Genomic DNA, 72,089 nt, shown 5'->3' on the forward strand with positions numbered 1-72,089 from the left:
TTCTTCCTCTTTCTCAATTAATCATCCTGTCTAGTTGCTAGTGTGAAGGCAACCCAAAAGGACTATGCTACTATCAATTTAAGTAGAGAGCAAATATAGTTATGGTCTTAGACACCTAATCCAACAGTCTCCCACTAGGGAAATTAGAGAGAGTGAAGCCTTGTTTTAATTAATGTCTAGAGAGATTAAAGAAAAAAGTGATTCCTAATAGTATGAATCAAGTAGTGGTGTGGAGCGCATGGTGATACAAGACCGTGAAAACTATGGTAATAAATTTGTACAAAATATGATTTCACATTGTGATAGAAGGACAAAAATATACCTTAAATGAACCGAATTCCTTTAAACTTTAGTAGTCTAGTAGGTGGAGTAAGGTAGATGGGAAGTGGAGTTGAGACGTAATCGATGGTGCGTTGAGGAGGCTATGGAGTCGTAGTTGTCGATAAAGTCATGTGAGACTGAGGTCATCGACTCTGTAATCAAGATGGAAACGTTTGTTTTCAATCGTGTGGAATGATATGTGAAAAACGCCTTAGGTTGCAATTTTATCACGGTAAGGAATGGAAGCGCGTTCTTAAACATAATTATAAAATGACGACAATTTTAGGACATGCTTAAATGTGTGTCCTAAATCCTTCAAATTTTGAGTGATGTGACATTACTTTTAGGACACACATTTTTCGTGTCATTAAAGGATTGTTTTCTAGTAGTGAACCCACTCAAATATGAATTCGATGTATCATAAAAGATTGTCTCATCTCAACTTCAAAACTATTTAGAGACTATCCAATGATGGCCTCGTCATAGGAACTCCCAAGATGAAATATGTTAAAGAATAACTATTTTTACATGTGAAGTATAGAAACAACACAAGACCTTCTTCAAATCCAAACAATGTTTTTCTATTAACCCGTGAGCCACAGTACTTCATATGGATCTTTTTAGATTGATCCTAATTCTAAGCTTAGTTAGAAATAAATATTCTCTTGTATTTATAGATGAATCCTCTAGGTTTACAAAGATCATGTTCCTAAGAAAAAAAGTGATGCACCTAAAGGAACATAGGGGAGTTGACGGGGCAAAGTGGGTAGCTGCACAGAGCCTAATGTATTTTTAGGACCGACCCTATAAAGAAACCATCTCATTCATCATAAGGTTCGATTTGTCTCTTGAACATAAGGTGAAACAACTTTGACCATAGAAGAAATTGTTTGGGGCCGATATCATTTATTTGTATCTCTGAAAAATACGTTGCCAAGTTTTTGAAATAAGTAGTTTCAAGATCCGTATACAAAAGTGGTGAGCAATGTTAGATATGTTATATAAATTTGTTAAAATAACTGTTATATAAAATTAGTAAAGAAGCAAATATTGTATAATTAATAATTGAAATTAGAGAATATACAAATAGATGTTTGTTATAAATTCGACGTAATTAAAATTAAAACTAATAAAACTGAACTTAGACATTATAAAATAAAAGAATGAGATTTGAATGGATTCTTGAACACTTAGAAGATTGTATTCAAGATGTTGTGTTTTTCTCTTTACCTTTGATGGGTATTTATACTACATAACATCCTATTCATACATCATCAAAATAGTTATTCAATAGGTAAAGTAAATTATTCAAGGGGTGGAAATTGTGTTGGATTAGGTGTCTAAGCCCATAAATATAATTGGTATATACTTGAATTGATAATAGCACAATCATTATGGGTTGCCCTCAAAACTAGCAACTGGACAAATGATTTTAGAGAATGAGGTTGATTTATTATTTGATTAATAAACTGAAATAAATAATTTGTTAATATATTATGACAATAATATATTAATTAGAAATAATAATATTTAATATTTATTCAGAAAGTAATTGGAATTAATTTCAGGATTAAAAGAATTAATTAATAGTGCATGGACTGAATTGTAATTGTTCAATAGTTGAACAAGAGTGTTACAACTAGCATTTTTAGCTAGGAAATTTTGTCTTCATGTAATCAACTCCTGTATAACTTGTAATCTAAGTTGATGTTATGCATTATGATCAGTCAAACACAATCATTTGAATCAAAACCCACTCGTGAAGTTCAAAAACCTAATTCAATACATCTCATATACTCAACTGTGGGTTTGAAACCCTAATTTCCCAGCTCGAACCCCTATTGAGCTAGAAATCATTTATTGGGCCCAATGGGCCAATAAAAATACAACTTGGTTAATTTGGACTAAGAATCCTTATATGGGTCCTAATTGGACCCGCATTCTTTAAGCTATAGCATTTTGGGCCATATTAAAATGTCTCACTTTGTCTACATAGGCCTAAAATGACTTATATTGTTTTCATAGACCTTATTGGGCCGAAAACTATCCCTTTGATTTTAATGGGCCGAAAACCCATTACTCTCATCCAATTTGGTCGTAAACCCTCAAATGGGCCCAATAGGCCAAAAACTTTCATATTGGGCCATATAATTTCGAATATATTCAAAAATGGCTCAAACATTTCTATCTCTTTTTCCTTCCCCTTATTCTCGGTTATATATATATATATATATATATATATATATATATATATATATATATATATATATATATATATATATATATATATATATATATATAAGAGATAGAGAAAATAAGAAAAGGAATGGATTAAGGCTTAACACCTACTTATTACATGGAGGATATCCATGTTAATTAGATCACAAACATCCATGTTCAAATTCTTAATCATTCATGTAATAACCTCATTTCAAATCACTCTTCTTCTCCTTCTAAATCTCGTCCAAAGTGCATCCCAACACTACCTCCATTTTCATTTCCAAGTCACAAAATTTCTCTCTAGAAATCCAAACAAAATCCATCCATTCTCCCAAAAGTTCCGTGAATGCTTGTGTTTGTGCTTAAGAATACATCATCAAGGTTCATCATTTGGTAAGATACTTCCTCATGTGACAAATCTTTCACTCATTAACCTCCCAAAATTGTGATTCATGTTCCTTAGAAACCTCCTAAGTTCGAGATCTACTCAAGAAAGCTTATTAGGGCCAAGATCTCTCTATTTTATTCACCACAACCGAAATCATCAAACCAATGTGAGTTCATACCCCCTATTTTCGGTTTTTACTATGTTCTGAGGGAGAATACAAGTTATTTTGTGTAGATCTATGTGTATATGCATGATTATGTGTGTTTTTCATTATATAAGTGTGATTATGTGTTATAAACTTCATGAACTTGAAAATATACAAAAATATGATGATATTTGTGGACATAACACTTGATACAACATATTATGCAAAAAAAATGCTCAAAACACTACAAGGATGTTTAAAACTAAGAAAATTACATAAGAGGGCCAAAAATCACAAACTAATCAAAAACTGAAGTTAGTATGCATAACTTACGATTTTGAAAGGATTTATTTGAATAAATATGGATCCTTATAGCATTTATGATTTTGTAAGGGATAAAAGTGTAAACTTTCACAAATGGTCCTCATTTTGGGCTTGCGCGGTTTTGGGCTAAATTAGTAAATTTTTGGACTTTGTGGACTTAAGTGTAATTTTAAAAAAGTTGAGCCAAAAATGTAAGTTTTCGGTTAAAATGGGCTGAAAATGTAATTTATTAAATCTTGTGCCAAAAAGATAAATTTATTCATAATTGGGCCGAGAATGTAAATTTTCATAAAATTGAGGCCAAAAGTGTTATCTTTGACAAAAGTGGGGTTAAAATGTTATTTCAAGTGAATCAAGCCCTTAAATGTAAACTTTTGGTTTTAAAGGACCTAAAGTGCCATTTTTACTAAAAATGTGCCTTAATTGTAAATTTTCGGTTCTAAGGATCAAAAATGTCTTTTTACAAAAAGTGGGCATTTTATGTCATTTTGGTAAACAACTAAACTTAACAACCAACGTAACAACAAACGGATCAATAACGTCGTTTACATGCTTATTGGGCCTAGAATATAATTTACATGTTTAGTGGGTCTTAGTTGTCTTTTTACATGTTTATTGGGCCTGAATATAATTTACATGTTTAGTGGGCCTTAGTTGTCATTTTACATGTTTATTAGGCCAAGAATATACCTTACATGCTTATTGGGCCTAGAATATAATTTACATGTTTAGTGGGCCTTAGTTGTCCTTTTACATGTTTATTGGGCCTGGAATATACCTTACATGTTTATTGGGCCTTCGTGGTCCATCTACATGCTTGTTGACTTCACACATTCACATACATACTCGTTGGGCTTTGAAAACTAAATACTTACACGGAAACAAAATACACTGTGCAATTTCATATTCGCGTAAATTTAAGTTAAGGATCTTATGAGACACTTCGTTTGGCACCTATTGAGTGTACAACCGTAGCCTATAGTTATAACCAGAGTCTCCTGGAGGGAGAGCGAGAGTTTATGTATAGATCTATACGGGGGTGACACCCCACACTTGAGTTGTCACTATAGTTAGACTAGGCCAGTCTAGGGTGACAAACCTAACATTAAACACGTCGACGTCCGAAAAACATCATGACAGGCGGAATTGTCATTATCAAGTATGGTTATATCGACTCACTTAGAGGAATTAACACCATTATAAAATTTACGGAATACAAGTTCTGTTGATAACATGGTAACAAACACGCATTAGTACTCAGTCTTAGGGTGTTGAGATCACAACGTTTTATAAACAGACAACAACGGGTTGTCTGGGATCATTCACTTCATACACTCACAAACATTAACACACATGCATTAATACACAATCTGACACAAACATTTCAAACCGCTTTTCAGAAAATATCAGATTTTCTGGTGTTTACAAAGTGATACAAAAGTTTTTACTCAAACATGCTTATGTACTCACCAACATTATAAATGTTGACCTTTCCAAATTAACTTGTATTCTCAGGAAATCGTTGAGCAGGTTGGTCAACAATAATTCCTGGATATTTTGTTGTGTTTTGTTATCACCATATTTTGGCATGTAATATTGAAATACAATACTTGATGTAAACAATGACGGTTGTAATATTGCATGTGTGATGATGATGATGTTTTGTTTCAATTATATACACTGTGATGATACTATAATAATGAAGTCACTCAAGCCCCCGGACGTTTCCGTCGTCTGGTTCGGGGTGTGATAGATTGGTATCATAGCATTGTTTATAGTGAACTGGCATATCTAATCATACAAGATATGCAACTATAAATACAATGGGACTAAACAAATCTGAACAAAATAATTTAAAATACATACCTAGGTGTGCATTAATACTATAACACTAAAAGTCTCTAGACGAAATTGAACGCAGTGGTTAGACCTGGACAGTTATGTAGTCGTATTGGGGATAAATAGAGCCCGATCGACTATATTTATCCAAAATATGACCAACATGTGTTTGGGAGTGATCATGGTGGGCAATGAATTTAGAAACCTACCTTGTATCCAAAAAGCTTTAAGGAACTCAAACATAAACAATTAAAAATACTATAGGAGTATTTGGAATGCTATCTATATACATTCTCCTTACATACTTCTCACCCCTCATGTAGACCCTATAGGTGTATTCCATCATCCAGGAGATCCCTATTTCCCCAACCAGGGGAATAGAGGATGGTTAGAGTCGGAACATAAGGAAGAGCCAGAAGAAGAACTCAAAGAAGAACCTAAAGAAGGACCGGTAGAACCGGTAGCAGAATCAGATGAGGAGGAGGCTGATGGTAGCAATGTAGATGACTCGGATGCGGAGTCCGAAGTCATTAATCCGCCATACATGGCCAGGGTGCCTTTGTATAGGATGGGTCCCAACGGTCCTACGCCCCCTTGGGCACACGAGATCTGGAGGTGGAATTTCCAACAGGGGGCGCGTCCCCCATTCAGTATGAACCAGAACTATTATGACCTGAGTCACAGTGGACCTGTAGACCGAGCCCTGTCAGTAATAGTTAAGAGGACACGTGACATCGGCAAGCAGGCACAGGAAACCGTCGGTCAAATGGTTGCAATGAGAGCTGCGGTTGAACAGGCAGAAAGGATGACTCATGAGGTGGTCAGGGACAACCAGGCGTATCAGGAAGTATTGGAGGCTCGGCTTCGAGCTGCCGAGCATCACTTGGCCAGACTCCAGGGTGCATCTACCTTGTCATCAGCACCAGCAGACCCTTCTCGCCGTGACTAGGTTCAGTTTCATCCACTACCACTACTGTTATGATTTCCTTTTTATGTACTACTCTACGTACTACCGACTACATGATTAAGTGATTACACTACTCATGGAGTCGTTATTCTGTCGAGTTTTATTTCTTTCATGTGATGTATGCCTTATAAGGGCAAATTTTTATGTATCAAAAAGATTATTACTAATGAAAGCAGTTATATATTTTATCATGATGTTGTTATCTGCTATGTGTTCTATTACTTTTATTCCATCTTGATTGTATGCATTCATTTACATGCACAACCAAATCACCGAAACTGCTCTATACTCAAGGAATCTCGAAAACCAGAATGCACTAAATACTCACCATCTTTCCGTGCTGTGACAGAAGATGCCTCAAAGACCGATATGCAAAAACCGCAATGAAACACCACCATCACCGCCTCCACCAGAAGTGGACTCGGCTTCATTTCAACCAGCAGTTTCAGCTGCCGTTACGGTAGCACTGGCTCACATTCACAACGGGATCAACGGTGGAGGTAACGGGCAAGGAGCTGGAAGTTCAAACTAGGGGATGAACCAAGTACCTACAAAGATTTCATGAATTCCAAGCCTTGAACCTTCGATGGAACAAGATGCGTGATAACCCTAAAGCGGTGGATAGAAAAAGTTGAATCAGTATTCGAGATTTGCGGATGCCCTGAAGAGTGCAAGGTGAAGTTTGCAGCTTGCACATTTTTCAATCAAGTGCTTTCCTGGTGGAATGGTCATGTGGAGGCCATGACACTCCCAGTGGCGAATGCTATGCCATGGGAGGAGCTTAAGGAAATGTTAATGGCGGAGTACTTTCCAAGAGGGGATATCCAAAAAATGGAGCAGGAACTGTGGAACCTCACAGTTCAGAACTCAGAAATCGATGTCGACATCTTGAGGTTTAGTGAATTGCCACTCCTATATCCAGGCATGATCACTTCTTAAGGAAAGAAGATTGAAAGATTCATTTGGGGATTAACCTCTCCAATTCAAGGAAATGTAATAGCCGCAAACCCTGAAACTTATGACAATGCTAAAAGATTAGCCAAGAAGTTATACGACCATGGCAACAAGAAGGGTGCCAAAGCAGGGGAAACTGAAGTCAAGAAGGAGGGTAAAGTTAACAAGAACAACAAGGATAACAAACGAAAAGGGTGACAAAACCAAGAGTCATCTAAAAAGCAACAAACTGTAGCAGTCCATGCTGCTACTGCTCAGGTTGCCTCAGCACCACATGCTCCAGCCTCAACTACGCAAACCACCACCAGGAAATACTCAGGAACCTTAGCCAAGTGTAACAAATGCGGCTTTCACCACCACGGAGAGTGCAGAGAAATACAGTGAACAAATTGCAAGCATAAGGGCCATACCGCTCGATACTGCATATCCCAACCCCAACCAAACCAACAGCCAAACAACAACAACAACAACAACAACAATAACGCTGGAGCTAGTCACACTTGTTATGGGTGTGGAGGAATTGGCCATTTCAGATGCAATTGTCCCAAAGCCAACAACCAAGGAGCAGGAGGATCAGGGAGGGTCCTGACTTTGGGTCAAGGTGAGGCAGTTCAAGACCCGACGGTTGTTACTGGTACGTTCCCACTTAACAACACTTACGCATGCATTTTATTCGATAGTGGAGCCGAGCGGAGTTTCGTTAGTAAAAAATTCAAACACTTACTAAACCAACAACCCTAGAAGCTAAACAAAGCCTTCACGGTGGAGATGTCTAATGGGAAAACCGAAACAACCAAAGATGTTTACGTAGGGTGCACATTACTAAACAACCATTCATTTCAAATAGATTTGATGCTAGTAAATATAATGAGTTTTGATGTGATAATCGGCATGGATTGGTTAAGTCCCCACCATGCTGATATTATGTGCCACGAGAAGGCCGTTTGCCTTCACCTACCCAATCACGAAACCCTAATAATCTATGGTGATAAACCTGGTGCCGATCTTCGTCTTATCTCGTGTATCAAGTCACAGAAGTGCCTGCCCAAGAAAAAATATGCCTTCCTCGCTCATGTTGTGGATATAGCCAAAGAAGAAGTAAACATTAAAGACATCCCAATGGCATGTGACTTCCCGGATGTATTTCCTGAAGACCTTCCAGGAATACCCCCAGAAAGACAGGTTGAATTTCGAATCGACCTAATACCAGGAGTGACATCAATTGCCAAATCACCCTACAGGTTAGCTTTCGCCGAAATGCAGGAGTTGTCTAGTCAATTAAGAGAATTTCTGAACAAAGGATTCATCTGGCCAAGCTTCTCACCCTGGGGAGCTCCGGTCTTGTTTGTCAATAAGAAAAACATATCCTTTAGAATGTGCATCGACTATCGGGAGTTGAACAAACTCACCGTCATCCACTCCCTCGGATTGACGATCTATTTGACCAGCTTCAAGGAGCTAGTTACTTCTCCAAAATAGATCTAAGATCCGGTTATCATCAGCTCCAAGTTCGGGAAGAAGATATTCCAAAAACTGCTTTCCGAACTCGATACAGCCATTACGAATTCGTTGTGATGCCCTTCAGTCTAACAAATGCCCCCGTAACATTTATTGACCTCATGAATCGAGTGTGCCGTCCATTCCTCGATAATTTCGTGATCGTATTCATCGATGATATTCTCATATACTCCCGAAGTAAGGAGGAACGTGGTCAACATCTCCGTCAAATCTTGGAAACTCTAAGAGCCGAAAAGCTATATGCGAAACTCTCCAAATGCAAGTTCTGGATTCGCAGTGTAAACTTCTTGGGTCATGTAGTCAGTGAGGAAGGAATTCGTCTGGATCCTTCCAAGATCAAGGCCATTGAAGGTTGGGCGATCCCGAAGACTCCAACAGAAATCCGATAATTCTTGGATCTCGCAGGCTACTACCGAAGGTTTATTTAGAATTTCTCCAAGATAGCCAAGCCCCTCACCACCCTAACACAAAAGGATATCCTTACTAGAGGGAACCGAAGACTTCGTAGTATATTGCGATGCTTTGAACCAAGGGTTAGGTTGTGTCCTTATGTAGCGTGGAAATGTGATAGCTTATGCGTCCAAGCAATTGAAGACACATGAAGTGAATTACACCACCCATGATCTCGAGCTGGGAGCCGTGGTCTTCACCCTAAAAATTTGGAGGCACTACCTATATGGTACAAAGTGCACCATCTTCACGGATCACAAAAACCTCCAGCACATTCTAAATCAAAAGCAGTTGAACATGAGGCAGTGAAGGTGGGTTGAGCTACTAAACGATTATGAATGCGAGATCAAGTACCACCCAAGCAAGGCTAACACGGTAGCCGATGCCCTGAGTAGGAAAGAATACTCAGCTCACCGGGTGAAGAAATTATCAATAACCATCCACTCCCACCTAACCTGAGGTCTTTCTTGGAGAACCAAGATGCTCCCTACAACTGATCAAAAAGATCATCTAACCTTGGGAGTGGATAACGGTTCTTCACCGTCAACTTGTTCAACTCCTGGTAGTCAATGCACATCCGGTGTGAACCATCCTTCTTTCTGACAAAGAGATTTGGTTCTCCCCACAGAGAACTACTCAGACAAATGAACTGCTTGCCCAACAGTTCCTACAACTGTGATGACAGCTCTTGCATCTATGGTGGTGCCAATCATTACGACACCTTAGTGATAGGGGCCGCACCTGGCACTAGGTCGATCCTAAACTCGACCTGCCTATCCGGAGGCACTTTGGGTAACTCCTCTAGAAACACGTCAGGGAACTCCCTGACCATTGGAACCTATGAAACCGAGACCTGATCCGTGACCCGCGTATCCACCACATACTCAAGATAACCCGCACACCCGCGCTTAATGTATTGTCGATCCCAGGTAGTTGAACAAAACCCTGATCCTAATCTGGTGCCCTCACCATAGATAATCAATTCTCCCCCACTTAGGGTTCGAACTTCCACCCGCTGACCCTCGCAATCGATCATGACACCGAAGCGACTAAGCCAATCCATACCCACAATCCCACATACATCCACCATGGGGATCAAAATCAAGTCTATCAGAAAAGATACCTCGAATATCTCTAACACGCAACCCCGATATACTAAAGAAGTAGAAATCCCGTGTTCGTTGGCAATAGAGACTCGCAATGGACACTCTAGCTCTCGTACTGGAAAACCGAACTCCCTACTGAATGACAGATAGACAAACAACCGACTCGCCAGTGAGTCAAATAATACAAAATCAGGTAAGGGGTTAACTAAGAATGTACCTAACATGATATAGCAGATATAAGCATAAAACAAATAAAATCAGTAAGATAAGGGATAGAAACATACCAGAAACCACATCTGGTGTTGTCCTGGCCTCCTCGACTATAAGCTGGAAGGCACGTCCCCGAGCCTTCGAAGGCTCTGCTCTACCTTAAACTTTGTCAGTAATCCTCAGTGTAGCCTCTACAGGAGCCTGCACTGGATTGGTGGCTCGTAGGGGACATTGGGCCTTCATATGGCCCACCTACTCACAATAGTAACAAAGTCTAACCCCCGAGGCCGGGGTCTGCGGCCTATAATCCCTAGCAAGATGAACCCACTTGCCACACTCGTGGCACCCGTTGCCCGATCGGAAAACCACCGAATGAACCTTCCCGCACTTCCCACAAGTGCAACCTAGCTGACCTACAGACCTAGAATCAGAGGTCTTGGACCGCTCTGGCGTCAGCTGTGACTGCGTCGGAGCCAGCCTCTGCTCTCGTAACTGTAACTTGATCTCAAGCTTACTCCGCCTAGCTGCTTCCTGTAACTCCAACAGTGTATCACAGCATTGGGTATCAATAAATTGACGGATATCGGTCGTGATCATGCTCAAATAACGTGTCATCTAAGCCTGCTCATAAGCAAACTTCAGGCAAAACATCTCCTTCTCAGTGAACATGTGGGTGATCTCCATCACCGTCTCAATACCCTGTCTTAGATCCAAAACCTCTTGTGACAGCCGCCCGCGCTCGACCTATGGAATGTAGCGAGTGCGAAACATCTCCCTGAACAGCTCCCAAGTAACTGCAACTCTTTGATCATCAGTAAACGACCCAATCATCGACCTCCACCAGTCCTTTACCCCAGAACTCAGCAAGTTCAAGGTACATTTGACCTTTTGGTCAGCAAGACATGAGCACGTGAAGAAACATCCCTCCACGTCAGACAACCACCTCATGGCTATGATCGGATCCTAAGTCCCATCGAAGGTCCAGGGCTTTGTGTTATCGAAGTCACGGTACTGAAAAGCTCGCCCTATCCCTATACCTACAGTCGCCATGGCTAAAGAGGCTACAACAGCTGCAATCTCAGTAATGGTTGTGTATCTGTCATCAAAATACTCCATCATGGCGGTCTTGATAGACCCAAACTTCTCCGGAATCTGGCCCCGGACAATCTCGACCACCTCCACACGGATGATCTCCCTGACATGATCCTCTATCAATGTTGGCATATCCTAGCCGATAGTCTCGGGCACTGTCGAGGTACCCTGACTGCCCTGTCCTGATCCTGATCCGGATCCAGTTACAAATCGCCTCGTAACCACCATACTGAAAATACACCAGAAACATATCAAATAATCCGCATAAATAATGGGGAACCAAGTCCAAACTAAACCATAGGGGTTGTTATGAGAACAAGGATCTGATTGCGCAGGTACAAGGTTCAAAAACTCAAACCTTGAGTTAAAGCATATCAATGTCTGCTTCTGATTAATAGTTCCAGTCAAGTCTAGCAAGAACAGTCAAAACTGAATATGAGAGTCAACAAAGTACTTCAAGTATTAAATATGATACTATGAATATGATCAAAGTAAAGACAATAAATGAACACAATGAATGTTTGAAAGAATGATTTGAGAGAAAGGTGCAAGTGAAATAAATGTGAAAATATCTATCTTTGGAGAAAACAACCCGTCTTTTAGTTTCTCATTGAATGCTCCATAAATAGGAGAACAAGTTACATCGTACTAAACAAACACATACATAGGACTGTATAATAGAGTTACTCCTAACACTCTGGTTATCTAAGTTGACAAAAGAGACTAAGTCCTATGATACATTACATCAAACTAAATGACAAAAGTAATTAATACACATGGATAAACTGATCTCGAAAGCATACACCAATTCTAATCATCAACTCTTGAACATATCCTTTATTTTGGACACCAATTTGACTTCAAATCATAGGCTGACTCTAGAACACCCTTCACTTTGGAACTGACTGACTTCAGAACATCCAAAAGATAGAGATCGGTAGAGATTCACTTTCAGGTTCCAACAGTTATGACTTCCTTGCTACGCGTATGGGTCCTATGCTTTCATTAGCACGGGTCCATACTACCTTCCCCATATACCCATATTTGTCTCAAGTATCATCACAACGCCCTAACAATATACATATGTATGGCTAGTGCTTAATCCTCACTCTTAGAGGAAGGCTAAGTATCTCATGATTGGCCAACTGACCCCGCACAATTCACCCATGAAACTTCCACCATCCCTGCAGCACTTGTGTATACCAGTCATACATAACGCTGGACCCTATAGACTTTTGAATACATGATCCTACCCTAAGCCCTTCATCAAACAAAAACAGGAAATAAGGCCAAACCAAACATTCTCAGGCTATAAGATCTTAATTATGTATAACTATGATGCATACACTAAGCGACTATAGTAAGGATGTCAATTTCATATAAAGAAATCCTAGGCTATCAAGCATTATATAATCAGGCAATTCTATCATGAAATTCCTGAAGATCCCCAGCCTATCACTAGCATGTTGTTCTAACATATCACAATATCAAATAACTGCATGGTATTTTGGGGTCTACTTACTGGCCCCGACTGATCGTACACTCTGCATCCTCCTTTAATATTTTGAAAACCATTTGAAAATCTTTTCCTTAGTTTGAGACCGGGTTCACACGATTGTTCCTCCAATTCACTCAAACTAAGGCTCTGATAGCAACTATAACACCCATTAAAGGTCAAGTCAATTTAAAATTTTTTCAACCATTCAAAACCATTAAGTTATTAGAAAGTGTTTTCAAAATAGTTTAGACATCAGAGTATCCCAGAAATCAAGATCATAAAAATCTGAGGAGGTGCACGATCACGCCTTCTCCTTCCCGTGGTCATCTGAAGTACCTGAAAAAAATCCAAAACTGTAAGCCTGAAGCTTAGTGAGTTCCCCCAAAATACCCGCACAACAAGTAACACACATATAATAACAACATACTATGGGCCCAATCAACCATCGAGTTGGAATGCCCTAGTCCCTCAACCATTAGGTTGGAATGCCAACATACTATGGGTTCAGTCATCCTCGGGATGGTATACCCTCGGCCCACAACCATTGGGTTGGAATGCCCGCATACTACGAGTCAAATCATCATCGGGATGGTACTCATGGCCCACAGTCATCGGGTTGGAATGCCCCGGTCTGTTGGCTCTCGCACAAAGCAGATAACCCTTAACCACCAATCAAACAAGTGCATATATATATCAGATAATCAAATGACAGTCTATATATAGACAAAATGATCTAACAGATCATAACAACATAATCACATCCTATCTACCAGGATACTGATCTAACATATCTTAATAGCATAATATCATCCTATCTACCAGGATACTAATCTAACAGACCATAACATCATAATAACATCCTATCTACCAGGATACTGATCTAACAGATCATACAATACTCAAGCATATAACATATCAGGATAACAATCCAAAACGGGTCGGCCCTTAGTCAAAGTCAAAGTCAACGGTCAAGTTCAACAGTCAATGTTGACCCAACTCGTCGAGTACAACCTATAGACTCGTCGAGTTCCTTCAGAACTCAGAGAGTCGCGAAAATCAGAGTCGACTCGCCAAGTTGTCTATCCAACTCGTCGAGTCCATGCAACATCCAGAAGGTCGGGAAAAACCCTATCTACTCATCGAGTTTTCTTACTAACTCGTCGAGTTCATGCCGAATCCAGAAAACGGGGAAACCCGTCTCGACTCGTCGAGTTAGCTTATCCAACTCGTCGATTTCATGCAGTCCAATTCTTATCCAGACGATTTCAAGCTACTCCAAAGCTTCAAATAGTAGATCTAGTCTCCTAGGGCATAGTTACCACGTAAAGTTGCAAACTTTACGTGCATGCAAGGTCTTAAAGGCCAAAACCAAGCTAAAGAAGAAGTTTTAGGTAAGGAGAAGGCCATAACCTGCTAAATACTAGAACTTTATGACTATAAGGGGCTAGAGGAGTCCAGATCTGAAGTTACAACTTCAGATCATGCCCAAAACCATAAATAACTCCACAAAAAACTAGAGATAGCCCTAAACCTTTGCATGAAGAGATCTATCTAGAGAAGTCAATGTAACAACTTGTTACCTTCAAGATGATGCTAAGATGAAGTAGAAATCAGATCCACAGGGTTTTCCTTGCTCCAAGCTCCTTAGACTTCAAGCTCTCTTCACAAAATCCACCTTCCAAGCTTCTTAACACACAAAAAATGGCGAGTAGACGCGATTAGGGTTTTTTGAGCTCAAGGGAACGGTAAGGGAGGCAGAGGGAGGTTAATGGCCCTTTAAATAGGGTGTAAAATCCTGGAAATTAGGGTTTCATTTTCCAGCTCCTACTCGTCGAGTTTGGGGTCCTCCAACTCGTCGAGTAGACCTCCTAAATCACACGACCTGATCCGCTTCTACACGACGAGTTAGGTCATCCAACTCATTGAGTAGGTCTAAGAATGTGAATATAAACTTTAATTTTTATACCTAAGAGTCGGGGTGTTACACTTGTCCATGAACACAATTATGGTTATGATTATGGCTTTGGTTTCGATTAAAATAGCCACAACCTCGTCCTTGACCATGGTCACTCCCTCATCTACGTGTATTGTTTCGATCACCATCAGTATTTGTAGCATTTGCTTCAAGAAGTGCTACTGATCCAGTTGGACGAGATTCATGGTTTTTCATCAAGTGCTCATAGTTTTTCTTTACAATAAGCAAGCATATATTCAGTTCAAAATATTTTGTGAACATTTGCAATCGATATGTTTGCATCAGGGTAATGTTTGTTGCATGAAACGTGGAGTAATTTTTCTCCAACATATCTTCATCGGTAACTTCTTGTCCACAATACTTGAGTTTTGAACATATTCTGAACACAGCTGAGCTGTATTCATTTACTTTCTTGAAGTCTTGAAACCTCATTGTTCTCCATTCATCTCTAGCAATTGGAAGTATAAATTCCTTTTGATGATCAAATCTTTCTTTCAAGAGATTCCAAAGAATACTTGGATCAGTACTATCAAGATATTCAAATCTCAACATTTCATCAATATGTGTACGAAGGAAAACTTGTGCTTTCGCCTTGTCGTGTGCCAAACAATTATTAAATTCACATATAACATTTGAGATTCCCATGGTCTCAAGATGCATTTTTACATCTATCATCCATGGCGCATGGTTTTTCCCACTAACTTCAAGTGCTGCAAACTCAAGCTTTACAATGTTGGACATATTGTAACTATAGATTTAAACAAAATAACAAGATAAAAATTAAAATCCATTTATTTTAATATGTATTGCACAAAACAGAAGTGGGAGAAGAATCATCTCATACAAGACTAAGGAAGGATAAAATTTATCCGGCATGAGATTGAAAAATATGAAGCTAAGTGTTATGGATATTATAGTTGCGAGAATCACAACTAAATGAATCATTTTGATCTTGATAACCTTGAAAAGTGAAATAATTTACTCTTTTTTGTGGTAGAAAGAAATATGATAGTGATGTTATTTATAGTAGAAAAAATAGTTGTTATTTTTTCCATTTCTAACCTTTGCATATATATATATATATATATATATATATATATATATATATATATATATATATATATATATATATATATATATATATATAGGGCTAGGTTAATGTGTTTCTTATGTTTATTGTATGCTACAATGCACCAATAGAAATTTAGTAAAGTTAAATAACTATTTAATTAATTAAAGATAAATAATAAATAATTTCCATAATTTTATGTATATTAAATGATATCCATATTTATAATTCTTTTTCTATGGAAACTAATTAAATTCGTCATTAATGTCAGTTTTAACATTTTTTCAGAATGAATTCGCATCTAGGTTTTTATGTATGGGTTTGTTTTTTGTTTAATGAATCACTCACTTAAAATACAATAAAGTTGCATTGAATATGAAGAACGAGAGTGTATTCTACTAGAATACACTGTCATTCTGCTAGAATACACTCATTCTTCTAGATACGAATTCATTCTGAAAGAATATTATTGTTGACATTAATGAAGAATTTAATTAGTTTCTATAAAAAGGAATTATAAGTATGGATATCATTTAATATACATATAACTTTTACTAAATTTTTATTGGTGCATTTTAGCACACAATAGATGTGAAAAACATTTGAACCTCTCTCTCTCTCCCTCTCTCTCTCTCTCTCTCTCTCTCTATATATATATATATATATATATATATATATATATATATATATATATATATATATATATATATATATATATATATATATATAGAGAGAGAGAGAGAGAGAGAGAGAGGCGTTGTGTATATACATTATATATATGTATATGTATTTTATAAGTCATTTAATAAGACTTCTAATTAGTACATAGTTTTTACTTGGTATAATTTTACTAATTAGAAACTAAAATAAATATTAGTAAATGCTTAAATAAAATTATGAAGGATATCTAAAATATAAATATGGATATGTATAAACAAACGTTAGTATACATAAAAATTAGTTGCTTAATTTAAATGTTAGTATACATAAATAAAAATTAGTTTCATAATATAAATGCATAAATAAAAATTAGAATACATAAATAATGGTTTGACAATAAATTAATAAATATCATTAGCAGTTAATAATGACTTTTCATAATTCATTATTTGTTTTAAATTGTTTGTTTTAAAATAAATACTTTTTTTATTATTAAGTAATACATACCTTAAGTAGAATATATGTGATTTCAACTTGATTAAAGATTTCGTGTTGATAATGTGTCATAAAATCAACGTAATTAAAATTCAAACTAATAAAACTAAACTAAAACATTATAAAATAAAAGAAGGAGATTTGAGAGGATTTTTGAACACTTAAAAGACTGTATTTAAGAAGGTGTGTTTTTCTCTTTACATTTAATGGGTAGTTATACTACATAACATCTTATTCATACATCATCAAAATAGTTATTCAATAGGTAAAAGAAATTATTTAAGGGGTGAAAATTGTTCATCCACATGCATTATCTAACTCAATAATTTGATGTAATTTTTATAACAATGTTCTTTATATTTTTGTCAAAAAAAACTTATTATATGTAAAGGAAAAATATGCCAAAATGTATATTTCTTTTAGCTATTTTGCAAATATAAGAAATTTTTGTCAACTGCTTCAAAAAAATGTTTATTAGACTAACATTATATCCTTGAATAATTTAATAAACACTTTATAATTTTTTGTCTTTTCAAATTCAATCACAAACCCTATATAACCATTTCATTGTAACAAGAGTTATATCTCATTGTATATCTATAAAGTTTAAAACTTAAAGGGTGTTTGGCAAAAAAAAACTTATTGTTTATTAGCTTATTAGCTAATAAGTAAGTGTGTGGTAATTTATAAAAAAAATAGTTTAGTAGAGATTTTACACCGAAATAAATTATTTTTACTAAAATATTTTTTTAACTTACAGTTGTATAAAACCATTAATAAGTTAATAAATTGTTATAATAAGCTTAGTCAAACAACCCTTGGACTTATACACCTTAGACTTACAACCATTGTTCAACATTACAACACTCAAAAACCGAAGGCCCTCATTTGAAAATTAATATAAAGTGAGGAGGGAAGTTGTAGTTAAATTGTATGTTCCATGATAAATAATGGCTCACATGTAACAGAGATCAGGAGCCCTCCGTTGTTTCTAGGGTGGACCAGTTACCAACCGCATTTTGGACGGCGTGTGTGGAGATGGTTATCATCTCAAGACTTCATGCAACCATCGATGGGTCACCTCACCTTATTCAGTTTGGAAATCCTCCCATAGGATAAAAACAGGTTTTTGTATTTATATATATATAATTTTAATTTTCTGCTAAGGCTAGACATTTTTGTATTTATTTATATAATTTTAATTTTCTGCTAAGGCTAGACGGTATGGATGAAGGAAATCATTCCTTGACTTAGGGAAAGGTGGTGAGGGAGCTTATTCCCTCACTCTCTCTTCTATTTTTATTGGTTAACTTTTTTTTTTATCTTTTTTAATACTTATTAAATTATATACTTATTAAAAATTATAAAAAAAAATATAGCAAAACTCATGGTTTTTAATTTCCTACAAAATGAGTATAATATTTATAAGAAATATATATTTTTTAAAAAAATAAAAAAAAAATAGTGAGGGAAGTTTCCAACCCATTCTTTGGGTTTATGTGAAGGAAATGAAAGTGAAGGGAATAATCTTGTGGCCCACAAAAAATGATGAGAGTTTTCTACCCACACCCTCTTGTCTCTATAGTAATCAATGAGTTGTAGATAATTTTGATTCCATTTTAGTAGGGTATTTGGCTAGTGCTAAAAAGTTATTTTATGGTTTTTTAGAATAAAACTAATTCAAAAATTTTAAATGGAAAATAATTGAAATTTGGATAAAGATATAAAAAGTTAATACAAGAAATTTGATTTTGAATATAATAATATCATAACAAATTTAGCTTGTGTGAGTCTACATTCTAATTGTGAGGGAATCTGTTGGACTCAAATTGTTACCACGTGTACTCAAATTAGCTAATTAATTAACAAATCATCATATACGATTTTCTATCAGTTTATCAAACAATTTAAATAATATTAATTGTTATTATATGATATTATCCCTACAAATAACAACAAATTACTATCTTTAGGATCAGTACATTGTTGTGTTTATCGTGATTCCTGTTTCTCACACGTGTCAATCGGTATTTGTAACTAAATATTTATTCATGCGATATATCAAGTAAAGTCATATGCATACGTTACACATATCATTCTATATTAGTATAAGATGTGATACAAAAGACGTAACGTGAATTGTTTTGACCGTAGTCCATAAAATGTGCCCTGGCACAAGGTTTCCTTTATAAAATTTAGACAAAATTTCATAAATGGACCTTATGTTTGCAAAAAATAGTAACTTGATGATATCTTTCGTTAGAGTTACACCGGTAGTCTCCTAACGTTTCCAAATCCAACACAGATGGTCCTTGGGTTTAATGTCGTCAACTTATCTCCGTTTGAGACACACACACATGGCCCTCCTAAGAGAGCATTTTCATCATTTCATTTGTTACTATCAAAGAAGCTTTCATAATGAAGCCTATACTCATCATTTCTCAGCTGTAAATATCATCCATCAAACTAACCCATTGGCATTCTTATCATCTTTAACCTTTGTTTAGAGTCTTCTCACAATATGCTTTGTATGAGGTAATGAGGGTTTTGCAAAAAATGGTTATAGCATAGTGGAACATTTGTTCTCATTACACCAAAACTGATGTGAAGAAGATTTATGGTTCATACCCTCTCAGAATACTCACATTGTGAGATTTTTTTTTTAATTTTCTTTTTTTTTGGAAAATTCATCCTTTTTTTTTTAACTCTTTTTAGTTTGATTATTGTAGAAGGCATTCCAAACTACTTCACGATTAGGGTCCATCATGGCGGTTTTTTCTCACGTTCCCCTAAAAGATCGTATATAGATTGGAGAGTCGATCACGTGGATTTCGTTGACAGTGAGGTACTTTCAGTCCACGAGCTCGACATAATGCTACAAAAGGTATGTCAATGGAGAAATAGTGTACTACTATTTTCTCATCCTAGATGTTGACTTAGGGGGTGTTTGGATAGAGAAAAAATAGGTTGCTTATTGCTTAATCCCACCGCAATAAGCAAATTTAAGTGTTTTGATAGGAGTCTTAAAAATCAGCTTATTGCAATAGGAATAAATCAAATAAGCTGATTTTAATAAGCAATGGGGGAATGCTTATTTCTTATTCCTTATTGCTTGTTGGTCATTTTATGGTCAATTAAGTAGGTATGTTGTAGATAACAATATTATTAAAGTGCATGGGTAAGTATAAGGTTGGGGTGTGGGAAACCCCCCCCCCCCCCCCCCCCCCCCCCCCCCCCTAATGTTTGGAAAAATTGGGCATTAATGGACTTATGTTCATTAAAATTTATTTTAGTTTAAAGGTGTACCCTCAACAAAATTATGGTGAGAGTTGCAGGCCCTCAAAAGGTTCCCCTAAACGTAGTTGTTCTTTTGTCTTCAACATCCTTGCACATAAAAACACCAGAAAAATAGAGATGTTATGAGAGACGGTGAAAAACAAGAGAGAAAAAGGATAAATAAGGTTCAAAGAAGAGTAAGCATTAGAAAAAAAAGGGAAGGAAAACTAGTGAGACATTAAGTTCCCTTCTTCCTACTTTATTTCTTCTTAGAGGCATGAACAAACCTCCTTCCCTATGGTCTATTGAGTGATGACATGCTCTATAGGGCTACAGCTTGCTGCAACATATGTATTCATGGTTCAAGTTTCAAGTTGTAGTTTCTAACTTTATAAGGTTTTAGTAAAACAAAACCTAAGTAACTGTTATATTTAATTACTTTATTATTAAGTTATGTTTGTAATATATATTAAAGAATTTCGACAAACTTAATTTGATGGTCATTTTTTGTAATCAATTATATTAGAATATATATGGACAATCCATCGATTTTGAAAGTCTTGTGCGAAAAGTTAACATTAGCCTTTAAATATAACTTTTAAAATAAGAAAAAAATCATTGATAAATCTATAATTGTTATAAAACAAATCAAAGCAAAAATCATCATTGATTTGTCATTAATATGTCAGTAATCCATCACTGATATGTAACCCGTCATTAATAATAATGTATGTAAAAAAAATTCAGACCCCCTAAATGACACGGACCATGTGCGGTTGTACACCCTGCACAGACCCCCGAAACTAAATTGTCTGTTAAAACTAGGATAATTAAAAGGATTTATGTTTGTTTGAGAGCACTTAAAATGGGTTTGAAGGCTGGAATGAGAGAGTTCCTGGATCTAGAAGGGGTCTTCATAAAAGGGTCCATACCCTAGCCAAATACTAATAGTCGTATGACTTGATTTAAATAATGACATATACCCTATGGGATACTCTGTAGTGGCGAATGAAAACACTAACTCTTGGACTTGGTTCTCAAAATGTCTTGTAGATGATTTGGATCTTACACCAACGTGTAATTTCACCTCTATTACATACAGGAAGAATTAAGGTATAACTTTATCTAGTATTTTACTTTTATTTACTAATCAGTTAAATATGTTTAAATAACCATTGCTAATCAACTAAATATGTTTAACTGTAAACTAGGGGCTTATACCTGCTACTGTTAAAGTGTTTCCAGCTGCTGAACATAGATCTGCATTAGACATATTCAAGAAAATATAAGGCTACATTGGAAAGGAAAAGAATTAACATATTATGTTTGTGCTTATGCATATACATGTGCTTGAAATGTAACATCCTATTTCCAGGTATTCATTTCTGAGATTTAGCTAAATTATTTTTATTTATTTTAACACTAGGTGTGAGACCCATATATTACATGAGTTTATTAAAAAAACTAAATATAAAATTCTAAACATTTGAAAAGTATGAATTTATAAGAGAAGTGAAAAAATATTGAATTATAAAAGTTAAAGTGTTTTTTTTTCTCTTTTAAATTTAAACAAATAATTTAGATAATTAAATATAGAAAATTAATGAATCTTTAAATTGGTAATTTTGAAATTAGAAAGAAAGTTTATTAATGAAATTGATATGCATTCATTATTGAATGTAAATACTATCTACAATTTAATAAAATGAAAAAACCATAAAATGACATGTGGAATAAAATTTAATTTAAACTAACCACAAAATTATATGTGGCAAAATAAATGCAATGTGACATGTGGCAAAAAGATCTTTATTTATTAGGGAGGATGAGCCATGGCGTGGCATTAGGGGTGCCACGACATGACACTCATTAATTGAGAAACGCGCATCCACGAAAGGCCACAGTGTGGCAGCCGTTTTGGGCCTAAATGATGGGTTATGAGCACTACATCAATCATATGGTGTACATGCAAACCCTAAATCTTTGGATCTAGTTTGTCTAATATACATGCAATAATCATCCAAAGCTCATAAACCCTAATGTTAGCATACAATAATCGAAATTCACAAAAGAATAGAGTTTAGATCTTACCTTGATTGTTATGTTGCAATAACAATCTGAATCCTTCTTGTAATTGACTTCTAAAAGCCTAGTGCCTCAAATGTTGCACCTCTAATGGAGTCACAAACACCATATGCAACAGGATGAACAAAGAGAGAGGGAGGAGGCACCAAAAAACATCCTAGAACCCTTAAGGATTACTTCCACACGTTTTTGGGGCCTTATGGCTTCCTTATATAGTTAGGCTATTTGGGTTTTCAACCAGAAAACCCTAATCTGTCTGCTTAGGCCCTAAGCATCCCATAGACTCCCTCCTTAAAGGCCTTGGACGAATTCTTATGGGTTTCCCCATAGATTTCGTCCACTCCAACCTCTATGGAGTCCAATAGCCCATTTATGTAACTAACTTATAATTACAATATCAGTCCCTTTTATTTAATTAATCTCTTTTAGCCACAAAATTAATTCTTATTAATTTTTGACAAATATCAATTAAACAATATGATTTCTCCTTTTATATATTATTCATATAATATATTAATAAATCATAATTAATCCTCTTTCTCCTTAATTCATCCTATTAGTTGCTATGGTGAAGGCAACCCAAAAGGACCATGCTCACAATCGGGTCAAGTACATACCAAAATAGTTATGGGCTTAGACACCTAATCCAACACTAAAACCCCTAATTTTGGGATTGGTACCCTATTTAAGGGTGCTAACTCCTAGGGTTGCCTCATTTGGTAGCCTCCACCATCTGAGATTGAACCCCATCTAAACCCTAGCCTCTATTTGTGTATTTTGAGTGCTTCAGTTCCATTCTTGTGAAGGTTGAAGGAAGAAGGAGTCATTGTTGTTGCTTGTGAGTGTGGTTCTAGCTTAGATCTATCATCTTCATCTCATTTCTGACTTATTAGAGGTAAAAAGTCTCTACCTTGCTCATTATTTCTCAAGATCTAGTTCTAGGTCATTTTATGAGCTTTTGGTCCCAAATCTTCTTGTTATTGGAGTTTGAGTGAACTCTAGAACCTTTGAGTCCATTGTTAGCTTCTTGACCTTGGGGTTGGCTGGAAAGATGGCTTGCATGGCTTATAGAGTGAGTACATACCTTGGTGTTGTCATTAAGAACTTAGAAATTTAGATCTTGTCTTAATGGATAATGTTGGAAACTTTATCCATCAAGACCATGAGGGAAACCAGATATGAGATTTAGAGCTTTTGGGATTGAGGAATAACAACCTAATCCATTAAGTTGTTTGTGCCCAGTGTCCATGGCGTGGCTACTTGTTGCCACAGTGTGACGACTAGTGTTTCCGCGACTATTTGTGAAGGTTGATGGAAGAAGGAGTCATTGGTGTTGCTTGTGAGTGTGGTTCTATCTTAGATCCATCATCTTCATCTCATTTATGACTTATTGGAGGTAAAAAGTCTCTACCTTGCTCCTTATTTCTCTAGATCTAGTTCTAGGTCATTTTATGAGCTTTTGGTCCCAAATCTTCTTGTTATTGGAGTTTGAGTGAACTCCAGAACCTTTGAGTCCATTGTTAGCTTCTTGACCTTGGGGTTGGCTGAAAAGATGGCTTGCATGGCTTATAGAGTGAGTACATACCTTGGTGTTGTCATTAAGAACTTAGAAATTTAGATCTTGTCTTAATGGATAATGTTGGAAACTTTATCCATCAAGACCATGAGGGAAACCAGATCTGAGATTTAGAGCTTTTGGGATTGAGGAATAACAGCCTAATCCATTAACTTGTTTGTGCCCAGTGTCCATGGCGTGGCTACTTGTTGCCACAGTGTGACAACTAGTGTTTTTCGCATGGACATTGCCACGACATGGCCAATCGGTGGCCACGACATGGGAATCGGCCGATTGCTCGAATGTGTTGCCTTGAAGTGCCCACTATGTGGCTTATAGGTGACCTCGATGTGGAGACCTATTAAAGTTGACTTTGACCATTGACTTTTTTACTATAGTTGACTTTTGCTCAAACTAGATATTTGAGGGTGTTGACTGAGTAGGTACTTCTCTATTGTTGTTAAGTGTTATGTAGTACCAGTCTTCACCGTGTTAGAGTTGTTATATGTTAGCTGTTTTTCATGAGGTGAGTCTTCTCACTACATTTACTTGGGTGGTATTTATGTTTGTGACCAGATGAGTCTTAATTGTTGATTGTTGTTATACTTGAATTAAATTGTTGATAACTTTAGGATTGTTGATAACCCTTAAAATGTGTTGTAAATCCACAGGGCATCTTGTTAGCCCGCTGGGATTGATGATAATCCCTATAGTTTCTGATAACCCATAATTATTTATTATGTTGTGTTGTATGGATATTTTGGGAAGGACTCGCTAAGATTTGTGCTTACAGTTGTGGATTAAATGTGTTTCAGGTACTTTTGATGATCGCAGGAAGGCGAAGGCTTGATTGTACACTTCAGCTTGTAGATTTTGATGATTTTCGCATTTTTGATACTCTGATTTAGGATGATTGTACTTGACATACCTATGATTTTATTTGACTTGGTTCTGTAACACCTTAGGTTTTTCTATATTAGAAATGAAATTTTTTGTTGAAATTTTGGGTTGTTACAAGTTGGTATTAGAGCCCTGGGTTGAGAGAATTGGATGAACACTTGTGGGATTCCAGACTCAAACTAAGGATCTGAAAGTTTTATAAAACTCTTTTTACAAAAATAATGAATTTCAAGGAAAGGAACGAAGGAAGCATGGTGTACAATCAGTCGGAGCTCAAAGCAGTGATCTCCCAAAATATCCATAAGTATGTTATATGTTGTATTATAGTTGCTACTGAGCTGATAGAAATGCATGCTAGCTGGTAGGCTAAGGATCCCTCAGGAATTTCAGGATAGATTTGCCTGAGTTATGTGATGCCTTATAGCCTAGGAGATTTCTTGTGGATGCCTTGCTAGGGTTGAAACTAGGATTGTTGATTGTTTCGTATATACTGCATGGTTGTATATAATTAGGATTTTATAGCCTTAGAATGCTTGGTTTAGCCTTAATTCTTGTTCCTTGTCTGTTTGTTGATTTAGGATGGAATCTCTTATTCAAATGTCTATCAAGTCTGGGTTATGTATAATTGGTATATGTGGGACCATTGGTGAGCTTAGCGGAGACTTTTGCGAAACGGAGTTAAGGTTGGGAGGAGCCTAGGATGAGTACCTAGGAGTTGAGATGTAGCATTTTAGAGAACTTTAGTGTGAGCGCATAGCTGAAAAAATAGTGGAGTAATTTTGGTAATTAGGACCTCGGGATGAAGTCTAAGTCAACTACGGATAGGTGTGGAAGTTAGTATGGGCCCATACTACTAAAAGCACATAATCCATATAGGATTTAGAAACAATCTCAAGTGTGCTATGGGATTTTCTATAATATCCATAATGTTTGTATGTATTGTAGCAGGTTTTGACCTTTTTCCTTGTGTATTTCAATACGGTGTTCACTCGAGGTAAATATTCTAGCAGTCCAGAGAGGCAAGGTACCAGTGATGATGAGATCCATAGGATCATTGCCGTAGAGGTGGTCGTGGCGGTTTAGGAAGCTATCCTGGAGGTTTTTGGGTATATCAAGACCACGATGATTGAGATGTTTGATGAGCGTTATGTCGTTGTCATTGAGGTGGCTGTTGTCGCTGCCAGCGTAGTTGTTTCCGCCGCAAGACCACATAGGCGTGATTCAATGCAGTACCAAGAGTTTAACAAAACTAATCCTCTGGAGTTCGATGGGGTTTAGGACCCAATTGCGTCCATGAAATGGATCACTAATGTTAAAGGATGCTTTTATACTTGCTCTTTTCAGGATGATCTAAGGGTTCGCTTTACGCTGGACCTACTTCGCTTGGGATCGAAGGACTGGTGGAAGTTTGTGAATACTTGCTACACACCTGTGAAGCGGGCCACAGTGGTATGTGAATGATTTTTTGAGATGTTTCAATAAGAGTATGTTCCTTTGGTGGAGAGGCAGCTTCTTGCTCAGGAGGAACTATTGCTCCAACAGACAACAGAGACGGGGACTGAGATCACCAAGATGTTTCACTAGAGAGCTCTGTTTTTCCTTGAATATGCATCCACTAAGCAGGCAAGGATGACCCAATACTTGAGTATGCTCAAGAAGGATATCAGATAGTTTGTGACGAACTCCCAATACCAATCATTGGATGAGCTGCAGTCCAATGCTAGGAGGAGGGAGATTGAGCTGGAGATACAGACGAGAGAGACTGAGGTGGATATATAAAGGAGAGATAGGAGGCCATTCCAGTCGCGGTTGGCGGCTAAGTGGGTAAAACCCATTGATTCGAGGTCACAAGGTCAGAGGAGACACACTTGCGTCAAATGCGGTAAGGGTCATGAGGGTCCCTATCTGTCGGGGATGGTATGCTACTTGTGCAACAAGGATGGGCACTTCGCGAAGGAGTGTCTAAAGAGTTTGTGATTCTATTTCAAATGCAACCAGGTGGACCATGTGAAGGTCGGATTTCCACTTCTTGCGTCGAAGACGGTTCAAATTCCTGCTCTTGCGACCTTGCATATCAATGATGGGCGTCAAGGGAAGGTTAAGGCCTCGGAGGCTCGAGGTTGAGCTTTTTAGTTGACTGCAGAGGAGTCCAGAGCAACACCTGATTTCGTTGCTGGTGTGTGTTTATTTATATTCCTGATGAATTATTTTTGTGTATGCTTATGTTGTGATCTGTTAGGCACTTTCCTTGTGAATTATGTACTTGATTTGGTGCTGGTTGACTCGGGTGCGAGTCGGTGTTTTGTGCTGGCATCATTTTTTTAGAGATTTCAGCAGTGCTCGTGAGGCCCTGTATTGACCCTTAAGGGTCGCTATAGCTGATGATTGCATGGTTTCAGATTCTGAGATATATCAAGATTGTGTATTGGAGGTTTTCGGTGTTGGATTCCCGATTTATCTCAATCCTATTGTGACGGGAGATGTTTGTATGATCACTGGTATGGATTGGTTGAGTCGATTCGGAGCACTGATTCATTGTGAAAAGCAATTAGTGAGGTTCGTAACCCAAGTGGGGGAATATTGACTATTTATGACGAGGGCACCAGTGTTGGTTCTGTTTTTTGTTCCGCCACTAGGACAAGGCAGTCTCTTCATCACAGGTATGCAGGGTATTTAACGTATGAGGTGGATTTGCAGAATAAATATCTAAGAATAGCGAATATTAATATTCATTATGAATAGCGAATATGAATAGCTAAGAACTAAAATTGTATAATAGTGAATAGCAAAGATTCTAAGAGTTTATTGAATTCTTATACATGTCGAATTTATGTTATGTGAGCCTGCTTAGCTTAGAGGTTAGAGCATCACATTTGTAATGCGATGGTCATCGGTTCGATTCCAATAGTCGGCTTTTCTCTATTTATTTTATTCTATGTTTTACATGATTGATAATGCATCTTTGAAATCAAAGAATATTGAAAAAAATGTTTTCCTCTTTTGGTGAAAGCCCTAGATTTATTATGTGATAGGAATTTCCAACTATCTAACGAAAAGAATCATTTTCTTTTTCTATATATAGAATATAAAAATCTGGTTATTTATCCAACTCATCTCATTATTCTTTAATAGAATAACTAAGTAAATTTTGCTTGATTTAGAATTTAGTTCATTTTTAGTTTAGGTTTATTTTGTAGAATGAAATTTCATCAATAAGAATTAATAATTAAATATAAATAAGGAGTCTTTATGTCGTGTTACCGAGGTCCTCGTTTCAAAAAAATACGCCGCCTGGGGGCTTTACCAGGGCTAACTAATAAAAGGCCCAAAGTTGGAAGTGATCTTAGAAACCAATCGCGTTCCAGGAAAAAAAACTCCCAATATCGAATTCGTTTAGAAGAAAAACAAAAATTGCGTTTTCATTATGGTCTTACAGAACGACAATTACTTAAATACGTTCGTATCGCCGGAAAGGCAAAAGGGTCAACAGGTCAGGTTTTACTACAATTACTTGAAATGCGCCTTGATAACATTCTTTTTCGCTTGGGTATGGCTCTGACTATTCCGGGAGCTCGCCAATTAGTTAACCATAGACATATTTTAGTCAATGGTCGTATAGTAGATATACCAAGTTATCGTTGCAAACCCCAAGATACTATTGCGGCGAGGGATGAACAAAAATCTAAAGTTCTAATTCGAAATTCTCTCAATTCATCCCCCCATGAGGAATTGCCAAACCATTTGACTCTTCAACCATTCCAATATAAATGATTAGTCAACCAAATAATAGATAGTAAATGGGTCGGTTTGAAAATAAATGAATTGCTAGTTGTAGAATATTATTCTCGTCAGACTTAAACCTAATAAAAATAAAATCAATACTAATAAGAATAAGGAGTAAATTAACCTATGGTTAAGATAAATAAGGGTTTGATCCGGATTTTTCTTCCATCTAGGTATCATAGACCGAGAGGGAGATTTTCATTCCTTGTCTACTCTACTCTTTTCTTTACACAATATTTTCTATACCACAGCCATTAGGAATAGATAATCCATATCAAAGAAAGGTATAAATGTTGGAATAGTCGTATCCATTGCTATTTGATCTATTGTGGTTAGTAAGATCGATGAATTAGGTGAAGGTACGGAAAGGAAAGAGAGGGATTCGAACCCTCGGTAAGCAAAAGCCTACATAGCAGTTCCAATGCTATGCCTTCAACCACTCGGCCATCTCTCCTACATAATGATTATGACCCAAAAAAACTAAAATCGAGTGAACAGTGAATCATTCTAGATTATTGGGTAGGTACAACCAATCAACTCTAACTATAAAGCAATCAAAATCGAAAATTTTTCATCATAGTAAAAGAAGTATCTTTCCTTCTAGGCTGGGGGATAAAGATAAAAAAAATTTCTTACAAAAAATGTTCTCTTCTTTTTCTAAATTCTCTATTTATATATTTATACTATACCGACTAGATTAAATCAATAAATTAGAAATTCTAATGAATCAATTGAGCGAGGCATTTATATTTTGTAGATTATGGTTAATGGATATCTTTAGATCATGATTCTATTTAGACTACGATTCCATATCATAAGAATTCTCAAATTCCTTTCTAGACTAGTTTTAGAGTTATCAACACAAATCCTTATCCCATCTATCTATTACAAATAGAAATTGATAAACAATTTTTTTATAGTTGATTGTATAGTGTATACCCCTAAGTACACAACACAAAAAATAGGCGGTTATTCTATTTTCATCATACAATGGTTATTCGATCTTTTTTCTTCTTTGTATCATAATTAAATCAACTGAGGTTATTCTAAGTTGTAACTTCAATCAAATAAGAATAGTTTCTTTCGTTGGTAGACTATTCAGTAAGATGGAATCGAATCCGATTACCATATTTCTTTCTTAGTTTTTATCAATTCCTGTAATGTAAAAAATAACAATTTAAATATTGAATTTTTTATAGAAGAACTATATCTTTTTTTGTTTTTTTTTAATGAGAATCAATCTGTTTTTATGTTATTTCGTACTGTAGAATTCTTTTCCTTGTGGGATTATTTTCCCGCGAGAAGTAATGAGAACAATGATATAATGGATTATTACCTATGCCTAGATCGCGGATAAATGGAAATTTTATTGATAAAACCTTTTCAATTGTAGCCAATATCTTATTACGAATAATTCCGACAACTTCAGGAGAAAAAGAGGCATTTACCTATTACAGAGATGGTGTGATTTGACTTTTTTTTTTTATTAATGTCAGTCTTACGAGAAATACACATGATTCGTGATGGGGAAAAAAAGACAAAAATCTATGCTTATTGAAGGTAAAGTTTGGAAATAGAACAATTCCTTCTGTCGTGTATCCTCGATTAATGCAACCTCAGATGCTATTTTTCAATTCTCGATTCTAGTATTGAGCGAAAGGTTATACCTATGGTATTACAGGTCAATCCTAGTCCACTAGTACCAATAGGCAGCAGAGGGGAAGAAGCACTACATCTAGGAATCAACAGCACAAAAACTTTGTTATAAATTATCTTTTTCTTTAGCAGGCTTGGGATTAAAAGAATGGTTGGGACAACAAACATCCATCTCGTTTGTATTTTGGATACCCGTATAACCATCGAAGGCTGTTGAAATGACTAATTCCTGGAAATTGGGAAGCGTTGAGAACAAAGAAATAGTTGGAGTTATCATTTCTCTCTAGTACCAATACGTTTGATGTTAAGAAAGGATCTCTTGCAGGAAGGTTGACTAGATATTTCTTGTAAAAACACTAGCCCTACTCAGTTCATAATGATAAGATTTTCATCTTATTTATCATTTTATCATTATGCCCATAAGGGAGGAGCCGTATGCGATGAAAAACTCATGTACGGTTTTGTAACGGAGATTCTTTAAATTTTTTAAAGTCTTTTTCAAAAATTCTATATAAATTTCTATATGATATGAAACTGAGATAGTGCCTGCTCTTGCGACCTTGCATATCAATAATGGGCGTCAGGGGAAGGTTAAGGCCCCGGAGGCTCAGGGTTGAGCTTTTTAGTTGATTGCAGAGGAGTCCAGGGCAACACCTGATTTCGTTGCTGGTGTGTGTTTATTTATATTCCTAATGAATTATTTTTGTGTATGCTTATGTTGTGATCTGTTAGGCGCTTTCCTTGTGAATTATGTACTTGATTTGGTGCTAGTTGACTCGGGTGCGAGTCGGTGTTCTGTGCCGGCATCCTTTTTTTAGAGATTTCAGTAGTGCTCGTGAGGCCCTGTATTGACCCTTGAGGGTCACTATAGCTGATGATTGCACAGTTTCGGATTCTGATATATATCGAGATTGTGTATTGGAGGTTTTCGGTGTTGGATTCCTGATTTATCTAAATCGTATTGTGACAAGAGATGTTTGTATGATCACGGGTATGGATTGGTTGAGCCGATTCGGAGCACTGATTGACTGTGAAAAGCAATTAGTGAGGTTCGTAACCCAAGTGGGGGAATATTGACTATTTATGGCGAGGGCACCAGTGTTGGTTCTGCTTTTTGTTCCGCCGCTAGGGCAAGGCAGTCTCTTCATCATGGGTATGTAGGGTATTTAACGTATGTGGTGGATTTGCAGAATAAAGGAAAACAATCGGTTTTTAACGGTCTGATTATGAGAGAGTTTCCAGATGTTTTTCCAGAGGAGTTTCCTATTGTGTCTCCCGAGAGGCAAATGGAGTTCCTGATCGAATTGTGATGTGAATTATGAACATTTGACTTGGCATGCAGAATTAAAGAACACACAAAGAACATGGTGATTTGGGTGTTTAAGAGATGCATTAGATTATGAAAGGTGTTTACAAAAAGGATATAGATATAAATCTACACAATTAACACACACTAACGCTCTCAATGTTACATCTATCAAGCACATCTCTATAAGTGGTATGAACCCACCTTATATAGAGGTGTTTACATGTCTCTCTCTCTCTAGATCTATCTATCTATCTCTCATGTCACAAGGCAACTTTACCACATGCAAGTGGGTCTACAAAAGTCAAACCATTTACAAACTCATACATGGATAACTTTGTACCCAACATTCTCCCCATCAAAGTTAGGAATGGATGACCCGCTTCAAATCTTCCAAAATCGAGAAACTTCACGAACCGAGCCTCAAGCATGACACATGTAGATGTGAACTTCAAATCTTCAATTCTTCAATGATTTTTCAATCCAGGTTCTATAATGTGAGACCATACAAACCGAGCATCAACGGATAATTAGGATTTTTCTCAATCTCCAAATAATCACCCTAAAGTTGAGCATAAAAGCACACCCCAAAAATCTTTAATAAGTCCAAACCCATCATGAACCGAAATCAATTCCGAATCTCCAATCGAATCCTTTCATAAACTTCAAATACTCGAGGTCACTTCGGTCTTCAAGTTCGCATAATATGAAAAATTCAACTTTCGAATTTCCATATCTAAATCTCTTCCCCTTTTTATATTCGAAAAATGATTATAAAACCAAAAAGGGAATGAGAAAACGCTCGTTCAAAATTTTTCTATCAAAAACTCCCTCTTAACACATGATATGAACATTTTGATTCAATCTGGAAAATCTAAAAATCTTCAATTTTTAGCTTCGTTCACGGACCGCCTTTGACAAAATTTCACAAATTTGGGTAGAAATTGTCAATTTCAAAATTCTACAATGACCCGGTGCACCTAAAACAGCCAAAAATGTGAAACTCTCCCCCATTTACGAAACTCGGTAGAAAGCGTCAATTCCCATTAACTGCAAGGGATGAACATGAAACTTCTGCACAGTTCTTCAAAATGTAGAAATTATACCACATTAATGTCGAATATGGGTATAAACTGCAAATTTTGACTACAGCGCAGAGACTCATTGTGAAAATTCTGCCTTTTCTCCAAAATGTCGAAAATTAGTCCTCATTTCGAAGGTGGTTACAAACTGTCAAACCATCGAAACTTTAAGGACCAATTTCGAAACATTTATATCTTCTTCAAATCGTTACCCAATGACAATCGATTCAAAATCTTCGACCTTCGCGATCAAACAAAAATATTCGCAACATTGGAAACCTCCGCGACAAATAACCATCAAGCCTTCGCTGTTGACTCCCAAAATCAACATCACTTCCCAAATGAATTCAAAACCTTCGAAATCAGAGCCAAAGTTATCGACATTAACAACAATTCAATTCACACTTCCGATCTCGTTGTAGTAATGTCTAGTGTCGAGAAGGCATCCCAAAACCTTCGATAGTAAATCAAAACCAGTGGACTATCGACTTCAAAATCTTCGATATCAGTTAACATCCCAATTCAACAAACGATATCAAAAACTTCCAAGCCATCGATGTTAACTTGCCCAAGCATCGATATTAACCCAAACCTTCGAAATCTGCTCAAACTTCCTAATCATCACAATTAACTCCAACCTTCGTCATCGGTGATACACCCATCTGACCAAATCAACCATTGTGACGATCATCGACAATCGATCATAGTCCTTCGTCAATCAACCCAAGGTGTTCCATCAATTTCAATCCTTTGATAGCAAAATCAAAATCATTTGATACCAAATAACGAAACTGATTTTGACCATCGATTGTTTTCAATCCTTCAAAATCAAACAATCTACCCATTCGATTTCCAGATTTCTCAAGCATTCGACTTCCAAATCATCAAACAAATTCAACTTGAAATCCACATCAACTGGAACAACGTAAATTTTCAAAACAATTTTTCATTTCTTTAAAACATAATTTCATTCAAGACAAACCATAAAATCCAATGTAACATGGTCATAATACAAAACATATCAATCCCAAGACCAATCATATCCAAATCCGCCTGTGTGTGTAAGAGTCATGCGGACGCCTTCCCATAGTCCTCACTAGTACCTAAAACACATTACACATAAACACTGTAAGCAAGAAGCTTAGTGAGTTCCCCAAAATACCACTTACATACACACGCCTTTCCAAGCCATATTCCACACGACCTTCCGGTCGATGTGTCTCACGGGACTTCCGTCCCAACCCGGTAAACCTTCCGGTCCTACCCGTGTCGACCTTCCGGTCCATAACTCCGTGACCTTCTAGTCCACATCATAATGCCTTCCGGCCCATATCATAATGCCTTCCGGCCCATATCAAGCATAGCATACATATCACATACATAGCGCATACGAAACAGGCAACTCATAGCATACAATGCATATATCTCATAGCATACCAGACCTTCCGGTCACACATAGGTACCCTTCCAGGTACAGTATAGTGAGAAGACTCACCTCAGTTGTCTGGATAAATCTCTGACTCGGTAGAAATACGATCTAGCCTCCGCCTAATCACATAGAGCAAATATCCTCATAAATATATCTCTCGGGACTAGACTCAACCCTCTCTTGGCACCCTCAGAAGGGAAAAAGACCATTTTACCCCTCTTTGACTCAAAGGCCACAATGTTGACCAAATCCTAGAAGTCAACAAAAGTCAACGGTCAAACTTTGACCCAACTCGTCGAATGCACTTGGACGACTCGGAGAGTCTGCACGTGTCCACTAACTCTTTAGTCTCCCTTGGCACGTCGACTTCCTCCCCTTGCTCGACGAGTCACACCTGGCATGAATCGCGGGGCCACCCCGACTCAACTCGTCGAGTCTCAAGATCAACTCGGCGAGTTCCGCTTTGAACTCCAGTCCTCTAATCCCCCTGACTCACTGAGTTATTCACCCAACTCGGCAAGTCCACTCACTAAGTGATTCACGGGAAAACCTAACCCTACTTGTCGATTCTGCCCTTGCACTCGGCGAGTTCATGCCATGCACAAACTCAAATGGCCTCCTGATGTCAGATCTGTTCCTTGAATCCATAGATCTGAACTTCCTAAGCCTGATAAACACGTAAAGTTCGAATCTTGACACTCATGGGACGTCTAGGAGGCTTCACTTGATGATTTAGCCCCAAAAGTAACATCCTTAGCTCAACACCTCCTTATCTCAACATAAAGCAAGCTGAGATAAGCTCTATAGACCACTATGGGTCCAGATCTAAAGTATCAAAGTGAATAGGGCCATATCCTCACAATCTTCTTCCAATAAAGGTCATAAAACTCTACATCTATGGATTCCTTCCACAAAACAGATAAAGGGGCGATATAATACCTCAAAGATGAAGTCTCTTGCTCGAAATCCACAGATGCACAACCTCTTTGGTCTCCTCTAAGATGGAAACACCTCCTTCTTGCAAAAATCAACCACAAAGATCAAGAAATGGCTCCTATCCTCTCACAAACGCTCTAGATCCTTTAAGGTTTCTCTCTGGGGTTTGGTAGCCGCAAATGACGGCCCTAAGGGCCTTAAAATAGGTCCCAAACCCAGGAAATTAGGGTTTCATTAAACAGCGTGGACTCGCCGAGTCCACCTCATGAACTCGTCGAGTCCGGCCGTGAACCTGGATAAGAATCCGCGACCCTACTCGACGATTCTAAGCACCAACTCGCCGAGTCCCCTCACAACCTCCAAAAATAAAAGAATAAAATAATATACCTGGGAATCCGGATGTTACAATTCTCCCCCACTAGAATCAGACTTCTCCCTCGAAGTCTTACTCTGCAAACAATTCGAGATGTTGCTCCTGCATCTCTCGCTCCGGTTCCCAAGTCAACTCTGACCCTTTCCGATGCTGCCACTGGACCTGCACCAGAGGCACCTCCTTGTTCCTCAGAAACTTGATCTTTCAATCCCTGATCGCCACCAGTCTCTCAACATAGTTCAGGCTCACATCCACCTGAATATCCTCTAATGGCACCACTGCCGACTCGTCGGCTATACACTTTCTCAGCTGCGACACGTGGAAGGTGTCATGAATCTGACCCAACTCCGTAGGTAGCTCCAACCGGTAGGCTACCCTTCCTACTCTCGCGATCACCCTAAAAGGACCAATATATCGGGGCCCCATCTTGCCCCTCTTCCTGAATCGGATCACTCCTTTCCAAGGAGTGACCTTCAGGAGCACGAAGTCGCCGACCTGAAATTCGAGCTCGGACCAACGCCTGTTGATGTGTGTAAACTCAAATAGTTTTAAACCTACTTTTAATTATCAAATAAACACACAAAGGCAGTGGACCTATCAATTGTGGTATAGCTAACTAAGTAGGCTATCGAACACAGGGAATGGTAAATTAAAACTAAAAACTAATTCTATCTAAATTAATTAATAAGTAGGGGTTTTCTCTAGTTTTACAAGACTAGAAACTTACTAACTATCACTTAATCTAAAAGCTAGAAAAGCAAAGAATTAACTAGATTCAATAATGGGAAGGACTTCTGTTTAGTTAAAATCAGTTGATCCTATGGTTGATATTATGGTAATAGTGCAATGGATTAACTCTTTTGTTGGCTACCGACTCAAGTGATTAGCTTCGCGTTCGCTACACTAACCCTTAGTGAACAAACTAACTCAAACAGTGATCAGTTGTCTAATTTAATTAAATTCACTAGATTAATTATTCGGGTTAACTTAGACTTGCAATAGTTAACTAATTTGGTTCTTTATTTAACTTCTTGTTGATGGTCATCACACAAGCTCACACATGAATTTACCTAATTTTCTTATTAATTCTAGTTTAATGTTCATTAATCCTAGACATATGATAAAGTGGTCACATAAACATATGTGGTTGATAATCAAAAGATGTTCATACTATTTAATTACCTTCCTATTAACAGAAAATTAATTATCATTCACACACAAGGTTCTTTAGCAAGCTAAAACTAACAAAAATCACCAATATTGAATTAATCCTACCAATAATCAAACCATAGTCTCAATTTTGTATCCCCAAACAGAAGTTTAAGAGTTTTAGCTCATGATTGAGGTAATAAACAGCAAATAAACGAATTCTAATTGTCTAGCCATAATGGAAAAAAAGATTAAGTAGAATGATGAGAATTTGCCTCAAATCTCCTTCAAATTGGATTCTAGGTTGTATCTTTGTTCTCTAGGGTTTTTCTGGCTCTTCAATCACAGCTAATCTCTCCAGAAGGGTTCTAGAATTAATAATTTCGATCTGAGAAGTTATATTTATAGATACGAAACGACTCGTCGAGTCCATTGCCGACTCGCCGAGTCCATCTCTTAATCCCCATATACGATAAGTCTCGGAATCTTTATCTTCTCGAATATTCGATCGGACTCGCCGAGTAGACGACCCTACTCGCCGAGTAGGTGTTGTTTTTGGTGTTTTTCTTCTTTGTTTAACTCCCGAGCTCCCAACCGCTTCTCCTGCTTCCTTTTTCTTCCGAGCTTCACTTTTGGACTGAAAACATAATTCAAACACTTTTAAGTATCTTTTGTCCATGATATGCGATAATTTAGCTAATAAATGATAAAAATCTATACTTATTATGAGGCTAAATATGCAAATATCAAAATACCCCACACTTGAGTTTTGCTTGCCCCGAAGCAAAACTGAATTTTAGCATATTAGAATCACATATGAAAACTCCAATCTAACCCAACCATTATGCTAAGACCGCAACGCATGCATTTGTGTCTAAAAATTTTCCTAAATACCCCCCATACTCCAAATACTCACAATCCTCATAAACATTCGTCCACTTATCCTGAACAATGCTCATTTTATGCATCCCTCCGAATCCATCCGCAGAAAACCTCCTATCCTCAAGGTATTTTTAGTTGAGAAACCCAAGCATACATAATCTAGAATTACAATTTATGATACCACTATGGAGCTCTTTTAAATTCTTCAATTCCTTGATAATTTGATCTTTGATTTCTTTGAATTCACCACCTTGTTTGATTTGATTTCTGGTATCTTCAACTTTTTGAATTTCTTGGAATTTGGATCTTTTGATCTTCACTTTAATTGCTCCAAAATTCTCCAAACTTTTCTTGCAATTCTCTCTCTCTTTTTTGAACATGTACCTCACTTTTTTTCACTCAAAATCCTACATGCTTAAGCAGAGGCGCTCAACCTCAACCTTTATTGGCTAACGATAATAATTTTCCTAGTTACATTTCTGGTACACGATGCTAAACATATTGCATCCTTAGGGCTAAGCAAGGTCGTGTTTTTGTCCCATGATTTCACTGGAATAAGGAAGCCACAAATGCACTAAAACGTATATAGGCTCAACTAAACATTTGGGTTTTCATACAACTATCAACATAACTCTAACATGGAATCCTAATTACTTTTTACCAAAATTTCCTAAATTAATCCCTAAGTCACATTTTTGGTATGCAAAATTTTAAAAATTAACCTATATTAGGACATTGGGACTCTACATTTACTAAGACAACATCAACCCCCTACCCCACACTTAATTTATGCAATGTCCCCATTGCATGTTATGCATTATAAAGAACAATAAAATAAAAAGGGAATTGGAACAAACTCCTCTAGGATAGTAGTTGCGAGGTTGAACTTCTTCATTCTTTAACTCCATATTCAATTGAATTTAGACATGGAAATGGCTCATCCACATATTGGGCATCAAATCACATGTAGGCAGCTCCAAATATGCAGGAAAAATAGTGTAGGGTCTTCAATTATCGATCGGGAAGAATAAATGGTCAAGTGGTATGTTCAACAGCATCGAATCAACAGTCTTCTTGGTATAAAAATGAGTGACTCATTGAGTCATATAAACGACTTGTCGAGTATAGTCGCGGACAGCTTCGAAAGTGCGAAAATACAAAGCGACTCGTCAAGTCGGTTAAGTGCACTCGGCGAGTAGATCGCTGGGTGGAAAAATTTATATTCTGCATTTGTTCCAGCTTTTGATAAATCTTCAAAACTTCACAAAACCTCTAAAATTATTCACTCATGTCCCTTAGGACCGGACTTGACACCTTAACTCTAAACTCCGCCCTTTCTTGACTCTTTTCCACTCTTTATTTTTTCTTTCTCTCTCAAGCTCTAGACCCTTTATGCAAGGATTCCTAATCCAAAATCTGAAAGTCATCAAGGCAAATGAAACATCAAGCATAAAAACAAAAGTCTTAACTAAAAATTCAAACACACCAAACAAAACAAAAATAAATTAAAAATTGTTCCATAAAACATAAAAAAAACTAATCATCTTCTTCCTCATCATGATCATGCGCAGCTCCACTTCCACTAGCTCCACTCCGTCTTGCATTAATCACCTCATCCCAAGAGGGAATGTATGGGAAGTTACCCCCATCAATGTGCGGAATATGGAAATGGTCAAAAAGCCGCACGTGGGATTCATTGCTAAAATTGATACCCCTCGCCATCTGATCTTGCAACCGCCTCATCTCAACATTGTACCAATCCATTGGTACTTCATCATTGTCCATCGGAATCACCGGCGGTTCCTCCTCCACGTCTCGCTCTCGTCTCGATCGAACCCTCCTTCCCGGCGCCTCGGGACCGACCACCGGATCATCATGCGGGATAGCATAATGACCACCACCATAATCCTCAATAATTCTTGCCCTCCGAAAAAGAATGAGATTAAAGGGAGGGGCAGGAATCATCATCATCAAATTCCATGCACCACGGGTCATCAACCCAAATGAGTTGGCTAGCCGGGTCACGAACATGCCACCATTAATTTTGGAGGTTTTGCGATCCTTGACCGCACCCTCCGACAAATAAGAATCCAAACACCACGGAATGTTGCAAAAGGTGTCGGGCGTGATGATACTCCAAAGATAAAAGACATTAAGGTTGGACACCTTGTCTTCGTCCTTCCTTTGATTGATGGTGGTGGAGATAAGGCGGTGAAAGAGACGGTGTGTGGGTGACCTAATACTTCCTTCTTGGGCCGACTTCGGAATGTATAATTTGTTTGCGATTGTGTTCCACCAACCCGTACTCATAACACCATCGGGAAACACCTTATGAGAGTGTTCCAAAAAGGCGCGAAAGATAGCAGTCGAGACCAATGGTCAGTCGTAAATCCCCAACCGACATGCAAGATCAATAACGGAGCATTGTTGGAACTCGCCCCCGAGGCAAAAACTGAAACTCGCAGGGTGGTAGCAATCGTCTACTCCACGGAAAGATACCGTGGAGGAAAATTTCCATCAAAGTTCTCTATACACCAGTTCTTGAATTCTAAAAACCCGGCTCCACCCATCACAAATCATTGTCTCCCCCTCGTACATAAATTCCTTCAAAAGGTAGGGCGCCAACTCTTCTTCATATCAGACATTCTGCAACCAATCCCAATCAACCCTGTTGGGTACATAAATCTCCTTCTTCCTGACCTCAGCTAGCTTCTTCTCCCATCATGTCATTGTTGAAGCAGATTCAATTCGAGGGAAATTCAACCAAGGAAAATATCCTTGGTGTCGACTTGAGCTTTGTCCTCTGTGAAACATTGTCCCTGAAAAACAAAGAACACACAACCCAGAAAACACAAAAAATCATTAAAACAGATTACATCTGGGTCCCCGACTGGACTCGTCGAGTCCATGAACGACTCGGCGAGTCGTATGAACTGTGCGAGTCAATCGACGAGTCAATCGAAATTCGACCATGAAAACTCAAAATTTCTTCAAGGGTTTTGTCCAGGGACGTTCCTAAAATGTATTAGGGTAAGAATAACTACCCAAAACAACATAATTGATGTAAAATCACAACCCTATAAATTCACTAAATTTCAAAATTGGGTATTGTATGAAATAGACACCTTAGAACATCTAAAAATCATGGCTTTAACATAATTAAGAAAGAAATTAAGTACCTTTGGTGATAAAATTCGAAAATCTTGAAGAAAGAGTGAAGACTTTGATGAATGCTTGAGAGAGAAAGCAAATGGGGGCGCACGGCGAGTATGAAGTGATATTATCTCATTAGGGTTAAAAACCCTAGTTTTACTAGATGTAAAAATTAATTATTAAAATTTTTTCTGTAAATAAAATCGACTCGTTGAGTCAAGGTCAGACTCGGCGAGTCTGGTCGTGATTTTTAAACTCATCTGCAATCTAAAGCGACTCGTCGAGTCAGGGTCAGACTCGGCGAGTCAATTGCAAACAATTCAGAAATTATATCATTTTGTCATTCATTTAAAAAAGAAAATTCATTCCACCCCACACTTAGCCCATACGCACTCTCAAGCAATCATGTTTGATGATTTAGAAGATGAAAATAAAATCCTAAAAACGAAAATCAAACAAAACTAAAACGAAAAAGATGAAAGAAAGCAAACTCTAATAACAGGTTGCCTCCATCCAAGCGTCTTTTTAAGGAGTCGTTAGCTGGACTCCTTCCCATATACGTTTCTTCATTTTCCTACATCGGGAATGCACACCTAATCTTTTTTGGTTTGTACTTCGTCTTGTAAGTGTGTATCTTCTTCTTGTAAGCCCGTCTCAATTCTTCTCTCTTCTTTCTCATAGCATCATCTTCAGCTACATGGCTTTCCTTTTTCCTCACCTTCTTTTTCTTTACCCCATTCTCTTGCACCCTATTTTGCACTTCCTTTTCCTTAAATTGAATTACTTCATGGTTGGTGAAGACTCGGGCTCGAGGCTTGGTAATGAATGGGTGATCAGCATCATCTTTCCTAACCCTTACATTTTCCTCTTCTTCAAAGCTTTCCTCCTCTTCAAGTGGATTATCTTCATCATTTTGCATTATTGTATCGAGGCATGCTACATGAACGTGTTGAAGATCACCATCCATTCCTCCTTCTGCTGCTTGATCTTCTAAAGAACTAGGGAAAATCTTCATGTCCAGAACATGTAGAGAGCTGGTAACAAACATATCAAAATCGTCCAAGTTGCTGGGATTTTCGAATGGACTCGTCGAGTCCATGAAAGCGACTCAGCGAGTCGGATCGTATTCCTCACATCCCACTGTGTTCTCTGAATCGGTTCCTTTTAGCAGCTTCTCTATCTCCTCCAAGTCTTTTTCAACATCATCATTCCCTCCAGAAGATAGCAAAAACTTACTTGGATCTTCTTCTTGCAAGAGTGCAAGTTCTTTTTGTAGTATCTCATCATCCAAATCAATGAATGAGATCTCTTCTTTTCTTCCTTATTCTTGCTTGATCTCTGGTAAAGCTTTAAACACCGCTGACTCATCTCCTATCCTCAACGTTAGTGTGGACTCGCATACATCTATCAATGCGCATGTGGTGTTCAAAAATGATCTCCCCAAAATAATTGGAATTTCGGGGTCTTCTTCCATATCAAGTACCACAAAGTCCACGGGGAATATAAATTTATCTACCTTGATGAGGAGATCTTCACAAACACCTCTTGGATGAATAGTCGTCTTGTCCGCCAAATGGATCTTCATATTCACAGGCCTTGGCTCCGGTAAATGCAGCTTCTTGAAGAAAGAGAAGGGCATTAAGTTGATACTTGCACCCGAATCGGTCAACACTTGAGTAGCAAGTACATTTCCAAATTGGCAAGGAATTATGATGCTCCCCGGATCGCCCTTCTTTTCTGGTAGCTCACTCAATACTATCTCCGCAAATTCAGCTAAATCTTTTCTAGCAGAAAAGAGACCCTTTAGCAAGTTAAAATACTTGGGCGTTTGAAGAATTGTTTCTACAAATGGAACGTTGACTTGAAGGGCTCGAACATGCTCCATGAAAGCTCTATACGCTCTAACCTTTTCAGTAGGTATGGCTCTGATTGGGAATGCCAAAGGGGGATTGTAGGGCTTTGAGGGAATAACAGTTTTGTCATCATCGCATGGAATCGTCGAGTCCATTAGAGGGACTCGGAGATTCTGGTCGGGTTTAGCTGGAGCCGACTCTTCTGCCTTTTCTGTATTCACCTTGGAGATCTTCTGTGCAAGTGTGAAAATGTCTTCATAGCTGGAAGTCACAACGTTCACATTCTCCATTCTCAGATTATTCTCGGTTTTACTCGGAAGTTCTCCCGGTCTTCTCTCGTTCACTTGATGTGCAAGTTGTCCTAGCTGTTTCTCAATATTGAGAATAGATGCTTGCTGATTCCTTAGCATATTTCTGGTCTCTTGTATTGCAGCATCATGATCATTGTGTCTTTTTCCGGACGCGGCTATAAATCTAGTGAACATTTCTTCTAAATCGGCTTTCTTTTCCATAACCGGTTCTTCCTTTTGATAAAATCCCCTCTCTTTCTGCTTGTATTTCTCCTCCTTAGCCTTCTTGTGTTCTTCATACGGGAGCCATTCCTTCTTCGGTTTCCGCCAATTCTCATCGTATCGATCGCCGCTTGAGTAGAACACTTGAGCTTTCTTGTTTCCATTTTCATCCAAGTCACAATCCTTCGTGAGATGAGGCCCTCTACAGTTCTCGCATCCAACTCGAATAGCATGGATTGTTTGATCCATTTTTGTCATTCTTCTATCTAAACTATCGAGCTTAGCCATCATCGCCGCCATGCCATCATTGGCCGAGTTCGCTACCCCCCGACTTACTTCATTTCTTGGGTTGTGGTATTCTCTAGAATGTTTAGAGAATTCTACTATTAATTCCTTGATTACCAGAGGTGGCTTCTTCGTGAGCGGGCCTTACGAGTCGAGCAATTGCCTTGTGGTGACATTGACACCATCATAGAAGATGGAGACCTCTTGTTGGCTATTAAGGTCATGGTGTGGGCAATTTATAAGAAGACCTTTGTACCTTTCCCAAGCCTCATAAAGAGATTCTCCGGGTTGTTGCTCGAAGTTGGCAATGGCTTTCTTCAACTTGGCTATTTTGGAAGGCGGGCAAAAGTGGTCTATGAACTCTTCTTTCATCTTAGCCCATGTGGCGACCGACCCGGGAGGAAGTGACTTGAGCCAATCCTTTGCAGCACCCTTGAATGTGATTGGAAGCATGCGAAGTAGCTGGGTCTCGCGTGGCACATTTGGTACATTGAAGTAGTCAGCCACATCATTTACTTCATCCAAGTGCTTGTAGGCATCTTCGTGGTCTTTTCCATAAAAGGGAATCTCCTTGAGTTGGGTGAGGATATGACCCTTTTGCTCGAAAGTAGCGGTAGCGGGAATTGCGGGCTGCACAAGTCCCGGGCCAGTGTCATCGCGCATCCTCTTCTTCCATTCCCCCATGGGGACTTCATCGATATTAGCCATAGTGATAGCTAAATCGGATTCGTGCTCGTATGTAGGTTCTTCTTCATCCTCGGTCTCGTACTCGATGTCTTCTTTAATTGGGTCTTTGATTGTCAAAGAGGCGTTGGATGCTCCTGATTTGCTGCTCCTCTTCTTGCTGAAAACGGACTTGAGGTTCTTTAGTGGCGAATTCTTTGGAGAAGCGGATTCTCCAACGACTTTTCCTGTGCTCCCCCTTAATGTGGATTCCGGGTCTTCGAGAGGAGGGACCAGAGGTGTATCAGATCCTCGGGTCATGAAACAACTGTAAACAAAACAAAACTCGCTTAAAAAGAACAAAAAAAATAAAATAAAAATTAAAACTGTGAACAGCGATGGACTCACCGAGTTGTCACGAGTGCACTCGGCGAGTACAAGGCAAAAACAGAAAAACTTTTTAATTACTTATTAAAACGGATTTTTATTAAAACTTATCCTAATTACTAGATTACCTAAGAATTAACTCTGTGTAAGATAAATATCACACAAAGGATCGATAAAAATAGAATTTAGTGCTAATTTAGAACTATTCCCCGGCAACGGTGCCAAAAACTTGATGTGTGTAAACTCAACTAGTTTTAAACCTACTTTTAATTATCAAATAAACACACAAAGGCAGTTGACCTATCAATTGTGGTATAGCTAAATAAGTAGAGTATCAAACACAGGGAACGGTAAATTAAAACTAAAAACTAATTATATCTAAATTAATTAATAAGTAGGGGTTTTCTCTAGTTTTACAAGACTAGAAACTTACTAACTATCACTTAATTTAAAAGCTAGAAAAGCAAAGAATTAACTAGATTCAATAATGGGAAGGACTTCTGTTTAGTTCAACTCAATTGATCCTACGGTTGATATTATGGTAATAGTGCAATGGATTAGCTCTTTTGTTGGCTACCGACTCAAGTGATTAGCTTCGCGTTCGCTACACTAACCCTTAGTGAACAAACTAACTCAAACAGTGATCAGTTGTCTAATTTAATTAAATTCACTAGATTAATTATTCGGGTTAATTTAGACTTGCAATAGTTAACTAATTTGGTTCTTTAGTTAAGTTCTTATTGATGGTCATCACACAAGCTCACACATGAATTTACCTAATTTTCTTATTAATTCTAGTTTCATGTTCATCAATCCTAGACATATGATAAAGTGATCACATAAACATATGAGGTTGATAATCAAAAGATGTTCATACTATTTAATTACCTTCCTATTAACAGAAAATTAATTATCATTCACACACAAGGTTCTTTAGCAAGCTAAAACTAACAAAAATCACCAATATTGAATTAATCCTACCAATAATCAAACCATAGTCTCAATTTTGTATCCCCAAACAGAAGTTTAAGAGTTTTAGCTCATGATTGAGGTAATAAACAACAAATAAACGAATTCTAATTGTCTAGCCATAATGGAAAACAAAAGATTAAGTAGAATGATGAGAATTTGCCTCAAATCTCCTTAGGAATTGGATTCTAGGTTGTATCTTCGTTCTCTAGGGTTTTTCTGGCTCTTCAATCGCAGCTAATCTCTCTAGAAGGGTTCCAGAATTAATAATTTCGATCTGAGAAGTTATATTTATAGATGCGAAACGACTCGTCGAGTCCATTGCCGACTCGCCGAGTCCATCTCTTAATCCCCGTATACGATAAGTCTCGAAATCTTTATCTTCTCGAATATTCGATCGGACTCGCCGAGTAGACGACCCTACTCGCCGAGTAGGTGTTGTTTTTGGTGTTTTTCTTCTTTGTTTAATTCCTGAGCTCCCAACCGCTTCTCATGCTTCCGAGCTTCACTTTTGGACTGAAAACATAATTCAAACACTTTTAAGTATCTTTTGTCCATGATATGCGATAATTTAGCTAATAAATAATAAAAATCTATACTTATTATGAGGATAAATATGCAAATATCACCTGTCTGCATAACTCTTCTGGCGACTCTGAGCGGTCAACAACCTCTGTCTAACCTGCTGTATTTGCTCTGTCATCTGAAGCACGATCTATGTACTACCCATCACACGCTTCCCTACCTCTCCCCAGCAAATGGGGTTCCGACACCTCCTTCCATACAACAGCTCAAAGGGTGGCATACCAATGTTCGAATGATAACTGTTGTTATTCGAAAACTCCGCCAAGGGCAAGTATGTGTTCCAACTCCCGCCAAAATCCAACACACATGCTCGGAGCATGTCCTCGAGCGTGTGAATCGTCCGCGCACTCTGCCCATCAGTCTGTGGGTGGTATGCGGTACTAAAATGCAGCCTCGTACCCAATTCCTCACGAAATTTCTTCTAGAATCTGGAAGTGAAACGCACATCTCGATCTGAGACAATCGAGATCGGCACCCCATGCCGCGATACCACCTCCCTTATGTATATCTCTGCCAACCTCTCCGTGGAAGAGCTCTCATTGATAGCAAGGAAATGAGCGCTCTTCGTCAACCTGTCCACAATCACCCGAATTGCATCGACACCTCTCGCAGTCCTCGGCAATTTAGTGATGAAATCCATGGTAATCTGTTCCCATTTCCACTCAGGAATCTCTAATGGCTGCAGCTTACCATGTGGACGTTGGTGCTCGACCTTAACCCAGCGACAGGTCAGGCATCTCTCTACAAACCATGCGACATCCCTCTTCATACATAGCCACCAATACTCCCTCTTCAGGTCCAAATACATCTTAGTGGCCCCGGGATGGATCGAGAACTTCGATTGATGAGCCTCTCCCATCAAAATGGTATGCGTACCGCCCACAAACGGTACCCATATCCGACCCTGAAATTTCATAAGTCCTCGACTATCGGTAAAGAACTCTGATACCTGCCCGATCACCTGCTCCCTTTTGCGGTTCTTCGGTCTCATGGCCTCCGCCTGGGCCCCCCGAATGGTGTCCAACACTGGAGTCATCACTATCAACCTCATACAAACATCTCGTATAGGGGCGCTCTCTGCCCTACAGCTCAAGGCATCGGCTACAACATTAGCCTTGCCCGGGCGATATAGGATCTCACAATCATAATCCTTTACCACATCCAACCATCTCCTCTGGCACATATTCAGGTTGGGCTGATCCATCAAGTACTTTAAACTCTTATGGTCCGTGTATATGGTACACCGAACCCCATACAGATAGTGACGCTAGATCTTGAGGGCGAACACCACAGCCCCCAGCTCCAGGTCGTGGGTGGGATACCTCGACTCATGAGGCTTCAGCTGCCTCGATGCATAGGCTATCACATGCCCCCTCTGCATAAGCACTGCTTCCAACCCGGATATCGATGCATCACAGTACACCACAAAATCCTCCATCCCTTCCGGGAGTGCGAGCACCGGGGCTTCGCACAACTTCTGGCAAAGTGTCTCAAATGAGGTCTGCTGCTCCGGACCCCAAGAAAAAGCGACACCCTTCCGGGTCAACTTGGTGAGTGGCACGGCGATCTTAGAGAAATCCGTAATAAATCTCCGATAATAGCCGGCCAATCCTAGAAAGCTCCTGATCTCGGTGGGCGATCTCGACACCTCCCACCTCATGACCGCCTCAATCTTGGCCAGATTGACCAATATCCCATTCTGGTTGACGAGATGTCCCAAGAACTGGACCTCTTGTAACTAGAACTCACACTTGGAGATTTGGCATAAAGCCTCTCCGATCTCAGAACTCCGAGGATCTCCCTTAAATGCTCCTCATGTTGTTCTCTAGACCTCGAATACACCAAAATATCATCAATGAATATGATCACCAACCAATCCAGCATCGGTTTGCACACCCTGTTCATGAGATCCATGAACGCAGCTGGTGCATTGGTGAGCCCAAAAGGCATCACCACGAACTCGTAATGCCCATAACGAGTTCTGAACGCTGTCTTCTGGATATCTTCATCCCGAACCCTCATCTGATGATAACCCGACCTCAAGTCTATCTTGGAGAACCAAGATGCCCCGCGCAACTGATTGAACAGATCATTGATCCTCGGCAACGGATAATGGTTCTTGACCGTCAACTTGTTCAACTCTCGGTAATCAATGCACATCCGGTGTGAACCATCCTTTTTCTTGACAAAAAGAATCAGTGCTCCCCAAGGCGAGCTACTTGGTCGAATAAACCCCTTACCCAGCAGCTCCTGAAGCTGCGAGGATAACTCCTGCATCTCTGGCGGCGCAAGGCGATAAGGTGCCTTGGCGATAGATGCTGCTCCCGGAATCAAATCGATACGGAACTCCACTTGGCTCTTGGGAGGCACACCCGACAATTCCACGGGGAAAACATCCGGGAACTCGCACACTATAGGAACCTCATCAATCGAACCTGGCCTCCCAGCGGCCAACCACGTGTCCATTACATAGGCTACGAATCCACTACAGCCCTGCTGCAAACTCTGCCTCGCCCTGGCAGCCGAGCAAAACGCCGACCCACATCGGGTTCCCTCGCCATACACCGTAAGTACTCCCCCACTAGGATCTCGTATTGTCACCAACTGACGCTCGCAGTCTATAACCGCTCCGAATCAGCTCAACAAATCCATGCCTACTATAACACACACGTCCCGCATCGCAATCGGAACCAGATCTATCAGGAACTCCACATCGAAGATCTCAAGAATACATCCTCGAATCATATCCGTAGCATACACTGCTTGCTCGTCAGCTATGGAAACTCGCAGAGGTCGACTCAACGCCTCTCGACGGATACTAATGTGCTAAATAAATGCCAAAGAAACAAATGACCGACTCGCACCCGAGTCAAATAACACCAAAGTAGGTACATAACTCACAAGAAAAGTACCAGCCACAACATCGGGCGCTGCGCGGACCTCCTCCGCAGTCAATTGGAAAGCTCTCCCACGAGCCTTCGGAGCCTCGGCCTTCACTGGTCGAACCTCGGTAACCCTAGCAGCAGGTGCAGATCCATGATGCAACTGTGGACACTCGACCTTCTGGTGGCCAGTCTGGTTGCAATGAAAGCAAACCATAAATCCCTTGGGGCAATCCTTGGCGATATGCCCCTCCTTGCCACATTTGTAGCAAGCACCCGATCGACAGGCCCCCTCATGACCCTTGTCGCACTTTCCGCAAGTACGACCCTTCTAGCCTCCAGTCCTCGAATCAGCGGACTTGGTCCGCTTGGCTGCCGGCTGAGACTAAGTCGGTCGCCGATCCATCCTCTGAGACTCAGCCTCCTCCCTGGCCTGAGTCTCCAACTTATTCTCCCTCTTCCAGGCATTTTCCTGGAGCTCAGCAAATGTCCGGTACATCGAGTTCGACACGAACTCCCGAATGTCCCTCCTGATAATGCCCAAATACCGGCTCATCCGTGCCTGCTCAGTAGACACCTGCTCAGGGCAGAATATTGCCCTCTCATGAAACTTTCGAGTGACCACAGTAACCGAATCATTACCCTGCTTGAGGGTCAAGAACTCCTGAGCCAACCGTTCCCTCTCCACCGGGGGAACATACTCATCTCTGAACATGGTGGTGAACCTCTCCTAGGTCACCGCTGAAATCTCTGCAAGAGTGAAGCTCGCCGTCATGAACTTCCACCAATCCTTTGCTCCCAAGCGAAGCTGGTTCAAAGAGAACCGTACCCTCAGATGCTCCGGACATGAACATGTATAGAAGCATCCCTCAATATTAACAATCCATCTCATCGCAGCGATCGGATCCTGCGTCCCATCGAACTCAAGTGGCTTCGTGTTACTGAACTCCCGGAATAACAACGAGTCACCTCCCTGAGGATTGGCAGCAGTCATAGCTGCTCTAGCTGCAGCGGCTGCAGCCTCAGTCACCGTGGCGTATCGCTCATCGAATGTCTCAATCAGTGTGGTCTTGATAGACCCAAACATCTCCGGAATCTCAGCCCTGATCGTCGCAGCCACCTCATCGTGGATCATCTGACGAAGCTCCTCGTCACTCACACCGCTCGCCTCAGGTCTGTGGCGTGTCCCAACCATGATGTCTCTGAAATATAACACAACAATATCAAAGACTCATTCGAGCATGCTCGCGCTCGATAACTCAACCCTACTTGTTCCTTCGTATCCAAAGGATACTTACTTAGAATGCGCACTGCTCCGGTGTCTTCGGTAGTACGGGCCCTTATACTACCGTCTACACCACATCAGTATTCACCCTAAGTCCTCCTCCTTGGATCCCAGATCACAAGTACTCTATATCTCACTGGCATAGGCTACCCTTCGGTAGACCTCTTATTAGCCCCTCATTGCTACCTACTCTCTCTCAAGCATCACATAGCAGCACAATCCTTCCTAGGCTAAGGCATCACAAAATCAGGCCACTCTAGTCCTAATATGAATACCTAGCCAACTCTAGCATGCATAATATAGCATATAATATCTCATAACACATAACGTAAGGGCATTTTGGGGGTTCACCGTTCGGGCGCTGGCTGACCGTACACACTGCTCCGCTCTGGTTATCTCAAAATCTCTTGCCTTTTAGAAAAATTAGTTTTTATCGTTTGAAAATTTTCTCAAATCCTCAGTTTTTGAGTTCAGTTACGCCCGAAGGTGCATCCGAATCCCTCAAACCAAGGCTCTGATACCAACTTGTAACAACGTAAATTTTCAAAACAAATTTTCAATTCTTTAAAACATAATTTCATTCAAGACAAACCATAAAATCCAATGTAACAAGGTCATAATACAAAACATATCAATCCCAAGACCAATCATATCCAAATCCTCCTGTGTGTGTACGAGTCATGCCGGCGCCTTCCAACAGTCCTCACTAGTACCTGAAACACATTACACATAAACACTGTAAGCAAGAAGCTTAGTGAGTTCCCCAAAATACCACTTACATACATACGCCTTTCCAGGCCATACTCCACATGACCTTCCGGTCCATGTGTCTCAGGGGACTTCCGTCCCAACCCGGTAAACCTTCCGGTCCTACCCGTGTCGACCTTCCAGTCCATAACTCCCTGACCTTCCAGTCCACATCATAATGCCTTCCGACCCATATCAAGCATAACATACATATCACATACATAGCGCATACGAAACAGGCAACTCATAGCATACAATGCATATATCTCATAGCATACCAGACCTTCCGATCACACATAGGTACCCTTCCAGGTACAGTATAGTGAGAAGACTCACCTCAGCTGTCTGGGTAAATCTATGACTCGGTAGAAATACGATCTAGCCTCCGCCTAATCACATAGAGCAAATATCCTCATAAAGATATCTCTCGGGACTAGACTCAACCCTCTCTTGGCACCCTCAGAAGGGCAAAAGACCATTTTACCCCTCTTTGACTCAAAGGCCACAATGTTGACCAAATCCTAGAAGTCAACAAAAGTCAACGGTCAAACTTTGACCCGACTCGTCGAATGCACTTGGACGACTCGGAGAGTCTGCACGTGTCCACTAACTCTTTAGTCTCACTTGGCACGTCGAGTTCCTCCCCTTGCTCGACGAGTCACACCTGGCATGAATCGCGGGGCCACCCCGACTCAACTCGTTGAGTCTCAAGATCAACTCGGCGAGTTCCGCTTTGAACTCCAGCCCTCTAATCCCCCCTGACTCACTGAGTTATTCACCCAACTCGGCAAGTCCACTCACTGAGTGATTCGCGGGAAAACCTAACCCTACTCGTCGATTCTGCCCTTGCACTCGGCGAGTTCATGCCATGCACAAACTCAAATGGCCTCCTGAGGTCAGATCTGTTCCTTGAATCCATAGATCTAACCTTCCTAAGCCTGATAAACACGTAAAGTTCGAATCTTGACACTCATGGGACGTCTAGGAGGCTTCACTTGATGATTTCGCCCCAAAAGTAACATCCTTAGCTCAACACCTCCATATCTCAACATAAAGCAAGCTGAGATAAGGTCTATAGACCACTATGGGTCCAGATCTGAAGTATCAAAGTGAATAGGGCCATATCCTCACAATCTTCTTCCAATAAAGGTCATAAAACTCTACATCTATGGATTCCTTCCTCAAAACAGATAAAAGGGGGGATATAATACCTCAAAGAGGAAGTCTCTTGCTCGAAATCCACAGATGCACAACCTCCTTGGTCTCCTCTAAGCTGGAAACACCTCCTTCTTGCAAGAATCAATCACAAAGATCAAGAAATGGCTCCTATCCTCTCACAAACGCTCTAGAACATTTAGGGTTTCTCTCTGGGGTTTGGTAGCCGCAAATGACGGCCCTAAGGGCCTTTAAATAGGTCCCAAACCCAAGAAATTAGGGTTTCATTAAACAGCGTGGACTCGCCGAGTCCACCTCATGAACTCGCCGAGTCCGGCCATGAACCTGGATAAGAATCTGTGACCCTACTCGGCGAGTCTAAGCACCAACTCGCCGAGTCCCCTCACAACCTCAAAAAATAAAAGAATAAAATAATATACCTGGGAATCCGGATGTTATAATTAACGAACACTCATCAATAATCAAATTCGATTTTGAGTTCAAACTAAATTAGTCAAATTCGACTTTAATTCCAAGTGAATGATTTTCGACTCGGAATAACAACCAATATCACCGAAATCGACTTTGATTCAAAATCAACAACAAATACTATAAGAATCCAATTCGATTCTAAGCTTTATTGACTCAAATCAAATACAACGAAAATCGAAATCGTTTTCAAATTTTGCAATCGAACTTGATTTGAATTCACAATCAAAATCAAAATTGACACAAAACAATTACAATTTTTATTTCGATTCATCAGCCCAGTATGTTCGAAATTGCAATTTTGAATTCATTCTTTGATTTTGACCTTAAGATGCATAAACAGATTTGTTATGACATGGGGATTCAAACTAGATCACACGAGAAAAAAAAATGAATTCAAAATGGGCTTAATCGATGAACAGTAACAATTTGGGCTAAATGTTTACATGATGAAGAGTAATGTACTGGACTTCGAATCGGATCACATGAACATGGAAGTAAATACATTTTGATTTTTATTTTTAGGATTTTGATCTAAACAAAAATAAATGGATCAATCAATGGGGTTTTTCAAAAAAAATTGATCCAATGAGTCAAAATGATCAAAAAATTCAAGAACGCAACGCATGAATCAAAGAGATTTAGAGAGATCACCGAGAGATTCACCATAAAAGTTCCAATTGTGTTGAATGTAGCCAAACTGAGAACCGTTTCTTCTAAAAATCATGTTGATCTTCGAAGACCCGCTTTGATACCAATTGATGTGAATTATGAGCATTTGATTTGGCATGCGAAATTAAAGAACACACAAAGAACATGGTGATTTGTGTGTTTAAGAGACGCATTCGATTATGAAAGGTGTTTACAAAAAAGGATCTAGATCTAAATCTACATAATTAACATACACTAACACTCTCAATGTCACATCTCTCAAGCACACCTCTATAAGTGGCATGAACCCACCTTATATAGAGGTGTTTACATGTCTCTCTCTCTCTCTCTCTCTCTCTCTCTATCTATCTATCTATCTATCTATCTATCTATCTATCTATCTATCTATCTATCTATCTATCTATCTATCTATCTATTTATCTATCTATCTATCTCTATCTCAATCTCTCATGTCACAAGGCTATTTTACCACATGCAAGTGGGTCTAAAAAAGTCAAACCATTTACAAAGTCATACATGTATAACTTTGTACCCAACAACTTGATCCCTAGCGTAGCCCAGATTGCAAAGGCGTCGTATCGCCTAGCGCCACCCGAGATGCAGGACTTATCCTTGAAGCCTCAGGAGTTGTTGGGGAAAGAGTTTATTCGGCCAAGTAGTTTGTCGTGGGGAGCACCTATCCTTTTTTTCAAGAAAAAGGATGGTTCACATTGGATATGCATTCATTACCAATAGTTGAACAAGTTGATCGTGAAGAACCGGTATCCATTGTCGCGGAATGATGACCTTTTTTATCAATTGTAGGGCGCATGTTGGTTTTCCAAGATCGATTTGAGATCCGGTTACCATCAAATGTGGTTCAGGAGGAGGATATCCTGAAGATGGCCTTATGAACTCATTATGGGCACTATAAGTTCGTGGTGATACGTTTTAGGTTCACCAACGCACCAACAGTGTTCATGGACCTTATGAACCGGGTGTGTAGGACTATGTTGGATCAATTAGAGATCATTTTTATTGATGACATCTTGGTCTATTCCAAGACCAAGGAGCAGCATGAAGAGCATATGTGTGAGCTTCTTGGAGTTCTTAAGGCGAAGAGTTTGTGCGCTAAGTTATCCAAGTGTGAGTTCTAGTTGCGCGGGTCCAGTTTCTGGGGTACCTCGTCAACAAATAATGTATTTTGGTCAACCTGGGCAAGATAGAGTCGATTATGAGGTGGGAGGTTCCGAAGTCTCCATCTGAGATTCAGAGTTTCCTTGGGCTGGCAAGTTACTGTCGTAGATTCATCAGGGATTTCACCAAGATTGCAGTTCCTCTCACTAGGCTGACGAGAAGGGATGTCACATTCAGATGGGGGCCAGAGCAGTAGACAGTGTTTGAGACGCTTCGCCAGAAGCTTTGTGAGGCACCAGTACTTACCCTCCCGTAGGGAGTTGAGGATTTTGTTGTATATTATGACACATCGATTATGGGATTGGGTCCAGTATTGATGTAGAGGGGGCACAAGATTGCTTATGTTTTAAGGAAACTGAAGCCTCATGAGGCTAAGTATCCTACACACGATCTCGAGCTGGGGGTTGTGGTTGTCGCCCTCAAGATCTGGCGACATTATTTGTATGGGGTTCGTTGTACCATCTACATAGACCACAAGAGCTTAAGATATTTGATCGATCAGCCTAATCTTAATATAAGACAACGGATATGTCTTGATGTGGTGAAAGACTATGACTACGTGATCTTGTACCACCCCGAAAAGGACAACGTGGTGGCCGATGCTCTGAGCCGCAAGGCGTTTGTGTCGTAATCTGGGATGTTTGTTTGAGGATGACAATGATGACTATAGTCTTGGATATGATTAGGGATACTCAGGCAGAGGCCATCAAGGAGGGGAATCGAAAGAGTGAGCGAGTGATTGGTAACATTTCAACTTTTGATATCGACAGCAGGGGGTTACTGACTCTTCATGGAAGGATTTGGGTGCCCTATTCAGGTGGGACCCAACAAATTTTGATGGACGAGGCACACAAATCGAAATTTTCCCTTCATCCGAGCACAACGAAGATGTATCTTGACCTCAGACATAACTAATGTTGTCCATGTATGAAGAGAGATATAGCTTGGTTTGTGGAGCGGTGCTTGACCTGTCGGAAGGTCAAGACTGAACATCAGTTCCCTCACGGAAAATTTTAGCACCTAGAGATCGCATTATGGAAATGGGAACATATCAACATGGATTTCATCACGAAATTACCAAGGACGGCGAAGGGTTTTGATGCCATTTACATGGTTGTGGATCATTTAACGAAGAATGCTCACATTCTAACTATTCGTGACAGCTCTTCTGCTGAGAAGCTAGCTGAGATCTATGTTTGGGAGATGGTTTCTCGTCACGATGTGCCTAGTTTTATCATTTCTGACGGGGATGCCCGTTTCACTTCCAGATTTTGGAAGAGATTCCAAGAGGAGTTGGGTACCCGGTTGAATCTTAGCATTGTTTATCTTCTACAGACGGACAAATAGAGTGAGCAGACCATCTAGACACTCAAGGATATGTTGAGAGCTTACATCATTGACTTTGGTAGGAGCTGGGACTCCTACCTCCCTTTGGCAGAGTTCTCGTATAACAACATCCATCATGCTAGTATTGGTATGCCTCCCTTCGATCTTCTCTATCCGAGGAAGTGTAAGAAACCTATTTATTGGGAAGATGTTGACAAAGAGTTATGGTAAGCACGAAGTTAGTGCTCAAGAAGACGGAGCTCATACAACAGGTTAGGCAGAGACATCAGACAACCCAGAGTCGATAGAAGAGTTACGCCGACTGACACTAATTTGAATAGGAATTTTAGGTCGAGGATATGGTACTCCTAAAGGTGTTGCCTTGGAAATACATTATTGGGTTTAGGAGTGGGAAAGTTATGCCCCAGGTTTATCAATTTCTTCCGAGTTATGGAAGGGGTGGGAAAGTTAGCTTATCGATTAGACTTACTAAATGAGTTTAGTCAAATTTATAGCACCTTCCATGTTTCCTAGCTAAGGAAGTGTGGTGACCGACAATACAACTATGGTTCTAATGTATGATATTCAGGTCGATGAACGCCTGAATTATATTGAACGACCGGTAGCGATTATTAACATGAAGATGAAGACCTTGTGTAACAAGGTGGTGGGCTTAGTTCATGTTCAATGGCAGCACCAAAATCGTTCTGAGTGGACTTGGGAACCCGATGAAGAGATGCGCAGCCACTACTCTAATTTGTTTACTTTATAGGATTTCAGGGGTGAAATCTGATTCAAGTGGGGGAGAATTGTAACATCCTATTTCCAGGTAAATGGCTCTATTTGCGGTATTTCTATCTATTATTTTGGAGATTTATAATTCTTCCGTTTTATTGGATGGAATTTCAATGAACTAGATCTATAAGAACCCACAAGTCCTAACTTTTCAATAAAAAATGAATCATTTAGAGCTCGAATTTCTAGCTCATTCTATTTTTGTTGACACGGACAAAGTCAGGGAAAACCTCTGAAATTTTAATGAAAGATTTTCTCAAGATTCTTATTCATCTACAATATATCTCGTGGTAACAAAAATGTATTGTTCTGGGGGCCCCGAAAACCTAAGGGTTCCTCCGCAAGGTTCATCCATAGAGGGTCGCACATAAGCCGTCGGGTCGCACGACAGAAGAACCTAGTTTAGATTTCATTAGTTGAAAGTCTCGCACTATTTACACTATTTCAACAAAGACTGTGTAAAATTGACAGAAGTTTTGAGAATTCAAGAGAAGGTCACGGCGAGACGAGCCGTTTATCATTACGATAGGTGTCAAGTGGAAGTGCAGTGATGTATGCAGCTGAGGCATCCTAACAGACCGGTAGACTTGAACCTTGTTCCTACATGACCCGATCAATCCCCATTTGGGAATGAGGAGATCCGACGTCAAGTGCAAGAATTGCTGTCGAAGGGGTGGGAGAGTGCTAAATTATTTATATTTATTTTAGCATGGGCCACAACGTAACATTGGGGGGTGCCACGGCGTGGCACTCGTTAATTGAGAAACGCACATTCGCGAAAGGCCATGACGTGGCGTTATGTTTGCCATGGCGTGGCAGCCGTTTTGGGCCTAAAAACCCTATATTTGGTATTGGTGACCTATTTAAGGGCACTAAATCCTAGGGTTGCCTCATTTGGCAGCCTCCACACTCGAATATCGAACCCCATCCAAACCCTCGCCTCCATTTGTGTATTTTAAGTGATTGAGCTCCATTTTTTTGTAAGGTTGAAGGAAAAAAGAAGCCCTTGGCTTTTCTTGTGGGTGTGGTTCCAACTTAGATCCATCATCTTCATTTTATTTCTAACTTATTGAAGGTAAAAAGTCTCTACCTTGCTCATTATTTCTCTAGATCTAGTCCTATGTCATTTTATGAGCTTTTGGTCCCAAATCTTCTTGTTCTTGAAGTTTCAATGAACTCTAGAACCTTTGAGTGCATTGTTAGCTTCTTGACCATAGGGTTGGCTGGAAAGATGGCTTGCATGGCTTATAGAATGAGTCCATAACTTGGTGTTGTCATTAAGAACTTATAGATTTAGATCTTGTCTTAATGGATAAAGTTGGGAAACTTTATCCATCAAGACCATGAGGGAAACCATATCCAAGCTTTAGAGCTTTTGGTGTTGAGGAATAACAACTTAATCCAATAAGTTGGTGCCTAGTGTCCATGATGTGGCTACCTGTTGCCACGACGTGTCAAATGGTGTTTCTACGACCATTTCACCTGGACATTGTCACTGTGTTGCCAATGAGTGGCCATGGCGTTTGAATCGACTAATTACCCAATTGGGTTGCCTTTAAGTGCTCACGACGTGGCTTATGGATGCCCACAGCGTGGAGACCTGTTAAAGTTGATTTTGATCGCTGACTTTTTTTATCATAGTTGACTTTCAGTTAAACTATATATTTGAGGGTGTTGACTGAGTATGTACTTCTTTATTGCTATTAGGTGTTCTATAGTACCAGTCTTCACAGTGTCAGAGCTATTATGTGTTAGTTGCTTTTCGCGAGGTGACTCTTCTCACTACTTTTACCTGGGTGGTATTTATGTCTGTGACCAGTTGGGTCTTAATTGTTGATTGTTGTTATACTTGAATTTAAGTGCTGATAACTTTAGGATTGCTGATAACCCCTAAAATGTGTTGTTAATCCACATGGCTTGCTGTTAGCCCACTAGGATTGCTAATAATCTCCAAGGTTGGTGATAATCCATAGTTGCTTATTATATTGTGTTGTATGGATATTGTGAGAAGAACTCACTAAGCTTTGTGTTTACAGTTGTGGATTAAATGTGTTTCAGGTACGTCTGATGATCACGTGAAGGCGAAGGCTTATCTGTACACTTTGGCTTGCATATTTTGATGATTTCTACATTTTTGATACTCAAATTTGGGATGATTGTACTTGACATACTTGGGAATTTATTTGACTTGTTTCTATAATAATTGAGGTTTTCTATATTAAAAATGAAAGTTTTTATTGAAAATTTGGGTTGAGATATGGAAATCTTGAAAAACTTCAACGTAGAGGCACATGAGTGGCTAAATAAGATCCCACTAAAGCATTGGGCCAAATCACACATTTATGCTCTACTTAGGATGCCATTTAATGGTATATATATTCAACATGAAGGGCATTGTTTGATGCTTTAACAAGTAACATGTATCAAGTTTTTAATTCAAAGTTGCAAGATAGTTGTGACAAACCCATAATAACATGATTAGAGTACATTAAGGAGTACCTTATGAAAAGGATTTGTATTGTAGAAAAGGTCATGGAAAAGGTACATGGACTACTGTTGTCAATGAATCACTAACTCCCACTACTACTTTACTTTTGTAGGGAATAAAAAATGAAGCATGTAGGTACAAGGCAATATTTGTTGGGGATGGTAAGTACTAGATTTATGGTCCATGGATGGATCAGTATGTGGTAAATCTTTTGCAAATGACTTGTAGTTGTAGAAAGTGGGAAATAACAGGGATACCATGAAAGCATGATGTAGTTGTTGTGAATGGAAAAATAGACAATAAGGAGGAATGGGGTTATCCTCAAGATTTGGTGCATAACCGCTACAAGCTTATCACATGGAAGGAAATGTACAAGTTTAAAGTGATCCCTATAAATAGTCATAATATGTGGAGAAAGTCACCATTCCCATTCACATAAATCCCTTCTAAACATCACCAACATGTAATGTATTCAAATTCTGTACTTTTGTTATTTACTTACATTTATTTAACACTATGTAGTGCTATGTAGGTTGGACGCCTAAAGAAAAAGAGAAAGAAAGCTCATATTGAAGCACCTATCTAGGGAAATAGTTTGAGAAAGAAACGTCTCATTATCACTTGCAGAAAATATCAGAACAAAGGCCACAACTCTAGGAGTTACAAGGGCCAAGGAGGACCAAGTGGATTGACCAAAGGGAAAAAGAATGACAAGGGCCCAGTAAGGCTTAGTAGATTGGCTAAAGGGAATAAAGTGGGAAAGGAAAAGGACTTGCTACTTTTTTTAAGTTAACTTGTTTAAAATTGTGTTATGTTAAACAATAGGGCACTTTACTTGTTTTTAGGTTAAGGCATGATATTTAAGGGCTACTTTTAATTTTGGGGAATGGATGTCACTTCTAGTTGTTGACATTAGTCTTTTAGTTTGTAGTTAATCATATTTTACGTATGTTTAAAATGTTTATCAATGGTAATTTGTGTTGTTTTGATTTGGTATTACCTTTCTATACCATGATTATTTTTTTATGAAATGCATAGCATATGTACATATTAGTTTTAATTTGGTATTACCTTTGTACATATTATTTAACCACACAAAATATATATCACATATACATGTGTTTGTGTTCATAAATTATTAAACATACAAATTCAATATTAGTTCAACACAAAATACATATCACATATCTCATTTAACATTAGTTCAACACAAATACATACCGTTTCATTCCATAAACCACAAATAAGGTACATAAATAAGGAAAATTCAACATAAAAAATTCTGTCATTGGGATTACATCAAAATTGAAGGATTTTCTTCTAAAATACCCTAAACCTTCACTTTTTACAAATATAAAAAACATCAAACTGAAAATCCAAAGCCACTTCCACATCCTTGCTTGATTACACATCAAGTTAAGAGAGTATAAAAGTCTAGGAATAAGGAAAAGCGACCTAGGTCACATCAATGGGTCATACCATCTGATAACTATAGTTGGAACCATTCTTTGAGCACACCCATAACCTCTTACCTAAGTTTAAATATGTCCATGATGTCACTATTCTCGTTGGGCTACTATAGGCATAAAACATCATTTTTAGGTTTTTTTTTCTTTGTGTTTGAAAGGATGTGTATAAGAAAGAAGAAGAAGAAGAAGAATATGAAGTTACACTAAAAGCATGAGGGTTTAAATTGTGGGTGTGGGGAGGGGTGGTGAAAATGTATGTTGTGTTTACTAGAGGAAAGAGATAACCCCGATGAAATGATGAAATTTCCTTCTTAGGAGGGCCACATGTGCATCTCAAATGGAGGTAGGTTGACAACATTAAACAAAAGAAGCATTCGTGTTGGATTTGGAAATGTTAGAGACCATTGGTGTAACTCCAACTGAAGATTTCCTCAAGTTGTTATTTTTTGCAAACCACGGAAACCATTTATGAAATTCTTTAACAAATTTTTGAAAATTAATTGAGCATTTTTTTCTAGCACTTCATTCATATCATATCATTATCACAATGCTTAAGGTGATATATATTTATGGAAACTATATATATATATATATATATATATATATATATATATATATATATATATATATATATATAAAATTGTTGTAATTCCAAAAAGAAGTTTCAATGCTTTTTTTTTAAGTTAAGAGAAAATATTCTTTCAATTTGAAGGAATCACTTGGCTCAAAATTAATCAATTTGTGATACACAAAATTGAAAAAATTTCATTCTGTTTAGTAAAACTATCATTTTTGTCCTAAAGGTTTTTCATCATTAGTCCAAAATAAAAAGATTATTATGGTTTTGGTCCTATACAATTGTGAAATAAACTTCTTTCCCTTTGTTGTTTTCTTTTTCGTTTTTTATTTACTTTATTATTTTTTAGATAAAAAGAGAAAAAAAAATAATATAGCCCCATCCAAACCACACTTCGCTCTTTAACACATACCAACTCCATCTATCTCTATCTTCATTGTGTTGCTGGAAACCATTACCATTCACGCTAGGAACCATTGCCACATACCTAAACGACTGAAACTCTTTAACATATGTACCAATAAAACCACTAGTGGCATCAAAAACCTAACATCACAGTCATTGGTAAACTTAATGCCACCTTCACCGACGATTTAAGGTCTTATTTAAACGACCTTCTAAGAGAATGAGGGAGAGAGATAGAGAGAGAAAGGCATCGTTTCCAAATTTGTAAACCGTAGCTCCAATATGTAAACACTAACGCCTTGTCGTTCCGATCTAAAACCTCTATGTCAGGCAAGAACAACCTTTATGGTATAAAAACCCTAAATCATTTGTGTAGAAGGGTGACATATTTAACTCTTCCGGCAACAGCTGGTCAAGGTTTCTCATAATGGAATCCCTATTCCATCTGACTAATTTTCGATGACTCCCTCCCCTTATCTTCATGGATGACGACCATATCATATCTAATTATTGTTCGACAAGTCTACACCAAAAACCAATAACTCCAACTCTTGCTTCAACGAGGGAGACTTCGACCTAGATTAGTGATGCTCTAACAAATCAATCAAGCTTCAACCTAGAGATCGATTCCACACAGAAAAATGTGTAGAACAAAAACGCATTATATTTCGTTAATATATCTCTAACATAACTTTAGATTCTAGTGTAATTGTAGTCTGAATGCATGATGTGAACTAGATAATGGAGTATCGTCCTCTGCAATCTTCCTTTGTTTTTTTTAAGGTAAACATAATCGAGTCAATTGTTTGCATTTACAAGTCGATCAAGTCACATCGTTCCAAAATGGTGGGACTCTATCGGGTTTTATTAGTTGTCGGTAGGGCTGTAAATGAACCAAATGAACATGAACAGGGTCTTGTTTATGTTCGTTCGTTTAAATTAGCCGAACAACAAACGAACATGAACAGATAAACGAACAAGATTTTCTTGTTCATGTTCGTTCGTTTATGTTCGTGAACATGCTAAACGGACAAACATAAACGAACAAAGATAAAAAAAAATACAATTGAACATATATGAACATAAACGAATATATAATATAGCAATATAATAAAAAAAACATTTAATATAAATGAATATAAATAAACTTAAACAAACGAACATAAACGAACGGAAACGAACATCATAAACAAATGTTCACAAACATAAATGAACGAACGAGATCATTGTTCATGTTCATTCATTTATTAAATAAACGAACATAAACGAACTTTCCGCCAAGTTCAGTTCGTTTACAGCCCTAGTTGTCGGTGTTGGCATTGATACAAGATTCATAAGTGAGATGATGATGGTGGAAGAGTCTTGAAGATCTTGAAGAAATGTGTGTGTGTGTGTGTGTGAGAGAGGGGGAGGGGGGGGGGGGGGTAAGTGAGGGTAAGATGACCCATTTACTCTAATATTTATATAAACTTAAAAATAAATAAATAAAATTAAAATCAAAATTATCAAATGAATTCTTTTATATTGTTTAGAAATAAATAAGGCTTTGGAATTATATGGACCTTCTCATAAAAAATTAATTAAAATGTAGACTTATGATTTTGTTGTAAATAACATGAGACTATTTATACATATTTATCTAATTTTTTTAACATTCAACATTCAAATAAATCGTACTTAAAAAAAGTCCATATTCATCCAATTTTTATTTAACAACACGTCCTGGGAAAGATTTATCAGGATAATATTATATTTAACGGAAAGATAAGTTTAATGATACACAATTATACATTATAGATTTATAGAGAATATATTTATGATTTTATAAAAAAAGTGATAAAGGATAAAGAAAGAAAAATAATAAAAGGGAGGGTGGAGGTTGGGTAAAGGGGCCCACAATCACATTGGGGTTAGAGGTCATAACGGGTGGTATCTTCAACGAGGGAAGGGGTGTGTGGTGAAGTATAAAGAGACTCATACACCTGAGGTGTAGAAAACCCTTTCCTCAACAACACCAAATCTCTCTCTTTCTCTTTGGGGTTTGAGTACAATTCAAACTCCATTGCTTCTCTCTCTTCATTATAACCTACTGATGCTCTTCTTCATTCATTAATTTCCCCCAATTAAACACATCTCTCTTGCTCTTTTGATTTCTCGGCGTCGTCGCCGCCGTTCATCGGTGTTGTCGTCTCTCAGCCACTGCCAAGATGGGCGGTGATAAAGCGCTTAGTCTCGAAGAGATTAAAAACGAGACTGTTGATCTGGTATGAACAACACTTTCTCTTCTTCTCTAGTCCTTTCTGAGAGATTTTTTTTTTCTGAATAAACTTTGGAAATCAACTTAAGTTTCTGCTGATTTTTTTTTCTTATTTCGATTTGAGATTTGAGATTGAAATCGTCGTTAGCGACATTAACATCATCATTGATTAACGCAGCAACATCATGTTGTTTGTTTTTAATTTGCTTTTTGGTGCGTTCACGCATGTGAACACTTTCCTTCATAAACAAACACCTTACTTCACTTGTTTATTCCTCCTATCAGTTACGAATCGATTAAAATAATGATTTAAATTTCCTGTACGGTTTGCATGCTAATCGACAAAGTTACTTGTTTTTCTTTCCTAAAAATAATTTAAACGTTTTCTTTGCGTTTCCTCTATCGCTTTCAAGGTATGTGTACGATTGCAATTTTGATTTTAACACCTCATGATTCGCTTTTATATATGCCTTTATTACTGTCCAACTTGCGTAATAGAATGAAATTCTTCAATTATTTACTCTATAATTCTCACGAATAATAGAGGTGGATTAATTGTTTTGGTCTCTTAATCAACAGTCTGAGTTTTATTTTAATTCGAATATTGATTGATCTTCTCAATCGTGTGTGGATATTAGAGATGATTGTGAAGAACTCTTTTCACTTTAAATTCAATGGATAGTCAAAGATGGCTTTGTTGATATTTTTAAATTAAGTTGATATAATAAATATAATGGAGTTAATTTGAAAAAAAAAATCTTGGAGGAAATATAACAGAATTTGCAGGTTTTTTAGAATTTTGATTTTTTGTTAAGTTGTTAAGAATATCAGAATCTTTTGATATCATTAGATAAATCAAGATATTTTTGTTAGGCATCAAATCTAGATTTTTTGCTTTTAGGTTCTTGATTTTGATTTAAATTTAAAATAAGGGGTTATGATTTATTTGTCCAACTAACTTACCGTCTTACATTTTTTTTTTTTTCATTTTATGCAGTATAATCACTTATTTTTTTTAATAAATTATGTATTCTGCTGTCACCTTTTTTTTACCAATTTATGTAACAAAATAATTCTCTTATCAAATTATGCATGCATAATTGGTAAATTTGTTAGTGACAAATTAAAATATGATTGAATAAATTGGTAAGAATTTCATCTCATTTTATTATATAGTAAAAATGTATAAAAACAAGTTATTAAATAAATAAGCGAAACAAGAAATCAATGAGTAAATATTGAATAGTTGCAAGATTAAACAAATTTCCGAAATCGAACTTATTTAAGTTAAAAGTAAAATGGTCTTCTATGATTTCGAAATCAATATTGGCTATTAATGCTTACATTCTACGCAATAAATTGTAAGCATTAAATTGTAAGTTGAATCCCTAAAAGAACATGTTTTTATATCATAAAATTATATGGTGCATGAATTATTACCAACTTTTAATCAAAAATTTTGTATACAATACTGATTGTTACACAATTTATATGATTTTCTTATTAACATGTCTTCTACACATTTTAGTGTTCAAAAAATCACCTTAGAAAAAAAAATTAAAGTAATAGTATTTAGTAGCCTATTTTATGCATATATTCTCACTTAAAGTCTTGGATACTTTTGCAAAGTAGTCATTTAGCTTTTGAAATAACGCTTGAGAATAATGTAAATGAATAGACCAACGAACTACAAAAGTCTATAGGTATACTTTTTAAATTAAAAATTAAATAATTGTTAATTTTATTATTTAATTAATTATTTAGTGATAGTACAGTACTTTTAAATAATTCAATGGAATGTGTCTGTGAATGATAGGAAGGTGTTGTGGCATTGTAGGTACATGTCCGTGGTACCCTTGTCTTGTTTTATGTTTTTCTTTTATTTTATTTTATTTATTTATCTTTTGTTTAACGGCTCTGACTCATGACTAATGACTTTCTGACGCAGTTTCTTGGATTTTTGGATTCTATAAAATTAAATATGTTTTCACTCAAAGTCTTAATTTATAGAATTTAATAAATTCAAAAAATACTTAATGAGAATCAATTAAAATTATATGTTTTCGGTAAGGTGTATATTTTATATTTTATATTTTTTTATGCGAATCTGGCTTCTTTTTTCCACCACCCACCTTTTGTGGCACGGAATTCCCGATGTACCCTTGCTTTCTCGTGTGGTTTAGTTGGCTTTTAGGAACTTTTTTCTTATTCGGTGCGTGAGTGAAACCCACCCGTTTCTTTCTCTTTGCCTAGGTGCTGCCTTTTTACTGGTTGGAAAATTAAGAATATGGGTTAATGGGTCCCACCATTTATAGTTTAGTGGAAAGTCAACCTGCGTTACTCAACCATACATGTCCCTGTCTATGTTGTTTTTATTCATGTAACCCCATTTCAATAGCTTTCCACCTATCTATATTCTTTTATTTCATCATTAGCTCAAGGAAAAAAATGTATATATATTTACAAAGTTAAAAATGGTTGATACTTGATACAACTTTTTAATATAAACAAACAAAGTGGAGGAAGAAAACGTGATTGTCATTTTCCAATCTAACTAGTAGTTTTTGTTTTTTTTTTCCTGTGATCAAAATAGTAACTTTATTACCACTATCCTTTGTTTTATAAAATCTATGCTATGTAATGACAACTATTTATTTCACAAGAAGTTGCATCCAATTTATTGTTTCAACTACTTATTGTTATCAAGTGATGCCTCATACAACCATATGTATGTATAAACTTTTTTTACCTAAGTTGGGTGGGGTTGGGTGTTACCAAAATTAGTGACACATTTCCATTAATAAAGTGTGCATTTTTTCTGTTAAAGTTATGTGAATTGTGACGAGGGGAATGGGATATATACCAAACCTTACTAACAAGGGATGTTGAGGCATGTGTGTCTATCTATTCATTTATTTATTTATTTTATTTCAAGAAAATAAAATTATTCCTATTTTTAGTGGGTATTGATTCTCTTTTTTTTTCTGTGATGGGTCATAATCTTTGGAACCCGATGCCCGTGTCACATGAAATTGTGGAACAAAACTAAAGTAACGATAAAGATTAAGTTGATATAAAAGCAAGCTTTATGTTTATTTATTTAATTTTTTATTTGGATAGAATGTTTTACTTAATTATTGTTTTGTCTTGTAATTAATAGAATGTTTTTAACTAACCATATTTGTTTCTGAAACTATAGGAAAAAGTACCAATCGAGGAAGTGTTTGAACAACTGAAATGTTCCCGCGAAGGTCTAAGCTCAGATGAGGGAGCCTCAAGAATTGAACTCTTTGGACCCAACAAACTTGAAGAGAAGAATGTAAATTCAATATCATGAATTCATTATCAACAATCAAAATCTTTATGTTGGTCTTTTGTTAAACAAATTATTTTGTTTTGAAATGTTTACAGGAAAGCAAGTTACTCAAGTTTCTTGGGTTTATGTGGAACCCACTCTCATGGGTCATGGAAGCCGCTGCAATCATGGCCATCGCTCTGGCTAACGGCGGTGGAAAACCACCAGATTGGCAAGATTTCGTCGGAATTGTTTGCCTCCTTGTCATCAACTCAACCATCAGTTTTATCGAAGAAAACAACGCTGGAAATGCCGCTGCTGCACTTATGGCTGGTCTCGCCCCTAAAACCAAGGTGTTCCTTCCTTCTTCTCTTCATTTCAAGTCGCCGGAACTTTCTCTTTTTACTTTTTTACTTTTTACTTTTTACTAACCGGAGTAAACACTTTTGTCTTTCAGGTTCTCAGGGATGGTCGTTGGAGTGAACAAGAAGCCGCGATTTTGGTCCCCGGAGATATCATTAGCATCAAATTGGGAGACATTGTTCCCGCTGATGCTCGTCTTCTCGAAGGAGATCCTTTAAAAATTGACCAGTCTGCCCTTACCGGTGAATCTCTCCCGGTGAACAAAAACCCTTACGATGAGGTTTTCTCAGGTTCGACTTGCAAGCAAGGAGAAATCGAAGCTGTTGTTATCGCCACCGGTGTGCATACTTTCTTCGGAAAAGCTGCACATCTTGTCGACAGCACCAATCAAGTCGGCCATTTCCAGAAAGTTCTTACAGCAATCGGAAACTTCTGTATCTGCTCTATCGCAGTCGGAATGGCAGTTGAAGTAGTCGTCATGTATCCAATCCAGCACAGGCCTTACAGAAGCGGAATCGACAATCTCTTGGTTCTGTTGATCGGTGGAATCCCAATTGCTATGCCGACTGTTCTTTCCGTCACCATGGCCATCGGATCTCATAGGCTTTCACAGCAAGGTGCTATCACCAAAAGAATGACTGCAATTGAAGAAATGGCGGGAATGGATGTACTCTGCAGTGATAAAACAGGGACACTTACACTTAACAAGCTTTCTGTGGATAAGAATTTGATCGAGGTGTTTGCTAAAGGTGTCGATAAGGAACAGGTGTTGCTCTTTGCTGCTAGGGCTTCAAGAACTGAAAACCAGGACGCCATTGATGCTGCCATTGTTGGAACCCTAGCTGACCCCAAAGAGGTTTGTTTGTTTCTTTGATTGTTTCTCTTTTTAAATGTATCTGTTTCTTTGTTTGCTGACGTGTTTGAGATGTTTTTAGGCTCGAGCTGGGATTAGAGAGGTTCACTTCTTTCCATTCAACCCTGTTGACAAGAGGACAGCGTTGACTTACATTGACGAACGTGGTGACTGGCATAGAACAAGCAAAGGTGCTCCAGAACAGATTTTGACCCTATGTGGATGCAAAGAAGATTTGAAGAAGAAAGTTCATGCCATGATTGATAAATTTGCTGAACGTGGGCTGCGATCTTTGGCCGTTGCAAGACAGGTTTGTATAACGATAAAAATATAATGCTTCAACTGTGTGGACATTTCAAAGTATAAATGCCTGAATAAACTAAAGTAATGGTGGAAATGTGATAAATTTGCAGGAAGTCCCTGAAAAATCAAAAGATAGCCCTGGTGGTCCCTGGCAATTTGTTGGATTGTTGTCTCTGTTTGACCCACCAAGGCATGACAGTGCTGAGACTATTCGCAGAGCTCTTAATCTTGGTGTAAACGTGAAGATGATCACTGGTAATTACAGTCGCAATCCTATCTCCTAATTATTAAACAATGAAATGAAATTCAATTCTTTATTTTTTCACTAATAGTTATATATTTATTAATTTACAGGTGATCAACTTGCCATTGCTAAAGAAACTGGGAGACGTCTTGGAATGGGAACAAACATGTACCCTTCCTCTTCATTGCTTGGTGGCCACAAGGATGCAGCTATTGCAGCACTCCCCATTGAAGAGTTGATCGAAAAAGCCGATGGATTCGCTGGAGTTTTCCCTGGTGTGTTTTTCTTTCTTTTGAGATTCCATTTCCTTTCACTGATTCCATTCCTTCCAAACATCCCCTAATATTAAGTTTTTATTATGTTACAGAACATAAGTATGAGATTGTGAAGAAGTTGCAAGAAAGAAAGCATATTTGTGGAATGACTGGAGATGGTGTGAATGATGCCCCTGCTTTGAAGAAGGCAGACATTGGAATTGCTGTTGCTGATGCTACAGATGCTGCAAGAGGTGCCTCTGATATTGTGCTTACTGAACCTGGTCTCAGTGTTATCATCAGTGCAGTGCTCACCAGTCGAGCAATTTTCCAAAGAATGAAGAATTACACCGTTAGTCCCTCCCTCTACTTCCCCCCATTATCAATATCAGTCCTTGAAAAAAAATACTAACATCTTTTCGTTTTTCTTTTCCATTTCCAGATCTATGCTGTGTCTATCACCATTCGTATCGTGGTAAGTTACTAGTTACAAGATTATGATTTTAATACTGAATTTAATTATTTATATATATATGTATTAAGTTAATATATATATATTTTCTGTTATGTAGTTTGGATTCATGTTCATCGCATTGATATGGAAGTTTGATTTCTCCCCCTTCATGGTTCTGATTATCGCAATCCTTAACGATGGTTAGAGAGATTTCACTTCAAGTTTTGTACTATTTACTCTCTTAATAATTTTGAATTTTTTTTTTATAAATCTGTTTGTTTGTTTGATAGGAACAATCATGACAATCTCAAAGGATCGTGTGAAACCATCTCCATTGCCCGACAGCTGGAAGCTAAAAGAGATCTTCGCCACTGGAATCGTACTAGGAGGTTACCTAGCTTTAATGACCGTCATCTTCTTCTGGATCATGAGAGACACCGACTTCTTCACAGTAAGTGAAAAATAATTTAAATTTAAAAAAATATATATATATTCCGTTACTAATTTTGATAAACACGAAACCCTCGCAGAACACATTTGGTGTGAGATCGATCAGAAACAGTGAGGTGGAGATGATGGCTGCTTTGTATCTCCAAGTGAGTATTGTGAGCCAGGCTCTAATTTTCGTCACCCGTTCACGAAGCTGGTCGTTTATCGAGCGCCCTGGTCTCTTACTATTAGGCGCTTTCCTAGCAGCACAACTGGTACGTTGTACATATATTTCAGGATTTTCCGACAAGAAGCAAAAACAAACTAAATCTGAAAAAAAAAAAAATCAATTTCAGGTGGCGACTCTTATAGCAGTATACGCAGAGTGGGAATTTGCAAGAATCAAAGGAGTAGGGTGGGGATGGGCAGGTGTCATCTGGCTCTACAGCATCGTCTTCTACTTCCCTCTCGACATCATGAAATTTGCCATCCGATATATCCTTAGCGGGAAAGCATGGCACAATCTGCTTGACAACAAGGTAAAGTTTTTTTTTTATTTTTTTATTTTTTTATTCATTCATTCGTAAATTAACTGTTGATTTTGAAAAACAATTACAATTACAATTACAGACTGCTTTCACATCGAAGAAGGAATTCGGAAGAGAAGAGAGAGAGGCTCAATGGGCTCTTGCTCAGAGGACATTGCACGGACTTCAAGCACCCGAAGCTTCTAATATCTTCAACGAAAAGAGCAGCTACAGGGAACTCTCTGAAATCGCTGAGCAAGCTAAAAGACGCGCTGAAGTTGCAAGGTATACTTCTTTCTTGGAAAAAACAATCTCTCTCTTTAATTTAATAATTTAATAATAATATATACAAAAGAATCCTCCCATTAATGGAAAATTTTGGTGAGTAGGCTACGGGAAGTGCTGACGTTGAAGGGACACGTGGAGTCGGTGGTGAAGCTGAAGGGGCTGGATATTGATACAATCCAACAGCATTACACAGTGTGAGAGACAGATGATGATGAGAAAATCTGAAGTGGTCTTTTAGTTTTTTTTCCCTAAGTTATATTATGAAAGAGACTACTAGTAGGTTCCCTTTGATAATTGGTCTGAAAACACGGGGGAAGGGATATAACCCCTCAAACTGTTTTACTTGTTCTGTTTTCTTCCGGTGAATTTCCAAGTGAGTATTACTTGCTGTATGGTTGCTTTACTATGCTTTTAAAATAGAAACAATGAAAGGAGCCATGTCTTGTAAAACTAAACATCTCCCATAACGTAGTTTCTGCTCTTGCTAAACTTTGTTTTTTTCTTATTTGTTGCTAATTTCTTAATGGATGGATGCATTGTCTGCTTGTAATAATGTACAACCTCTATATGCATACCCTTTTATTTTGACAATGTCAATTGTGTGCTTATAGTATACAAGTTCAATATGCCGAATCAGCTTTGATCCCTGCAAAATGTCGCCTTGATCAATCAACTAGCAAGATATGTCATATTAACATCTCCAAAACTAAAATCAATATAAGATCTAGCCTTTTACACCAACCAAACCATGGACATCAAGGAAACTTGTAAATAAAGCATTAATCTTAGGAAGGAAGAACCAATTGTTCAATAATTTCTTCCTCGAACTCATAATCGTCCAAAATTTGATCTTTGAAGTCCACTAAAATTAAATTGATAAAAATAAATGTAATTTTTCAACTATATGTCAAACAACTATTACCCCCCTCAAACGAAACAATGGGAGGAATCGCGTGTACGTTTGAAACCTAGGAATCAATAAGCTTTTTGTAAAAAATATTAGCTAATCGAGAGATTGTAGGAGCATAGTGGAAACGTAAGCTTTGAGAGAGCACCATGTCAGTCAAATATAAAATGAACATTAATTTTAATATTTTTAGTGAGTTGATGAAAACCAGGATTGAGTGTTAAATATGTAGTACCAATGTTGTCACGCCACATGGTTGGTTAGACAAGTAATACGAAGATGAAGCTCATGTATTCTTATTCTTCCAACTTCAAGTAAGAATGAAAAAGTGATATAGTTGTATTGATGTACACGTTTGGGAATAATGATACTCTTAAATGTATGGATGTTTATCCTAAG

The 72,089-nt window shown here is 38.1% G+C and overlaps 3 protein-coding genes and 2 non-coding genes across 5 annotated transcripts; 3 read left to right on the top strand and 2 right to left on the bottom strand.

The window, feature by feature from the left end:
* Window positions 1-15,106: 15,106 nt before the first annotated feature.
* Window positions 15,107-15,748, bottom strand: LOC111909572 (uncharacterized). The gene has a single exon (XM_023905362.1). It carries the CDS (start codon window positions 15,746-15,748, stop codon window positions 15,107-15,109), a length of 642 nt encoding a protein of 213 aa, XP_023761130.1.
* Window positions 15,749-28,296: 12,548 nt separating this feature from the next.
* LOC122195643 (30S ribosomal protein S4, chloroplastic-like) lies at window positions 28,297-28,818 on the top strand. The gene has a single exon (XM_042897679.2). The coding sequence runs from the start codon at window positions 28,297-28,299 to the stop codon at window positions 28,816-28,818; it is 522 nt and encodes a 173-aa protein (XP_042753613.2).
* Window positions 28,819-29,197: 379 nt separating this feature from the next.
* TRNAS-GGA (transfer RNA serine (anticodon GGA)) lies at window positions 29,198-29,284 on the bottom strand. The gene has a single exon. It is a non-coding gene; the product is annotated as a tRNA-Ser (tRNA).
* A 14,379-nt stretch (window positions 29,285-43,663) lies between these two features.
* On the top strand, window positions 43,664-43,770 carry LOC111909633 (small nucleolar RNA R71). The gene has a single exon (XR_002856265.1). It is a non-coding gene; the product is annotated as a small nucleolar RNA R71 (small nucleolar RNA).
* Window positions 43,771-63,468: 19,698 nt separating this feature from the next.
* Window positions 63,469-71,272, top strand: LOC111909588 (plasma membrane ATPase 4). Its single transcript, XM_023905376.2, has 15 exons — window positions 63,469-63,780; window positions 66,973-67,092; window positions 67,185-67,421; window positions 67,526-68,287; window positions 68,367-68,594; window positions 68,698-68,842; window positions 68,942-69,106; window positions 69,199-69,437; window positions 69,528-69,560; window positions 69,658-69,739; window positions 69,830-69,990; window positions 70,070-70,243; window positions 70,325-70,507; window positions 70,599-70,780; window positions 70,885-71,272. The coding sequence occupies exons 1-15, from the start codon at window positions 63,724-63,726 to the stop codon at window positions 70,979-70,981; spliced, it is 2,865 nt and encodes a 954-aa protein (XP_023761144.1). The 5' UTR covers window positions 63,469-63,723; the 3' UTR covers window positions 70,982-71,272.
* The last annotated feature ends 817 nt before the right edge of the window (window positions 71,273-72,089 follow it).

Source organism: Lactuca sativa, chromosome 8 (genome assembly GCF_002870075.4).
Source record: "Lactuca sativa cultivar Salinas chromosome 8, Lsat_Salinas_v11, whole genome shotgun sequence".
NCBI classification, from domain to species: Eukaryota; Viridiplantae; Streptophyta; class Magnoliopsida; order Asterales; family Asteraceae; genus Lactuca; species Lactuca sativa.

Bases quoted from the DNA above. Each gene is read 5' to 3' on its own strand.
- LOC111909572 (XM_023905362.1), bottom strand. From the start codon at position 15,748: ATGTCCAACATTGTAAAGCTTGAGTTTGCAGCACTTGAAGTTAGTGGG.
- LOC122195643 (XM_042897679.2), top strand. From the start codon at position 28,297: ATGTCGTGTTACCGAGGTCCTCGTTTCAAAAAAATACGCCGCCTGGGG.
- LOC111909588 (XM_023905376.2), top strand. From the start codon at position 63,724: ATGGGCGGTGATAAAGCGCTTAGTCTCGAAGAGATTAAAAACGAGACT. The intron at 63,781-66,972 runs GTATGAACAACA...CTGAAACTATAG, and splicing joins AAAACGAGACTGTTGATCTG to GAAAAAGTACCAATCGAGGA. The intron at 67,093-67,184 runs GTAAATTCAATA...AAATGTTTACAG, and splicing joins ACAAACTTGAAGAGAAGAAT to GAAAGCAAGTTACTCAAGTT.